General features: G+C 32.7%; 2 protein-coding genes and 1 pseudogene across 3 annotated transcripts; 1 reads left to right on the top strand and 2 right to left on the bottom strand.

The window, feature by feature from the left end:
- Positions 1–4,756: 4,756 nt before the first annotated feature.
- On the top strand, positions 4,757–17,160 carry LOC126768931 (myrosinase 1-like). The gene is made up of 10 exons (XM_050487399.1): positions 4,757–4,947; positions 5,602–5,735; positions 7,639–7,807; positions 9,049–9,319; positions 10,314–10,449; positions 10,838–10,935; positions 11,253–11,384; positions 12,189–12,362; positions 15,145–15,389; positions 16,653–17,160. Exons 1-10 carry the CDS (start codon positions 4,895–4,897, stop codon positions 16,804–16,806), a joined length of 1,566 nt encoding a protein of 521 aa, XP_050343356.1. The 5' UTR covers positions 4,757–4,894; the 3' UTR covers positions 16,807–17,160.
- Positions 17,161–41,048: 23,888 nt separating this feature from the next.
- On the bottom strand, positions 41,049–41,173 carry LOC126769314 (U4 spliceosomal RNA; annotated as a pseudogene).
- A 16,438-nt stretch (positions 41,174–57,611) lies between these two features.
- LOC126769011 (ommochrome-binding protein-like) lies at positions 57,612–68,331 on the bottom strand. 2 transcript variants are annotated; one of them, XM_050487548.1, is made up of 3 exons: positions 68,255–68,331; positions 67,086–67,959; positions 57,612–66,963 (listed from the first exon to the last, which is right to left on the bottom strand). In XM_050487548.1, the coding sequence occupies exon 2, from the start codon at positions 67,957–67,959 to the stop codon at positions 67,105–67,107; it is 855 nt and encodes a 284-aa protein (XP_050343505.1). In that variant the 5' UTR covers positions 68,255–68,331; the 3' UTR covers positions 57,612–66,963; positions 67,086–67,104. The 2 variants fall into 2 exon arrangements, with proteins under 2 accessions (XP_050343505.1, XP_050343504.1); XM_050487547.1 differs by having other exon boundaries at positions 66,572–67,959.
- Between the last annotated feature and the right edge of the window lie 3,758 nt (positions 68,332–72,089).

The following is a 72,089-nucleotide window of genomic DNA, read 5'->3' as shown; positions in this document are numbered from 1 at the left end:
TAAATAAGAATTGCTTAATACGAATATCCATAGCTCGTTCTTCAAAAATGAAGGATTTTCATACAAACTTACTTACTTAGAGGTTACATTTTCAAAATTCCTTCCTTAGTGCTTGTGCAAAATAAATCGGTATGCAAATTTTCATTGTGCCAGCCCTAGTAATTTCGACTGTGATAAGTCACTTATTCTTTTATGTATATATACAACTCATTATATATGTATAGATAAGTATAGGTAGGTGTTTTTAAATTAGCTTGAATGTTTAAAACATTTTGTGTTTTATTTATGAATTTTTTGTACTTTTGTGTATTGTTTAATACTCTTTTCTGGTTCTTATTTTTTGTTTATTATTTAATGTAGTGTTTCATTTTGTTTTAAAGATACCTATAATTATTATCACACTATGTGTACCTGAGTAAACTTTTTGCATCTTTTAAAATATTGTTTCAATGGTATATTTGTATAAACATGATTTTTATGAAAATTTTATAATGGGTCAACCTTTTGTAAAATAAAACACACGATCTAACAAAAAAATACTTTTTATTTATAACACACAATTGTAATCAAGTAACATTACGAATTTAAATTTTATATTGTTTAATGGCCAATTGTTTTTTTTTTTGTAGATCTACGGAAAATTCCACAAAAAGAGTTAATATAAATCATTACGTTAACGCCTCTCTTCAACCTTGATTTATTCAAATACATAGGGGAAAGTGTCACAAACAAACGCCCTTTCCGCCATTACGTTATTTATGGTTTATAAATAAATTATAATGTAAATATTGACACGGTTTTTGTCACCTGAAAACAACTTAAAGACTTGAAAAATATATATTTAGAAATAAAATTATATTAGGTCGTTACATATAAAATTGGCATTTTGTATGGGAGGAATATAAAGTCAATTTTTTTTTTGTAAAATATATTTAATTAATCAAAGTATGCATCGTTGTTATCTTTGCACTTCTGTCATCTCAAAGGTAGTTCATTGATCCCTTTACTAAAAAAACCATAGGGGCGAGAATCAATAAACTCTTTGAAGGCAGTTTGGACTGCCGCATCAGAGTTGAATTTTTTCCTTGTAAGAAGTTGTCCAAATTCTGGAAAAGATGGTAATCTGTTGGAGTAAGGTCCGGAGAATACGGTGGATGTCGCAGACATTCCAATTGTAGCTCATCTAACTTAGTGGTTGTTTGTTGTGCAGTGTGTGGTCTTGCGTTGTCGTCAAGCAGCAGTGGCCTAGAGCGATTGACCAATCTCGGTTGTTTAGCAGCTAGTTCTTCCTTCACGGTTTGCAGTTGCTGACAAACAATATTTGCCGTAATCGTTTGGCCAGATTTTAGAAAGCTGCAGTGAACGACACCGGCTCTAGTCCACCAAACACTCACAAGTAACTTTTTCTGAGTCAATTTTCGTTTAAGGCAGGATTTTGCTGGGTCTCCAGGGTTCAGCCATTGCGAAGAGTGCTTCCGATTATCGTACAGTATCTATTTTTCATCACAAATAATGATTTGATTTAAAATCCCTTCATTATTGTGTCGGTTGAGCAAAGTAACACAGCAGTCGACGCGTGTTTGCAAGTTCGATTCACTCATTTCATGAGGTACCCATCGTTCAAGTTTTTTTACTTTCCCGATTTGCTTCAAGTGAATATAGTTTTATCACTTACCCCGAAACCTTCAGCTATCTCTGCAGTGCTTTGTGATGGATCCGCTTCCACAATAGCCTTTTATTCTTCATTTTCCACTTTGATCTCCGGCCATCCACGGGGTTGGTTCTGAAGGTCGAAATTTCCAGAACAAAAACGTTGAAACCAAAAACATACCATGCTTTCTTTTGCGACACCAGCGCCGTACACATCATTAATCCTTCGAGCTGTTTCTGCAGCACTGGTGCCACGGTAGAACTCGTACTCGTAAATATACCGATATTTCATGTTTTCAATTTTGTGGTAATAAGCGACGTCAAAGAAAAAAGTAATGAGGAAAAAACAAATGAATGACTGTTTTCAAAACTCAAATGTACCAGCTAAATGAATTTATAAACTTGAATTTGGAATTCTTAACCAAAGAGGAGATATTTTATATCAAAGTGGTCAGTTCGACAAAACGCTAATTTCATATGTAAAGACCTAACATTTAATGGACGGTGAACGAATAATTTTAAGCTAATCCTCTACATCAGAGTATACTTTAGCAACTTCAATGATATAGTTGCAAGCTGGCACCTCGGCATTTTCATAGTTCCAAAGATCGAAACTTAAACTATAGAGCGTAATCCTAATGGCATGGACGGCACTTGGAGCTTTATATTTCAAATGACTCTGAGAAGGATGGTGGTCGGATTAGCGCCGTACTTGCGATAAATGCGTTTAAGTTACTTCGAGATTTCTAGCTTGAGATTCTCCCTGTGGTGAGCTTCGCCAATGTACAAAATAAGGACGGGGAAAAACATATGATAAAAAGCATACATGACTTGGATCCCCTTCAGGGCGCAGGTATTTTTCGAAGATTTCCTCAACGTCAAAAAAAATGTCGCTATCAAAAATAGTCGCAAGACTGATAATATTAGTATAAGTCACCGATCCACATGATAAACAAACTTTAAATTTACATATTCCATGCGATTTGCTAATAGTTCTGCTGTATTCAGCACTACAAATAGTTCCTGAATAAATTACCTTTATTTATAATACAGCACTATTCCACTTATTACTAATAAGTACTTTAATTTAACTTTTATTTAAGCAAGTTCCGCATACAACTTCGTGGATAAATTCTCGCGAATCCATATCGAATAGCATAGATTATTCAAGATGTTTATTTGTCTTTACTCATCCTGTGATTGGAATAGGCTATCGCTATTTCTGTTCATGAATTAAATATTATGAAACGCTGGGCTTGGATATCTGGTTGGACCTCTATGCTCCAGTGCAGTGTGGTGGCCATGAAAACTGCCTTCGTCTCCCTTGCGTTTCTTTCAACAATATTTTTGCAACATTAAAGCCATTTTTCTTTGATTAAATTTTTCTTTGATTAAACTTTAAGATATTTAATATAAAGTGTTATTTGTTATAATTTAAAAAAAAAAAACACTATTATCTAGCCTTACATAATTACGATGTTCTAATTTGTTACACTGTAGTTGTAATGGTTTTTTAATATTCGCATGCAAAACCTTACATTTGCAATTAAAATGCTTATGTGTTTTTACTTTAAATCTTATCGATATTTTACACTACCTATTTTTGGTTTTTACGAATATCTTATCCATAAAAAACATCAGCACGAGATACTTACAGATATAATATAAAAGATATTGCATCGTATCTTTGTATTGTGCAAAAAATAAATGTTTTAAAAATAATAATAATGAAAATTACTTAAAGATTTCATAAACCATTATAATATGCATGTTTATAAAACTATCGATTGTCTAATATTGAAAGTATTTGGTAGAATTTAATTGAATAATGTGTATTTTTATTTAAATGTAATTTGTATATATACATAAGTGATAAGCAATTAAAAATAAGAGTCCGCATCTAAGCAAAGACCTGGCTTCATGTACATTGTACAGAACATCAAGTTTATGTACATATAATGTATATATGCAGAAAAACCATCTCACACAAGTCGCGCTGCTGCCGCCGTGCCGCAATTTAGTATGTATAGATTATATGGTATTCAACATCATTACGCTTTTTCAGCTATTTGAATTTTATCATATTATTTTATACTTATACATACATGTTCTAAAACTTTCTTTATAAGGTTGTAAGACAGGGTTGGCCACTCATGCAATTTCATTCCCTACTTTCGTTAAATTCCTCTTACCATTATATGTAGATTAAATATATAAGTAAAATGTTTTTATACCTTTTTTTCACGCACTGGAAACCTTCAGTACTCGCTCAAGCGGCTGCGGTGCGGCGCCGTTGCAGCACTTGTATGGCGGCGGCGTCGTTTTTATGTGTATACAAAAAACTGCGGTTCCACGTCTGATATAGCGTGTTATCAGAAAGAAAGCTCATTCATTTGTATTGATATAAAAATATTTTATCCGTAATAAATCACTAATTTAGCCTTGGGTATTAATTCAATGCCAATAACAACGAAATTAAAAATACATAATTAATGTACACTGTATAACATTATGTAATAAAATTGATAACTTATGGCGTAGAAATATTCTTATTAGAAAATATAAATAAACAACCATTAATTCTTGTTGTATACAACAGTGTTTTCATTAAATTATACATCATTTGAAAACACTTAAAATAAATATGTTAACTTTTTTAAATGGTTCGAAAAATATGTACCCAAACATGCGTTTAGGTATAAGTAATACCGACTAATCAAATATTTATTCAATTATTACAATAATTTTGTTTTATTTTCACAATAAACTATATTATAATAAACATAACCACTCAGTGTATATTTAAAGACACTTGTCTATAATTTGTCTACATTTTCAGAAAAATGATTTACTATGTAAAACAACCGTGGAACAATTATTTTAAATTAATGAAATATCAATAATAGTTTTAAATAATAAAATAACTCCTCGATAAATCTATATCTTAAGATTTCACAGTAAAATCTTGACTAAAAGATTAATCAAATACTGCGAATAATTAATTCTCATCGACACATGCGAATGTTTGATACAAAACAATACTATTAATATAACACCACTACCGCCAGGAAGGAAGTAACAGTGCACTTCAAATAAATCAAACGCTTTCTGATTAGGAAGTATATCGCACACGTTGTGCGATATATGACTATGGGAAACCCTAAGTAGAAGGTTGTTCCGCGGTAAAGGCTACAACTACAAAGTTATCTTATTAACAACAGTAGATCTTACTTTAGTTAGCAAAATGCAGAGCCCGAGTAGAGTCGCCCATAAAGCCGTCATTCTAGCGTGCTTCAGGTTATATTGTTATGTTCATTTATCATAAATATCATAATTAATTATCAGCGCGGTGCATCGAATTATTTCGAATTATTGGTGTCAAAAGTGTATTAAGTGCAATCAATTATTTCGTTTATATCATTTGTTCATTACTAAGTTATATTTTTAATGTTATAACATAGGCTTTGTGTGTTATCATTCTGGTGATATACATCAATATTGTATGTGATTAGCAAATTCATAAATACAAGTATAATTAATCGCGTTTATCTTAAAAGCCTCCATTGTACTAGTTATTAATCTTGTTAATGTTATTTTACGGTGACAACTTGTTTGTGGAGATATTTTAATCCGCGAGACACATTTACGATACGGAGTGTTTATATCATTTGATATTGTTTGGTATTTAACGCTAATGTAAAAATAAACCCTATAGTTCTGTAACAGTAATATAAAGAAAAACATAATGCTTAATTTTATATTACAGATTTAGTAGCGCAAAATTAATTCCCATATTCGGTAGTGGTAATAGTTTAATGAGTTTAAAGGTTGTAGCTAGTTCTAGATGCATAGTATTTATAATTTGGAATATATAATCAAAATTTGTACTGTGTTATACACGGACCTATTATTTTGTCTTTTCCTGTATTGAGGGTTTTTTTTTTGTTACAGCCTTTTGTGTTTAACAAAAGGAGTGAACACGTTTGTGAACGGTAATGGGTTGAGCAACTACACGTTTCCAGACGATTTTATGTTTGGAGTCGCAACGGCTGCATATCAAATAGAAGGTGCTTGGAACGAAGATGGTGAGTTCTTTAAAATTTTATAATCGCAATTTATGCTACAATTCTGTAGGACCTTCATAGACATAAAATAAACATTCGGTTTTTAAATTATTTGTTGTTAAAATTAAATTCAAATTTAGCAACATCAATTACTATTTATAATTATATCGAAATCAATAAAAAATGATATAAAGTTTAGTATATGAAATCGACTTGAAATTGATATAACTTTTAGTGTGTTGTTTTGTGTTTTTATAGTATATTTAAATTATGTATATACGGGGTGAGATAACTTGAACTTCAACACCGTGCACGAGGAATAATAAGCAAAAATTAAACACATGAATAAATAGTGTTTTCCCGGTTTCGAACCTGCAATTATCGGATAGTACTTATTCTAACCACTGAGCCATCTTGGCTACAAAAGACAGTAACGTAATGAAATTCCAATTGCTATTGGTTCAACCGTTTAGTACCGGCCTTCCTGCGCGGGTTACAGGAGTCGTGCCGGCGATTAACAAGGCCATTTTAGTTCAAATACTTGTTCAATTATACAGCATTTCACAAAACGACTTGACTAATTTAAAATTATTATTTTATGTTATTATAAATGTCAATAACACATCCACTATAATTGTTTTTAAAAAAAAAGTGGCTTGTCATTGAAGAAATATTTTTGAAAACCGGATCGTACAAAACCTTTCATCGAACAAAGGTCACACAAATTAATTTATTCCAAATTTGCAAATTCATTAAAAATGACTAACTTATAACAATATTTTTAGGTACGCACTTCTGTGTGATGGATTGGCTTTAAAAGACCTAATTTTAAATATCATTCGATTTTTTAATCAATATAAATCCAAACACCAAAAGATACTATATTTTTATACAATTTCTAAATAACATCATTATAACAAGTTGATTTATTTGATAACACTACTAATCAAATAACTCTTAACAAATTAATCAACATTATTTTATATATAATATTATATAATATATTGCTTATCGTATACTCCAAAAACTGGGAAAAAAACATAAAAGATATTCCTTGATCGAAAAGATTTATGCTTTCTTGGATAAAGAAAGACCTATCTAATCCAAATAACGATTACAAGGCGTATTGTTTTTCTGATTTTGTCAAACAGGATATGCTTACAAAAATATCCTTATAGAAAACTTACATTTTATAAATTCAAAAGGAAAATATATGATATATCCTATATAAACATAAAATTAGTTGTTACTTAGTATTTTCCTAGAGATTAACATAATAGTAGCCGTTTATCTGATTAATAGTATTAATTATTATTTTTACATCGTATGCTCCTATTAAATGTAAATATATAACTAGTTATGTATATGTAATGATTACAGATTTTTGAGTACGTAATTCGTAGTGATAATTATATTTTTAGTAATGTAATTAAAAATATTCAAATTAGTTCCTAGTAGCAACGAGTTTTAACTAAATGCCGAGAACTATTAGAAGTGCCAAGCCTAAACTTTGCATATTAAGATCCTCAGAGTTATCCAACTCTAAGGTCATTCAAACTTAACTAGCCGCAGTGAAATTAAAATTGAATATTTGAGAGTTCTATTTTATGTGCATGTTACTTGCAGGTACATATATTTTTTGTAACTTTAAAATTGCAATTTCAAGTAAAGCGTTCTATTTGTATTAGAAAGTCAATTTAAATTTTTAAGTTAAACTTGACATGGTTTCTGTCATTATCCTAGTTCATACGACACTATATACTATGTAACTGTTTATAGTATATATATGCATAGTTATAAAGCTATTTTTATTAGTTTTATACTGAATTTTGTGATTTATATAATGCTATTTGTATTTTTTAAGTGCTGTTTATACATTTATTTTTATGGATGTACATTTAAAATAAAGATAACTTTGTTTTAGGCAAAGGAGAAAGTATGTGGGACACCTATTTACATAAGCATCCACATTACACAGCAGACCATTCCAATGGAGACGTGGCTGCTGATTCTTATCACAAATACAAACAAGATATAATTATGGTACAAAGCCTTGGCGTCAAATATTACAGAATATCACTATCATGGCCAAGGTAATATTTTTTCAATTATCAATCTCAATTACGTCATGACGCTTGATATGTATACTCGCTCAGAATTAATAACTCAGTATATAATAAAACTAAAACTGTTGTGCAATACACATAATATTATAATTCTGTAAAATTACGACAAAAGTGCCTGTGAAAGCCTACTTTAATAAGAAAAAAATGAATGAATAAAGTACAATTTCATTTGATTAAATTTTATCATACTTTGCTTTATTTTAATATTAATATATTCTAATAGATTGGATATATAATAAATATTATACATAACATATTTACACAATCATATATAACATAAGTCACAAATATAAATAAACTAGTAGTTATTCACGTTTTCGAATACCACTTTTAGTTTCATCTAAATATAACAATCAAACTTTTGGAAAAAAATATATATCCACCCAAGTCTAAAAGCAAGTCGCTCTGGCATTACTTCTAACATTGAATACAATGGTTTCCACTTTTAAGGTACACAATAGTGAGTAAAATACTTTTCTATTTACACTGCAGGACTTCTTGAATTTGTAAATGTAACTTGCTTTTCCTGGTACTCAACCCGCATAGTAATATCTTCAAATATCCTCTTTGTGATTTTGAGTATTCATCTCAGTGTTTGCTACAAAATTAAATTGAGATTTGAACATGAATATTCAATTAGAAATAATGATTTCATTCCTTCGTAATATCAAAATTTTAAATGAATATTTAAATGCCTATTTGTAATCAAATATTTAACACCAATATTTTAAATGTTATAATTATAGTAATTTATTCTATTATTACTTTGTTAAAATACAATGTAAAGTATTTTTATTATATTTATTATAGTAACACAAATCTTTGAACATTTAAAATCTCGTTTTTCCTGCATTCCGTAAAACCTGCTTTCGTATTATAGTCTTACAATTCACAGTCAATTTTCTGTTTACAATTTTGTAAACACATTGTCATGTTAAATAAAAATATCTAAATAAATCCATTTTCGTAAAATCAAGCTTAAAAGCGCCGATACCTGTAGTAGTTACGTTATTATTTAATTAAAACTACATGGAAAAACTTTACCCTTTAATTATCCCTTAAGTTCAGTTTATGTGTTATTAAAACTTTCATTTTATGTTGTATAAATTATATAGTTCAATTGAGTAAATTCATATTAAATTAATTTCAAGATTTCTTGTAATTGGTATCGATTGTCGTAATAATTTATTTGTCTTAATTCAAAACAGATTGTTGCCTCACGGAACAGACAATTACATAAATAAAGCGGGTGTCAAGTACTATCGCAAGCTATTCGAAGGCATGTTAAAAGCAAAAATAACTCCTGTTGTCACACTTTTTCACTGGGACTTACCAACAGCCCTGATGGATTTAGGTGGCTGGAGTAATCCAAAAATGGTGGATTATTTTGAAGATTATGCAAAAGTAGCCTTTACGTTGTTTGGAGATTTAGTCAAAATATGGACAACTATGAACGAACTACATCAGCATTGCTTAAACGTAAGCTTTATTTATTTAAAATATTTTATGAAAGTCATCACATCACCACCCATCACCCGAGTATATAATATTTTAAGTTGTAGCCACATAAAATTTTGTCATTAATTAACTAGCTTTGTCTTAAAAATACTATGTATACTTTAAATTGCTTGCTTAAACATTATGCGTAATTGTATCGATTTTCATTTTTATTTTCCGAGACAAAAAATCCTTTTAGAGACTACAAGTATAAGCGATTGTTATTAGTGTTTTAGTTCAACACAAGACCAACAGATCCGCGTAAACTACGACGCTAATATACAGAATTTATTGCCTTATCGTGCTTCATTAAACAGCATCTAATTTTATTGTTAAAGACGATCCTAAGTGAGTCTTAAATAAATTCTAACAACACATATATAATTTAAAATGAGACTCTCGGGATTACCTGATCATGTATGCACAAATCCCGCTATAGGGAAACGTGCAAATATATACACAAAGCATGTTGTTTGTTCATAAATTATTTCTTAAAATTTTAATTGTGAAATTTTCTTACACTTTTATAGAACTAGCAAAAATAATTGAGTCCGTTAAATTTATAATAACAAATCTGTCTGAATATAGATTAGACGGAATATAGAGGTTAGATCCTAGCCCCCTAAGGTGGGGTTTCTCCCTCGGTGGTCAACCTGTGAATTTCATATCGCTAGTTGGCTCGAACACACTTCATATATATGAAATTATTGTTTCTTTTAGTAACAACAATCGCTTAAGTACTGTTTGTTCGTATAAATGTATCTTAAAAACTTAGGTTAAGGCGTAGACAACGTTCAAAAAATTATATTTCGTTGGTATTTTATAACACTATCTGACCATTATTTTATAAGACATCACCAGCAGTTTTTAAACTAAGCAGTTTTAAGCTTGTTGTTTTTATCTATTTATTTAACTTATAAGCTTGTGCAGTTTTAACCTGGTTGTCTGACTTCAATAAAATCGATCTTTTTGCCAGGGCTACGGCAGCGACTTTTTCGTGCCTGTACTACAATCGCACGGAATTGGCGAATATTTATGTGCGCATTACATGCTGTTGGGACACGCGCGAGTTTATCATTTGTATGATAAAGAGTTTCGACCGAAACAAAAAGGTTTCCACTACGGAATTTTCCATACATATATTTTTAAATAAAGCCAAGTTTTAAGTCACCCTTATAAAATGTTATGTAATTAATTGAATTTCGAAAAGAATTATTTAATTGTTGTTATTTTTATTTAATACAAGGAAAGTGTACTAAATAAACTTAATCCTTTATTTCTTTGCGCTTAAGGAAAATATAATTGAGTTTTCGTGGAAACTGTGTATAAGCTGAAATTATACGTCATTAACAAGGGAAACCCATTTATTTATAAAACAGACAGCTATGAATTAGGTTTTAATAGGTTAAATTATTAATAAAAAATATATTGTTATTTATTACTTTAATTGAAATTTATAGTATACTTTATTATTAAATTTAATTTATAAATAATTTGCAGGTAAAATAGGTATAACTTTGGATGCATTTTGGGCGGAACCTAAGGACAGTAACAAGAAAGAGGACCAAGAGGCCGCTGAACGGTATCTGCAAATGCATGTCAGTACTTTTTTTAATAAAAACTATATATTTTTTTAATTTAACTAAATTGGCTGACCAGCAATCCAAACATATGATTGTGTCTATCCATTGCCCTTTAACATTGGAATTGTAAGAAATATTAATTTTTAACAAAAACAAAAAACCATACATAGCCACCAACCTTGTGAGTTAAGACGTTATGTCTCCTGTTGCTTTAGTTACACTGGCTCACCCTTCCAACGAGAGCAAAATTTACTGTTTTGCAGTTGAATAGATGATGAGAGAGCCTTTAACACCAATTGCTAAAGTATTAACTGTTTCTTTTCTTATTACAGTTAGGGTTATACGCCCATCCAATATATTCTGTTGAAGGTGATTATCCGCCAATGGTTCGTGAAAGGATCGATAATATGAGTCAACATCAAGGGTATCCAAGTTCGCGTTTGCCAAATTTCACTCCAGAAGAAGTAAGTAAATATACGGTAACGGCAATATAAGCCACCAATAAATACATAACAATCTAAAAAAAACATGTTTTTGTATAACATAAGCTATTAGTAGAGTAACGGCCTGTAAACGTCCGACTGCTCGACAGTAGCAGAGCTGGCCTCCTCTTCTCGAGGAGATTTGGAAATTATTCCACAAAGTTGCATACCACAGCCCATGATGTTACAATGCAGATAAAAGTAAAGAGCAATTTATGCATTAAATTTGTGTATAATAAATTTTATACTACTTATAAGTACTCATGTTTCTTTACGCATATAACGATAAAGCAAATATATCCGTTATGCAAATTGCTACTTATTCATCACTTGTAAAAGCAACGCCTACTTAAGCTAAGTATTCTAATGAAGAGCCATATGTTTTACGCTATGTATACTTTCAGTATAGCTTACTAAGTCAATTGTAGATAGTGTGTAATAGTAATATAAAAATCGACGAAACATCACTTGATGTTAAAAAATAAACCTTTAATCCTAGGTGGTATTTTCAAAATAATTTTAGCTCTAAAAAATCAAAATACGGCCGGATCTGATAAACTTTTGCCTTTCTAAGAAGCGATGGTCCATTAGTTAAGTACTGATTTCTCTATTTCTGTTGTAATTGATTTGACATTAAAAACAAAAGCCGGATGTATCTGTAGGTAACGTTACATTTAATATAATTCTGTAAAATATCAATTTAAAAGAACTTGGAAAAGCCTACTTGAAAAAAAGTATGTTTTGACTTGATTTGATCTAATTTAAAAAAAAAAAACATTATTTCAGGTCGACATGGTGCGTGGTTCGTCAGATTTCTTCGGCCTCAACCATTACACATCGTACCTAATGTCCCCTTCAACAATGGAGCCCACTTGGAAAGTCCCTTCAACCGATCATGATACGGGTGTGAAAATAGAGCAAAATCCGAATTGGCCCATTCCAGGAGCAGAGTGGTTATCGGTATGATTTATAAATATAATAATGATTAAGCTTGAGTTAGAAAAGTGTTGAGCGAAACCTTTATCGTTCTTTCAAAAAAAAAACCTTTATGAAAAGAAGCCTTCGTTGCATGTACTAAAACAAAATGAAATATAATATAGAAGATTGATAATAAATATTCGCTCTAAATGTGTGTTAAGTGTTGAGCATAAGTAATTTAAAGATTTGTTAATATTTCTGTTATCGTTCTGACACAAGATTACGGAAGAAATCTGGTACCGGTTTTGAATATGTGACCTTTGATTGATATCCGGTTGTTTAGTACTAAATAATTCTGTAAAGGTGACCATTTTGGCAATTTCAATTCTACTATCGAAACAATTTTAGCCAATTTATTTACAATTTGTTTTGTAAACAAATGAATTATAATTATATTATGAAATTAAATATTGACTATGTACAATACACATGTATTAATGTAAAAAAAAAATCACTGTTATATACTATTGTTGAATAGATCCCGATAGGTTTATAATTTGAACCTATCGGAGTGTCTATCTATTGTCACGGTACACAATTTTTTATATTATATTTTATTGTGGTGTGATAATGCTGACATTATCAGACAATATTATATACAAACAAACAAAATTCATAAAGTCAAGAATTTACCAATATGTCATAATTATGGTAAGGGCATAAAATACTATTGGCTACTCTCCAACTTCTATGTATTTTTTAAAATACATATTCATTTTCAGTAACTATTTCCTAGTAGCTCTCCATTCACGCCGCTTTTAAAGATTTTCTGATGTACTTATTTTGTCCATTCTTGTCACGTCACATATCCATTTCAACGATCTAATTTCAGGTTTATGCAATCGTCTTTCAGCCTTCCTCTTACCCAATATTCGGAATATCGGGTCCATATCCATACGTAACGAGAGATCGTATTATTGATTTAAAAATTACCTCCTCAAGTTAATGTGGATTTTATAGTTTTCGTGACCTCTTGCCATTTCAAGTTGAGTAATTCTGTTTTTTTAACATCAAGGTCCATCTCCCACCACTACCACTACCACTTTGCACATGTAGGATTTCTACCTAGGTTTTTTTAAATAGTTAAATGAAATAGAAAAACATTCAACATTGCAAAACATGTATTCTGTTTTCATTTTGCTGATTTTATTGCTTTTTAACTAAACTGCCTTAGTTGAATATTTAAAATACCGCCCATATTATATCTATTTTAATATAATACTGATACGTGTGACAATGGTATAAAAAACTGATTATGTAACATGGACAGAAATTTTAAGAACTTTGTTTTAATTTTATTTAATTTTAATCGAAAATTGTTATTTTATCGGATAATAATAAAATCGTCAGAACGATTTTACCATCAACAAACAAATACATTTTGAAAATGTAAAAGCTTTAATTAAAATTCCGTGTAATTATATACTCACAATTTAAATTAACATTAAAGGCTATATATACATAAAAATATATATAGAAAATTATTAAACCTTGTCAGGGTTAATAATTACATCATATTTATTAAACAGAAAATTATTAACTCCTATATTAAAAATATTATCGAACTTAAAACTCTCAAGCTGACTACTTGAAATTGTGATTACCAAAAAATGGAAGATTATTACTTTCTTCTTTTATTACGTTACTATTCGAAAGTAATAAATTTATTTATTTATACAATGTACCGTTACGTATAAAATACTTTTACATAAGACCTTGAAATTTACTATTTACTCATAAAATTGTTTAAATTAACAAATAAAAATAAATATAATATACATACATGAACTGTTAACTCTTCAAATATACTTATTGGTTTCTTATAAATTAACGTCCACAGACATCCGTATTTTACGATGTTTTGAACAGCTTATATAGTTTTTATTTTATGACGTTACCCAATAATAATTAACCAATTAATATGTTATTAACGTTTCACATACGCGTACACTGTTCGACTAGTTATTTTGCTAACTAAAGTAAATGTAAAAAAAAGCGGTCTTCACGGAACACACGGCACGTGATATAGAATATGTAGAATATGAATATATGATTATAGAAGTCTATGTACGTTAATAAATTAATGTCGTATTTTTTACGGTTTAATTTAACTTAGATTTTGAATTCGCAGACATAAAATCGCATATATAATATACTGTTTCTTTCTTATGAACAAATTTTGCAAGTCAGACTACGACATCTTTGATTTTGTTTAAACCTGTATATTTGTTTAGTTTTAGTAGTTACCGTCAGGTAAATTTTTGTGTTTTTTGCTTGATAGTAATTAAAAGTATAATTACGAATACAGTTTATGTGCGCAATGTTGTGTCGATGTTAAAATAATTTTAATCGCACTAACTTGTTGTGACGCGGCCGTCAGATATGATGGTTATTATAATTCAGCGTTTAACTTTTAACGAAACTAAGACATGTTTTCTCTCAATTTAAAAATACTCTAACCAAATCTTATACAAACTGAGCTGTTCATCGCATTCGTTTATATACATATTTTCGGTAGCCGACAGGCCGATAGTATTGTATATGACAGTATGACTTAATGATTAGTTCTTAAGTTTCTACCCACTATTTAAAAGCATTTTACAAAATAAAACAAGGACATAAATAGCTCACGTATCATATAAGTGACTGTGAAATGAATTACTTACAAGTGCGACAAAAACATCGTAATATTATTTAATTATTAATATATGTAATCAATAAAACTATCGAAATAAAAATATTTTGACAACAAGACTTGTTGCAGGTCTATCCTCCAGGTTTTCGTAAACTATTGAACTGGATCACGAAAAATTACGGAACCAATATACCAATAGTAGTAACTGAAAATGGTGTATCCGACTTCGGTGGACTGACAGATTTCGTACGAGTTTCGTACTACAACAAATATCTGTACCAGCTACTATTAGCAATGCATGAAGATGGCTGCAATGTCGCAGGCTATTTTGCTTGGACACTTATGGATGATTTTGAATGGACAGATGGTTACAAGTAAGTTTATTATTTAAATTATTCATAACCTATCCGTTAAAAATTGTAATCCGTAATTAATTGTACAAATGTTTGATAAGGTTATATATTTTTTTAAATAATTATTTGGCTTTTCAAATTAATAACAAAACTATCATTATAAGTTCAGTATAAAATTATAAAAATATCAGTACAAAAAATATACATGTAAAGTATATCAAGTTCTTTGCCAATTTATATTTTATACTAATGTTATGAATGTGAAAAATTGCTTTGTCTATCAGTTTGTGACCTAATCACAGATCTTATCATAACGATATTTGAGTTAGCTAGTTAAGGGCCTAGTATAAATACGCAACATAAAAAAATTGATATAAAGTAAAATATTATATTTGATTTGCCACGGTAAATCTAGTGCTAGGTTATAAATAAAAAAATATAATTATAAATATACATTATATTTTAAAGAGTTGCGTCAGATCAAAAACATAAATAATTAAAATTTTCTTAATAGAAAAAAAACATGAAATTCCTCTTATCTTTATTTTATAAATCTATAACACAATAAAAATATATCACTGCCTGACATACAATGACTATGTCGGTACGGTTTTTGAAGCATCCTTAAGGTCTAGAAACAACGTTTTTTTAATAGCATTCTATAATAAGCACGGTTTATGAAAATGTGGCTTCAACAAGGATTAAAAACCGGCTTGAAAGTTCGTAACTGTCGAAATGTTGACTTCAAAAACAAATATAAGTCAGTTTTATTAACCTAATAAATAATTTAAAATAAAAAAAAAAATTATTTATTTTTATTTATAAAAATAACAACAAAAAATAATAATTCAAATGTGTATTATAAAGGATTCAGAGGTTATTAATATCAAAATAATAATAATATTTGATCGCGGAAGCGAATTATTCGTATGATAATTAGATTAATTGATTTCTAATCTTTATATGTATGTAACAATTACAATACACCGTGACTCACGATCGATAATTGCTGTTCATACATTGACCATTACTGTTTGCATCCGGTTAATAATAAATCTTTTTCAAAAACAAATATTTATATAAAATAAATAGTTTTGTAAAATCTGTCATTAAAAACATACATATTTTACACAACAACAATTTTATACAAGTACAATTGTCTTACAATCATTTTAACTAAAACATTTAAGTATAATTGATGAGTGAGCCTGTACAAAGCGCTACTACCGGTAAAACTTAGTATTTATATTTCATATTAATTTTTTTGGTGTTTTTATTTTTCAGGGTTAAGTTTGGTCTTTTTCATGTAGATTTCAAAAGCCCAAAGAAGACCAGAACGCCGAAGTTATCAGCTCTCAATTATCGAGAAATTGTTCGTACACGAAGAGTTAATTTCAACTTCATTAAAATACCATCATATAAATACAACGATTTATAATATTGTTATTTGTATTAAGGAAATAAATCTCGAAAAACATTTTGTTGGCCAAATCTCTTATTCGAGAGATTTGGAACTCAGACTCAGCCTGCTAGTTCGCGAAAATAAAGACTTAGATTTTTTCTAAGACATTATCGAGCTTCATTTACGATGATTTCGTTATTTAAAAGTGAAAAAGATGAACCGTTAGCGCGTATAAAACTGTTGATAGTATTGAAATCTTACGACTTAAGGTCAGAATCTTCGAATTCTAACTACTGGGATTATTATATTTGTGATTTGTGTATATAAATGGGTAAAAATAATTTATTTAGTATTATAAGTATGTGATAAAATAAACATTGTTCTATGTTACATACTCTTTTATTTAAATACTACTTTTTTTTCTATAGAATAAATATTTATTATTGGAACTCATTTAAGCAACGCGACTGAAATTTTATTTGGTACCACCGTTAAATTTGCTTTGTGTAACTACAGGCACAAGCGACATAACATCTTAGTTTCATAGCTTGGTGTCACATTAGCGATATAAGTGGATATAGGAGATATAGCGATAAGATGGTTAATTTTTTAAGTCGCAATGTCTATGGGTGGTGATGACAAAAAACATCATTCTCTCCAACTACTTAGTTATATAATAACAATATTTATTCTAATATATATACTGATATAAAGTACTAAGCAATAGCCTAAGGCGACTTACTAAAGGTGAAATTTGTTTCCGCGGAAGAAATTTATCATATTTAGCATTTCCGCTAAAATTGACTATAAAATGAATAACTTCACGAGGATGAATCCACTTTGAAATGTTATCTTGAACCATTATTAATCTTTCAGATATCTCATCACAAAGCTCTATGTGGACTTAACACTAAAATTTGTCTACCGCATATTAGACAAATAATGTTGTAACCACAAGCACGAACAAAATGATGCTCATGTTTTCTATTTAGAAGTACCCAGCATGTATGACACAAATAGTTTGTCCTTTATATCTAAAATACATTATAAATCATAATAGCCATAACATAATACCTATGACTACTATGATAATATAATATAAGGATAATATTTTATTTTTTGCAATCCGGATATACCAAAAACGCAGGTTAACGTTAATAAACAAAAAGAAAAAGCACAATTATTTACATACAAGCCCTAAACATTATTTATATTTTTAAAAATTATGATTATGATGACCTCCAGATTTATTTCGGCCACGGTGACAATTTGAAAAAAAAAAAACTTATTAAATTACTTTGAAATGACATTACATATCAATATATTTTATTATTAGTCTCAGTCTTTATCATTTGTGCAGGAAATTTATCTACATATACATCGACTATGTAATATAGCAGTTACGTTTATGTGTAATCACAGTACTGCACTCTTTATTCTCTGGCAATCTCACATGACAGTAGAGAGCTCTCCCTCAAAGCTTTTTTTTACTATAACCAGGACTTGAACCCAGAATCCCGACATCTGCTGCAGCCCTATAAGCTATTAGAGCAACGAGGCACAAGGTTAAGTATATCAACATAGTAGACAGAAAACGATTCTTATTAACGCTTACGTGAGTTTGCTTGCGAGACTATAACACATACATCAATACTTTGTATTGTTTCCGTAACCACAACAGAGTAAATTCTACTAGATTGACTAGTATCAATATATAAAATAATTTAATTGATAATAATGCTGCTGATTTCGAGATCTTAGGAACAAATTCAGGTTCCAATGCGCCCAATAAAAAATATCGGGTTTTTCGATACAAAGTTAAAAATGATACACTCCCGTATCATAAAGAAAGTAAAACCATCGGTCTTGCGGTCTCGCTTAAAAAGTACACCTATATTTTCGCATACGCATCTTCACAGACTTTATAATGATTTTATAATCATTAGATTATCTGATAAATACTGATCTTGACTAATCTAATAGACTGTTTGAATATAATTATCATTATTAGCCATTCTGATATCACTTACGAAACCAGAACCACTACTAATTAATAATAATAATAATAATATAAATAATATTAATATACTAATGGTCGATTTAGTAGCTGATTGTATTAATTTATTATATAATTCCCTGTTAATACATCAAAACTTAACTGCTATTTATACTAAAATAAAATAACATGTTTTTTAATATATATTTGTAGAATTCATTAGTTACAATTTAAAACGGAAACAAGAAGTCTTATATGAAAGTTTAATTCATTTGTATATCACGATTATCAATCGGAAGCTGTCAATTATAAATTGTCATAACGTTACTCAAGCTAATCGTTAACCTTACTATACCTTATTTACACAGATTGATTGATGTATGTATGTTTCTTTAATACAAAAATATGTCGAGTATAAAACAGGAATTGTCAGTACGCAGCTTGATAATAATCGTCATTATTTTTTAATAGATGAAAAAAATGTATATATATATAAAACAAAAAATTGCCTAAAACTATAAAAACCCTAAATATGATAAGAAATAATTAAATTCTTAAATTTAATTGATTTGCTTTTAATGTATCAACACAAATAAAATTGTTGTTCAATTGATATTTTAAAGGTTAGCATTGCATTTAATGCCGTTAAAACGATCAACTGTTTTTGCACCGACTTCGAAGGTCAACCAGTCAAAGGCATTCAATATAATCTATTAAACAATAATGACGATTATTATCAAGCTGCGTACTGATAATTCCTGTTTTATACTCGACATATTTTTGTATTAAAAAAAACATACATACATCAATCAATCTGTGTAAATAAGGCATAGTAAGGTTAACTATTAGCTTGAGTAAATATATATATAAATTGCCTAAAACTTTATATATATATATATGGTCCTTACATATGAAATTAGCGTTTTGTACGGGAGCAATAGTCTTTTTTTTGTAAAATATATTTAATTAATTAAAGTATGCACCTTTGTTATCTATGCACTTTTGCCATCTCATAGGTAGTTCATTGATCCCTTCACTAAAAAAACCATGGGGGCGAGAATCAATAAACTATGAAGGCGGTTTGGACTGCCGCATCGGAGTTGAATTTTTTTCTTGTAGGAAGTTGTCCAAATTCCGGAAGAAATTGTAATCTGTTGGAGCAAAGTCCGGGTCGTACGGTGGATGTCGCAGACATTCCAGTTATAACTCATCTTACTTAGTGATTGTTTGTTGTGCAGTGTGTGGTCTTGCATTGTCGTGAAGCAGTAGTGGCCTAGAGCGATTGACCAATCTCGGTTGTTTAGCAGCTAGTTCTTCCTTCATGGTTTGCAGTTGCTGACAATAGATATCTGTATAAGTATCTTAATGCATGGTTGTCTGGAAGAGATCACTACTTGAGTGGTAAGAACGTCTTTCGCATCCATAATTTTACAATCCGTAATTATATTTATAAAGCATGACTATTCTTAAGCTTTTGTTCTTTTTCCTTGTTACTTGTTTTTTTTTTCTTGTAAGTGTGCAATAAATGAATGTTCTAACATATTTGTGGATACAAAAAAAATACATCCAATATCCATTACTTAATTAGATTAATAAAAAATCATTTCCGTTATGACCTTTCCATCAATAAAATCATCCATAACACTGCCCGAGTTTTTCTACCTTCGGCGTAGTTTATTTCGGAATCCGGAAATTTCAATGTCCAATCCAGATGGTTTGAACTTCTTTGTGTCATTCATACTTCAGTTCGATAAAACATTTTTTTTTCTTTTCGGGCGTGTATCTACGCATTTGAGTACAAAATATTCTGCCAATGTCACGTATAAAATAGATGACACATATAATATGAGAATATTCGGTTACAAATTTTGAATCGTTTAATGATGTTGAGTGAAAACTATGTTATTCTCCAGTAGATATCTAGAACAATATTATAAACAAATAAAAAAAACATTTAAACAACAAAAATATAAATTTGATAAAATTTTATAAAGGTAATTTGTAAAAAACAAACAAACTTACAAAAACTTAAGCCTGATTGATTGATTAGAGGCACATACAACTTACCAATATCGCACATTCTAAGTCTTCAGTCTCAATGAATTCTTATATTTTTATTTTATAATTGTACCCAAATTGATATAAATGGCACGCGACACGGATTAGATTTTACTCAAGTTCAGCACATCGAGAAATCGTAATACATTCTTGGCATATAGTAGACTTATCTATATAGGAGATAATATTATCAGATATTGTTCGACCAAATAACAATATTTACTATTATTGTGTTTCGGTTTGAAATATGAATGCCAGTGTAACTAGACACAAGGGACATAACATCTTAATTTCCAAGGTTGGTGGCATATTGACAATTATAGAAGGTGGATTACCAGGGTGGCGGCGAAAATGACGATACGTTATATAAGAAAACACTTGTAATGCTCGTTACAACGGTTACAATACCAATGCCCGATATATTTAAACTGGCGGTATTTATACAAAAACATCTTGACCTAATTTAATACTAAATTTACAAACTTAAAAGATAATATTAAACATTGTTTATCTTAATTATTCTAATGATTATTTACGGACAACTATTATTTAATAATACAGGATTATGTAACATTAAATATTAAAGATTAATATATTACACCGGAAGTTGATAAGCAGCAGATAACCTAGCCAGATCAGTAAAATAAGATTCTAGTAGCTTAATCCTTACATTATACATAATAAAACAAAATTATTATTGATTAATCGACATAATTTGAGAAAATATAAATAAACAATAAGCACTATTTATTAATTGCGCCGGAAACTGACAAGCAGAAGGCGCCATTAATAAATAGAATAATATATAATAAAATGTTCCAAGTATAAACAAATATGAATCAACTATTTATTTGATTATGAAATTACTAATTAAATTGTTAAACAGAAGTTTTAATCTATACTTATAAATAATCATCAAGATGTACCCGAACTAGCCGTATATGCAGGACCGGAAGTATTAATTGATAACACAATGTTATAAATAAGTTAATATTTCTTACAACGCCATGTCATCATTGGTGGCACACTTGCACGTCCACCAATCTTAATCATTTTACAAAAAAGTATGTCATTTCTAAAATTAAAAAAGTGGAATTTAATATTTAGGTTGAAGTTATTCCAAAAATGATATCAGTACTCTAATTGTTAAAATTTAATAATTTAGTTTTAAAAGCCGTTAAGTTCAAGTTGCTTCATTATTGTGCGTAAGCGCGTTTTGCCATCATGAAAAAAGAGAATCGATTAATAAACTATTTATATAAGTGACTGCAATATGTAAAGTTTAAATAAAATCTATAAAACATATGTGAAATAGTGTTTCATTTATAATTAAATTAAATATTTTGGCTGTAAATGATATGTTAACTTCGTATTGGTCTAGCAATTTAATAAGTTTTTGGGGCACTTTCTGTATAATACTGTGTACTTGTATAGTCACGTAGTAGTGCTTCCATCCACGGTCCAACAACGACTGACCCCTCTCTGCTCGGGTCGGTATTTATATAATATCGTTGGCATAGTAACGGAGACAAACTAATGAGCTTGTAGGGTAGTTTATTAATACTGGTATAAACTACATTCCCTCCCTTGTTTTGTTCTAGCAAAATCACAACTTTTAATTAGTATCTTCGATTACTTATCTGTTAACATTTTTATAGTTACTTTTCTTTCTGTTCTTCTTCTTTTCTATCTTTCGACTTATTTCCATCTTTTGCTAAATCTTTTTCTCCATTTTCATTTCGGACAACCTCCCTCGACTCTTTTCAAATGAACGACATTTCTCCGAGATATTGTTCCAGTTAAATTGTTTCGAATACTTATGTCTCCCCCACACCTTTTCCCACTGTATGAGGAGTTGGCTCATCATTTAGGCTAAGTTGATTTTTTCCATATTTTTTACATAAACTTTATGTCCAGGGAATAATTGGCATTCCTTAGATTTTCGGTTTCTATCTACATATTCTTTTCCTGCTTCCTTTTTTTTCTTGATCACGATCTCTGACATGAGCATCTTCAGGATTATGTGAATGTGTTATATCTCCTGCCATGGGTATTTTGTCACACACTGTGGGGCTTGCTATTATTCATAGTTATATACTCTAGCAGAGCAACCCGCCAATTTTTTTTTCTCAATTTGACTTATCTTTAATCGCTTTGAAATATCTTTGTTCTGGTGTTCAACCTCGCCATTCCGTTGAGGCCAGTATGGAACTGTGTTATATAAAACTGTATTTCTTTCAGAACAAAATTTTTTGAAATCATCACTACTAAATTATCAGCTATTATTGTTATTGGGTTCCCTAACCTACTAAAAGTTTCCTCAAGATATAGTATTATGTCTATACTTGTTATTTTGCGACAAATCTTTACTTTACCGGCTGAAATAATCGACGATTACAAATATATAATCGTTGCTTGGTAAGGGCCCTAGCAAATCGATACATGTGTCTACCCAGGGTTCGTTTGGTAATGCTCTCCTTTTTAAGGGGTTAAGAGGATTAGGAGTTGAGACTTATTTGCACCCCTTGCAGCATTTTACTAAGTTTTCCGTTTCCTTGTCATACCTAGGCCCCCACACTTTGGACCTTAGCCTCGCCTTCATGGAAACTATTCCCGGGTGTCCTTCATGAGCATTTCGCAGTTTCTTTGGAATTACGATCGTTGTCCCTCTTAATAAAATATCTTCATAAAAAAATAGTTTACTTTGAAATATTTTGTAATTTTTTACTTCTTCCCAATTGTTACAGGCCTTCTCTTAATTTCAAAATTTTCGTTGTCCTGTTTTGATGCTTCTGAAATTTCTTTGAAGGATGGCGCAATTATTCTGCTAACTTCGACAACTTGATGTATATAGCTTTCTGAAACATATTGTGGTTGTTTTTTCAATTTGCATAATCTTGATAAGCAATCTGCAATGTTTTCTTTCCCGGTTTTATAAACTACTTTGAATATATGCGCTTGAAGGCGTAATAACCATCTTTCTTTTCTTGCACATGATTTGAATTTAGGGCTAAATATAACCTCTAGAGGTTTATGATCAGTCACCAGCTCAAACTTTTTCCCAAATAAAAATACATAAAAATGTTCGACTGCCCAGACCATTTTTTTCCGTTTGACATTGGCCATATGCTATAATTCGTAGTCCGTGAACTAATTTTCCTCCCAGTCCGTCCAGTGGGACTGGGAGTGGCGTGTTTGAATTTCGGAAACACCACGGTTGTCCCAATTTCATTTATTTGCAAACCAATTTTCAAAACACCTATTAAAATTGCAGTATCCTTTCCAAGAATATCCCTATTTCCGTCAGCTATGATATAAAAAGTTGCTTTTTGAGACTTTTCAGCAATTTCTATATTTGCTTCAAATGAACCTAATAATTCCAAGGGCTTCTTACTTCCATATCATTAAACATCTTTTTGCAAACGAAAGTTAGGTTCTGAATCTGTATGTTTTTATTGTTTCATTTCCTTCCATCTTTTCTCTGTAATTAAGTTGCACTTACTACCTGAATCCAACAGTAATTTAACTTCCACTCCACCAATGTAACAATTTAATACACTGTCATTATCGATTCTAAATACATTTGTTTTGTATCTTTCACCATCTCTTTTAAATTTCTTAGTGTTGTCATCTAGTCTATAGTTATATCCTTCATATTTTCTTTTATAGTTTATATTTTGTTTTATTGTCCTACAAAATTGTCTAAAGTGGCCTTTTATTCCACACTTGTAACACTCTTTCTCTCTTGCTGGACAATTGCTGTCTTGAGAAGTATGACTTATATTTCCACATCTGCTACATCTTGATCTTACTTTCCAGTTCTTATTCTGCCTTTCTTTTAATGTGGTTTCCGTGTTTCTTACTCTGTTAATAATTTCCTTTGACGCTCTGTTCTTCCCAAATTCTTCTATTAGTCTGTTAACAGCCTCAAGAGAATCGCTTCGGCTATTATGTTAGTTAATAATATTGTATCTCCATTTTGTAGTATTTTCTTCCTGAGCTCGTTTGAGGAACATTCTCCGGTTATTTGGTCTTCTTTATCTTTAAACTGACACTTGTCGGCTTGTTGTCTTAGTCGTACCAAAAAATACCAATTTATCATTTGTTCCTGCTTTATTAATCGGAAAAGATGACGTTCATACACCTTACTTCGTTTCGGTAGAAAGAATATGTCAAGTCTAGCTATAGCCACTTCAAAAATATCAACGTCATCATCTGGTGACAAATTTGCTCCTGGTGTGTTTTAAAATATTTCTTGAAACTTAATTCCAACAAAGTGTAGTAAGGATACTCGTTGCTTTTCATTCGTCTCGATACCAGCAGCATCGAAACAAATAAACAGTGTCCTCTTCCAGCGCTCCCGTCTCGCCCCTACCGAAGTAGGTTCTCCTCAATAATCAAATATCCATGTTAATAATCCAGTGTTAATGGAGAGCTCATCATTTAGTAAAAGGCGAAAGATTTATACGTTATGAAGGGAAACCAGAGAAAAAAGCCGAGATGGCCCAGTGGTTAGTACGCGTGAATCTTATCCGATGATCGCGGGTTCAAACCAGGGCAAGCACCACTGCATTTTCATGTGCTTAATTTGTGATTATAATTCATCTCGTGCTTAACAGTGAAGGAAAACATCGTGAGGAAACCTGCATGTGTCTAATTTCATTGAAATTCTGCCACATGTGTATTCTACCAACCCGCATTGGAGCAGCGTGGTGGAATAAGCTCCACAACCTTCTTCTCAAAAGGGAGAGGAGGCCTTAACCCAGCAGTGGGACATAACAGGCTGTTACTGTACTGTACTGTACATCATTTAGAACCTAAAACTAATAAATGTATTGTAACTTAACTATAATTGTTAACTATGTTTGACGTCTGATGATATGTCAATTTAATGACCGTGGCAATATACCACTTCTATTAATTTTGTTATTTTCTCATGACCATCAATTTAATGACCAGTGGCTATAATAATAATAATAATAACTTTATTATTCAGGCATCGAGGCCCATAACTGTCTACAGATTACATATTTATAATTACAGAACATTCATTAATAATTAAAATTAAAATTAGAATCATAAAGAATTACAATTAAAATATATAAGAATTATAGATTAATTAAACACATAACATATACAATTTTATATATATATACGACTAGAAATTAAGTAAAAATAATTGTTTATGTACGAGGCTATATACCACTGCTTATTAATTTTGTCATCCTCTAACGACTGTCAATTTAATGACCAGTAGCTATACTACTGCTTATGTTGTCTTTACTCACGTACTCACTAGGTTTGATTCTCAATTAAAAGGTTCTTCCTTCCTTGTGTAGTAGAAAAAAAAAGTTTAAATCCTCGTCGCCAATGTATAATACTTTGTACTTGTTTGGCACGTAGTAGTGCTTCCATCCACGGTCCAACAAAGACTGACCCCTCTCTGCTCGGGTCGGAATTTATATAATATCGTTGACATAGTAACGGAGACAAACTAATGAGCTTGTAGGGTAGTTTATTAATACTGGCATACACTACACTTTCCGTAAATTAACAACGGGTAGACTCCCAAATTTACACCCAAAATGAGGTATTCTTTGGATAATATAATTTTATAGTTGATTAATTGTAGACATTTAGTTTTTTAACATGGTCACGTATAATATGAATAGCCATGGCCGGCCGGCGTCCCGCAAAGGTATAGGCAAGGATACCAAAAAAAATCAGTGGGTATCTGAATAATATTTCCGATAAGACATCGCATCGAATACACAACTAGCTTATAAATATTTTTCTAACAAGAGGATTATTTTATTCATTGGTAAATGTTAAATTATTATATGTGGGATTTTATTATAAAATTGAAAACCTCACCACAGCACATATTGACTTTGAGAAAGTCAAAAACTAATTTTATAATTAAAATTAATTATAATTAAAACCACACCAGAAATAAACAGCAATACTTCTTTTTAAAACAAAAAAGATCCCTTTGCTCAGCAATGCATCAAATTATAACATAATTTTTATTATTATTATTTAAATATTTCCTGAAAGTATTCCTGAACGTTCCAGATCAAAGTTTTAACCGCTCTATTGAAGGCAAGGTTATAATAAATAATAAATACGTCAGGTGTATTTCAAGCTTCTTACTTTCTATTTTTATTAAGACAAAGAGAAAGTGAGATTATACATTTATTTTTTATATCATTTATATTATAATAAAATGTCAACAAGTGATATTTACCAGTAAAAAATATTTATATGAAATCTATTACATTTTCAGCTGAAAAGTTAAAATATTTTAAAAGTTATAATATCAACAGATTTTGTATTAAAAAATAAAAATGTAAAATATTATAAATACGAAATAATGTGTCAGTAATAATGTACTGATGTTCAATAACTAATAATCGCACCTCCAATAATAAGTGAAGTATATTTCATCTTCATTAATTTAAAATATTCTTTCTCATATAAATTATATTTCTATTTAGTATTTAATATAAATTAATTTTTGAAAAGCTTTTTCTGTTAGTTTAGGAGAAGGTTATAATGTTCTATGCCTCTGGACTGGAAACTGAACAAAGTCATTAAGTCGAAACAAAAAGCTAGTTTGCATAATGAAGTAACAGCGTTGCGACCTTTGTGTATACATATTCTTTGTTATAAGAAACACCAAATTATATGCAAATTAAAATTAAGTCTTAGACAATTATTCGTAAAACTTACATTGGACGAATCGCACTTTTTTCGTCTTAGAAAATCAAAGTTTTGGAAATAAGTAATTCTTCTTCTATAGTTATATTCTTCTTCTGGTTCAATGTCAAGAATTATAATTATGTAAATGACAATAAATTCACACGCAACGTATAAATGCTGCTTTGTGCAAATTTATATTTGTCGAAGAACAATATTTAATCGAATTAAAATATAACCTGCGCATCAGACTCACTGTCATGCCTCTTAGCTTAATCTGATTACAAATAAGTATATGTTTTCTTTGTAATAAAGAATATATCAGCCGTAATATTCAATGGAGCTCATAAGCAAATCGGAAATACCATGATATTTTGGCTGAGAGAGTTGTCTCGTATACTATCGTAAGGAGGTTACAATTTATTTTAATGTTTTATTATGAATATATTATCGTTAGGAATAGAAACAAAAGAATCATAAAAAACGTGAAATGTGCTTTTTTTTATTTAGGTGAAAAAAATTTTTTTTTTTCTCTGTGTGTATTTCAACAGCCCCAAGGCTTTGAGCAAATTTGTTCAGTGATGCTGTCATGCGGTGTGGCTTCCCATTGGAAGCGTCTACTCATCTGCTGCCCAGAGCTACTGCCGGTCTTTTAGCTCTAGGATATGATGACGTTTTAGTCGTCTCACATACTGGTCCATGGTGAGTTGGCGAGCGAGTTCGTTTGGGTGATGGATTAACCGGTCTTTGTATTTAGCTGCCAAACTCCGAATTTCCTCTTTGATTGTTCTCATTTCGAGGTGCTCGTGAACTTCCTTGTTGGTTATGTACCATGGTACTTTTGCAATTGTCCTTATGATCTTGTTCTGTTGGCGTTGGAGTATATTTATGTTGGAATCGCTTGCGCTGCCCCATAGTTGCAGACCGTATGTCCAAATGGGTTTTAGGATGACTTTATATATAAGGAGTTTGTTGTCCAAAGAGAGTCTGGAGTTTCTTCCTAGCATCGAGTATAGGCTGTTGTACTTTAGCTGAAGCTTCTGTTTTTTACATTTGATGTGATGCCTCCAGGTTAATCTACGATCAATGTGTAAGCCAAGATATCTTACATGATCACTGTTGGGTAGAGTACATTGGCCCAACTTTACAGGTGGGGTCTCCTTTTCTAAGGGTGAATGTCACCTGTACTGATTTTGTAGCACTAGCCTTTATTTTCCATTTTTGGAGCCATTCGTTTACTTTGTTAAGGCCCTTTTGCAAGTTCTCTGATGCCATTTTTGGGTCTTTATTACTTACTAATATTGCGGTGTCGTCTGCGAATGTAGCTGTGGTTATCCCTGGCGTTAGCGGTAGGTCAGCAGTGTACAACGTGTAGAGCATGGGGCCCAGGACAGATCCTTGTGGCACCCCGGCATCAATCTCTTGGAACTTAGAAGTTGCGTCACCTTCTTTCACATAAAATATGCGATCCTCGAGGTAAGATTTAATATGGGAAAGTATGAGTGGGATATATTCTGCTTGATCTTACATAGTAGGCCTTTGTGCCAGACCTTGACAAATGTCTGCTGAATATCCAAAAACGGTGACGAGCAATATTCTCTTTGTTCTAAGGACTTTCTTATGACGTCACATACTCTGTGGCCTTGTTCCTCTGTGCCATGGCGTTCTCTAAACCCAAATTGGTGATCTGGTATCGCTTTGCGTTCCAATATTCTAGGCATAATTCTGCGAAGTATTGTCTATTCCAGTACCTTGGATAGAATAGGCAACAGACTGATAGGACGTTTTTTCAGTCATTAATTTGCCGGCCTTGTAAATCATGATGATTTCTGAGACTTTCCATGCTCTCGGGAACTACCCTATTCGTAACATAGCGTTAAAGATAATGGCGATGAAGACAATTGCCTTTCTCGGTAGTTCCAGCAGTACTTCTTTAGTTATCAGGTCGTAACCTGGTGCCCTTTTATTGTCTAATCGTATGATCGTTTTTATGACTTCCGCGGGCGACACAGGTCTAGGGGGAAGGTCCATTTGAAAGTCTTGTTTTAGAATATGATCAACATATTCTTCTAATGAGTTGTCGGGTGTTGCATTCGGTTTGAAAACACTTGTTAGATGATAAGCAAACAAGTCCGCTTTGTCCTGGCTTGTTTTAGCCCAGTCGTTTCCCTTTTTTATTGGAGTTTTTGGTAAGCTAAGTCTATCACGAGAACGGGTGATTTTCCAGAACGAGTAGTTGCTGGCTTTAGTCGCAGTTAACGACTCCAACTTTGCTTGCATTGTTAAATCATTGGCATTATTTATAGCTTCCTTCAATTCTACCATTGCTTTGTTAAGGGCGGCCTTGTCTTGCGGATGACGGCTTAGCTGCCAGACTCTGCGTAATCTGCGTTAGTAAATTCTTGGATCATGATCTTTATTTCCAATGGTATGTTTGTGGGCTGGTTCTTATATTTAATGGCAGGCGTGCTTCTCCACGCGGCAACTTGTATGAGATTAGTAAATTGCACTACTGCTGTTTCAATTTCCTCTGCTTCTTTGAGTCTTATATTTAGATTAAGGTTTTCTTCAATGTGTTCCCTGAAGGAGGGCCAATCAGTACGCTGGTTGTATAATATTGTAGGTCTCTCGACTTCAATTATTGTTGAGCTGATAGTTAATAAGACTGGAGTGTGATCAGAAGGTGAAAAAAAATGGCAATAAAATTGTTAATACTATGCCTAGCGCTTTATATAAGGTTTTGTATTTCACATTCCTTTGTTACATGCTTTTGAGTGCTAAAGTACACAGCAGAGCGGAAACATCTGTCGATCGTGTTTATTCTGAAGCATATTTTTCATAAGCCGGAAAATTCACGTGATTTATGGTCGAACCTTTTCCTTTCCATGTAAAGAAGTATTGACAAAATGTTTTTATGAAACCTTTTATGTGACCTCCTTTAATCGTAACACATTCTAGCTTTTGTTAAATGTATCTACAATTGAAAATTCAAACCTACCGTACATTATTCAAATTTAAAATCCAAAAACATTTACAATATTATTTGAATATTTCCTGTTAATAGTAAGCATCTCGACAAATATCAAAATTATTGTTATCTCAATAAGTTTTTAAAAAGTTTTGTAAATAAATAAAATGTATAAAATACTAGCTTCTGCCCGCGGTATCACCCGTTCAGGATATAAGCAAAATCATCAGTATAAACTATAAAGTTTATTAATGTTATGTATGTTTTTTTAATATGGAACACCAATATGACCTTTAGTTACTTAATATCTTTGTAAACTGATAATCCGTCCCATTTACAATGAATGGAGTCTTGTTTGTGTGACAGACATATCAATTTGTACATAATTAGTAAAATCGCATACGAATCGTCTCGAGCAAAGGCTTGACGACTTCCAGCCACCCGAACAAGCCGGATTCCGGAAAGGCTTTAGCACCATAGACCACATACATACGCTGCGGCAAGTTATACAGAAGACTGAGGAGTATAACCAGCCACTTTGCTTAGCGTTTGTGGACTATGAGAAAGCCTTTGATTCGATCGAAATCTGGGCCGTGCTGAATTCTCTTCAAAGGTGCCAAATTGATTATCGGTATATCAGGGTGTTAAAGTGCTTGTACGAGAACGCCACCATGTCGATCCGACTCCAGGATCAGAACTCAAAACCTATCCAACTGCAGAGAGGTGTAAGACAGGGAGACGTGATATCTCCGAAACTGTTTACCGCTGCATTGGAAGATGTTTTCAAGCTTCTGGACTGGAACGGACTTGGCATCAATATTAACGGCGAGTACATCACTCATCTTCGATTTGCCGATGACATTGTAATTATGGCTGAGACCTTGGAAGACCTCGGCACTATGCTCGATGACCTCAGCAGGGTTTCCCAACAAGTGGGTCTAAAAATGAACATGGACAAGACGAAAATCATGTCGAACATCCATGTTGCACCCACTCAAGTCAAGGTTGGAAATTCTGCACTCGAAGTTGTAGACAACTATGTCTACCTAGGTCAGACCATCCAACTAGGTAGGTCCAACTTCGAGAAAGAGGTCAATCGTCGAATTCAACTCGGCTGGGCAGCGTTCGGGAAGCTACACGATATCTTCTCATCCCAAATACCGCAGTGTCTCAAGTCGAAAGTCTTCGACCAGTGTGTGTTGCCAGTGATGACTTATGGATCAGAGACGTGGTCGCTCACAATGGGCCTCATAAGAAGGCTCAAGGTCACTCAAAGGGCAATGGAGAGGGCTATGCTCGGAGTTTCTCTGCGAGATCGAATCAGAAATGATGAAATCCGCAGACGAACCAAAGTAACCGACATAGCCCGAAGAATTGCTAAATTGAAGTGGCAGTGGGCGGGGCACATTGCTCGCAGAACCGACGGCCGCTGGGACAGAAAGGTTCTCGAGTGGCGACCACGAACCGGAAGACGCAGCGTGGGCAGGCCCCCTACAAGGTGGACCGACGACTTAGAACGAGTCGCGGGAAGCCGTTGGATGCGGGCAGCGCAAGATCGGCCAACGTGGAAATCCTTGGGGGAGGCCTTTGTCCAGCAGTGGACGTCTTTCGGCTGATGATGTGTGATGATGATGTGCATAAAAATCATTACAACTTCGTAAACTAACCGAAATTATTGACCGTAATATTTATATAAAATTTATTTAAATTATGTGACATGACCTTACAAAAATAATTATTACGATATCCTTATGATTATTTGCAGAAACATAATTCATAATTTAATAAATAAAAGTAATATATATTATTGAAATTTAAAATATTTTTAATTTTGTTTTTTATGAAAAAACTAAATTAACTAATTAATTAATTAATCTGTCCTACAATATGTATATAATGTTTGATCACAGAGTCCAAGATGAAGATGCGAATGATGTTAGTAGCGAAGAAGACGAAGATTTATCAGATGAACCTGATGAAGGTTATATTTTTTTTTTTGTAAAAACACTATATTTTGTATGTAGTTGTCTAGGAAATAAAGTTAGTTTATATTTAAATTTCGAAAGAGGTTTCACTTTATGTTATATGAAAATGATAATTACAAATTTTGAGATGAGAGTCGGATTCGTGATACATGTTTACCTGTTTTCTTGTAGGACTTTATGTAATATTGTTGTCCTACGGTTAGTTATGAGAAAAATGGTCTTGTGGTATTACCAATTTCTGAGCGTGGGACCGGAACAACGTACCTAATTACAGGCATAAGAAATATAACATCTTAATTGCCAATGTTGGTGGCGCATTGGCGATGTGAGCGGTGGTTAACATTTCTTACAATTTCTATGTCTATGGCGGTTAGTGCCCACGAAAGTAAATGTGGTGTGTAAATATTCCACCACTGGGCTATGGCCTCTTTTGATAAGAAAGTTTGGGTCTTTTTCCACAACGCTGTCCCAATGAGGATTACATGGGGCAGATTTCATTAGACACATGTAGGTTTCCTCATATTGTTCTCGTTCGTCCGAGTGTTCCGAGCGCTAAATGAATTATGGCGTCGAGCATGATGCTTACCCGGGTTTATACCCTCATTCTTTTGTTGGTTTGGCAATCTCAACTTTTTTTGTAATATTACATCGCATTTCTTTTACTAGCAGACACAACTGTTACTTTTAAGTTTCTTAACTGTCTGAAACGATGGGATAAATTAATTTGGATTCTGTAACAAGTATATTTCAGTCTTATTATATTTAATAAGAGGAAATTTGGGGATGAGACTACCCCCTTTTTTGAAATAATATTCCAAATACTTTTTAACATTTAATTATCGAACATAAAAGGAAATATCACAATGACAATGATAATAAGATTTTGTAGCGAAACGTCTCACTGGCACTCAGGCATCATTCCACTGAGAAAATTGCCATCGAAATACGTTACACATTGGAAATTGCGGCAATTTGTTAACGTTATATATCCCGAGGGAGCTCTCAACTCAATCACACTTTTAAAAATATACGTCGCCATATTATTTTCATTGCGCCATGCAATTGATACCATCTTATGAGAAAATTGATACATTGTCCAAATTTGTCAGTATCGATGTTACAAGCTGCAATATTCGAAAACAAAAATAAATGAAAGAAATCAGTTTTATTCTTATATTATATATTTTAATGTGGGTTTTGAGCACGTGGAAAGCCACCAAATTTCATATTTCACCTGCGCGTCCCTAGCACGCTTCTGTCGGCCAACGATCTAATTTCTATGCTTTTCTAATTTCTTTGCTCATCACGACAATATCTTTTTGTTTTTGTTGATAATATATATGGAAAAAGCATTTTTCATGAGTTCTGTTTGTTGAATTAGTTTGCAATGGTTTGAAATAATGTATAATAAATATATGAAAGTTTTTTTTATATTAACTGAAATATAAATGAAATCAAGAATAACGCGAAAATATTGGCATTATCCAGATGCAAAAATGAATTTATGAATTCGTAACTTTAAAAAACAGTAAAAAAATCATTTTTGCGGATATCTTAAAAAAATGTAACTAGTTTTTTTTTTAATACCACTCTCTACCACTACGATTTACGTGATATATGCGTACAAAAAACAGTTAGTTAATTCCTTTCCAAATCCACATCTCATTAGCTGGAAAGAAGATACAGCTAGATGTTCTAATGTCGTTTCTTAACTATGTCAAAATTATGTTTAATAATTTTATTTGGTTGTAAGTTAAATTCGATATACATGGTGTATATCAAATTTATCAAATATAAGTGTAATTTGAAGCTCGCTTGCATATAATATTCTTCCAACATCCAATATGCCTTTCTAGAGTGCGTTTATCTTGGGTATATTACTACTAACGAAGGGAGGTTTTAGTTTCAATAGGGATACATCATACTAAGCAATCGAAAATTTAGCAATTTAATTTCTGGTTTAGCTAGATTTATAAGCGGGGATACTGTCCCCGTTTATAAATGTTCTTGTTTAAGTTCTTAATCTTCGGCAGCTCATTTATAATTAATAAAAAATAATATAATAAAAATGAAATCCCTGTACAGAAATAAATAAAGGATTAGACCTAAGCCCTATACGGCCTTGACAACGTGCAAATCACTCGATATCACTGCGAACAATCTCTCTTACTCATTTACATAAACATCGCGCTTGGTGGAGCGACGAATTGAATCTACTCCACTTTAAGAAAAGCCTAAATAAATAAGCTTATTTTTTGGATTCCTTGTCTTTCTTATCTTAAATTCTATTAAGGCATCGAATAGAGCTTAATATTTAAATTTGGATTTACAAAATGTATATGATATTAAGTACATAATATTATTAAACGAGGTGGCTGTAGGTGCCTGCCATAAAGATAAAAGTAAATCTCGATGAAGTGTTGTTGCAATATTTTCGCAAAATTAATAGTTTGAATGTTACTGTACGATAATGGTTCTATTAAGTTCGGTATAAGGTATTAAGGTATAAGGTATTAAGGTATATATAGGTTAAAAAGCTTTGAAATTCCTTCAAACGAGGCGTGAAGAGGCATCTTGCGGGCCGGCAAGGCGAAGGCGGCTAGTGCAGAACGTTTTTCCCGTCTGTACTGGCCGTCGTCGCGTTTGGACTCTACTACCACTTACCATCAGGTGGAGTAGAGTCATTTGCCCTCCCGGCGAATATAAAAAAAAAGAAATTTAAATGATTAAAAATATGTTTCAATTAAAAAGATTAAATAAGAACTTATAATTAAAAATATAATGATGGATGGATATAACAAAAATATATACAAATTAAATATAATATTTCTGTTTAAATTATTTTTAGTATTATTTTATTCATTTATCTTTATTTACTAAAACGTAAAAATCTGATATTTTTGTCCACCTCCTTACCCTGTATTCGTTACATCAAAGACGTATCTTTCGTAAAAGCTACAAATTCTGTAAGCTAAGCAAGTTGGAGTCATGCCAACTATTTATGAATGCCGTCTTCTTCGCATAACGAGGGAATTATTCGAAACGATATTGAAATTTTCTGTGCAGTTTTAGTCCAATTAAAATGTTATTGTTAGTTAGTGACACCTCCACAAAATATCGTCCATAAAATATTTAAATAAAAAACTTCAACTATTCAAATACTTGTTATTGAGTTAAAGAGTTAAGTGAAGTGAATAAGTTACCGACTATCCTCGAGGTGTCGATGATCATCTACGTAAAGTCTCTTCGAGTATATCATAAATTATTATAGTGTCCGACCAGCACGTCAAAAGGCCAGTGCAGAGAAACCTGTTCTAACAAAGCTCTTGATGATACAATTAAGTCAAAACGATTCATTGAATAAGCGATGCTAATAACACAAATTTCAAAGACGTAGTAGAATAAACTTTAAATGACAATTAAATAAATAAACTTATATTATATATAATAATACGACGATAACGATTACACAGTAAATAAAACAAAATATCTCTGAAGAATACATTGTTACGAAGACAAGCATAATTATGTTTCTATGTGATTTTAAAGATATTTCACGCCCATTCTTTTTAATTGCTTAGGCTTGTTGTAACGCAATATTTATTACCAACTTAGTGTTTTTTTATTTGTTTTTTTTTTGCCTAAGTTTTAACCTCGAACTAAAATACTACCAAAAACATATATGTCAAACTAATTCCTAAACAACAACAATAGGGAGGGTGATATATACTCGTTCGTTTTACCTACGTATTAGTAATGAATTTTTAAAATATTTCGTATTACAAGCACGGACAAAATAATACAGCAGCACCACGACCGTCTCTATAAAATATACAAAACATCGTGACGTATAATGCGAAGCGAACATAGTTCTGCTGTTGAATATGTGTACATATATACTTGTGCCAAGGATATTTGTATGCGTGACACGTAACGTGGGCGCGGTGCAGCATTCAACATACACTTTTTATTTCTGGCCCATTGAAGCTACAAACAAATTCCACTCACTTGTACGTATAGGACATAAAAAAGTGTTTTGTTAAAACGCTCTATTGACTTTTAAGGTTTGTATGTAAGGTAGACGATAGAATAAAATCCATGAATTTTTAGTTTGAAGTATCCATTTGTTCTATAAACAAATTAGCTTTGACAAAAAGCTTTTAAACTAAACTGACGTTATAAAATGAGTTTTTTGAGGAATTTTAAAATAAGCTATTGTCCCTTTTGCACTCGACCTCTCTTTCTTTCATATTTTTTTTATTTAGCTGTTAACTCCGGCAGTTAAGTCGTTAAACCATCCCATTTCAATGCCTTGGTGGATTGCCGTCGCATCGGATTATAATAGTGAGGGAATTGATAGTGCATTTGTGTTTGCGCACACACTTGTGCACTATAATATGTCCTGCGCAGTTTGCTAATCCCACTTGAGATTGGCTGCTGTGGGCGAAATCGGTCATGAGGACGTCATCATTAACATATTATAATAATTTATTCTCGGTGCATTTGCTTGTCTTCGTTGTCAATATAAAAAACTATATTTTTTTTTACAATTAATAGGCCAGCGTTTGACCGTTGACTTGCCTGATGTTAAGCATCGACACGGTCTAAGATGTAGCACGCTTGCCTATAAGAAACCTGTTTAATCTTGATTTGAAGACACCAACATTGTACCTATCGGGAAATACGGACTCAGGCAAAGCATTCCAAAGTTTCGCAGTGCGAATGATGAATGTAGACTCATAGCGCTTCGTACGTAGGCGAGGAATTTTCACTGTGTACCTATGTCGCTTTGGTCGCGTTTGCCTGGCCGTTCGATAGTAAAAAGGGGCTGGAGGAATCAGTTCATGTAATTCCTGAGCACATTCTCCGAAATATATCCGATAGAAGACTGAGAGTGATGCAACCACACGTCGATGTTCAAGACTTTGAAGCCTAGACTCGACCAATGTGTCGTCTCCTATCAACCTTCTGGCACGCCTCTCAATCAACTCTAGAGCCTCAAGGTGGTTCTTGGCAGAGCCATCCCAAAGGTGAGAGCAGTACTCCATACATGACCTCACTTGTGCTTTATACAGTTGTTCTGGAGTAAAGTAACGTCTCACTTTGGAGAGGATACCAAGTTTTCGAGCGGCTATTTGGGCTTTGGACTCGATAAAAAAGCCGAAATTTAAAGTCGACGAGAGAGTAATGCCAAGAAGGTCAAGATGGTTAGTTATAGGTACAGATACATTTCGGAAGGAGGGCGGTAGCTGGAATTCCCTCTTTTTAGCGGAAAACAAACACGCCTGAGTCTTAGATGCATTGAACTTGACCAGATTGGCTTCGCCCCAATCAGACACTGCCTTAAGGGTCACGCTCAGGCGCTTTACCATGGCCTCTCTCTGAGTCTGGATATGGGCCTCACTAGCTCGCGCGTTGGACTTGTAACTCTTGACAACTGTGCAATCATCTGCGTACCCATGGATACCGGGCATCAGCAGATCATTAATGTGCAGCAGAAATAGTGTCAAATGCAGGAAGCTTGCTGATAAGGCCATCATGCCAAACCCTATCAAAGGTCTTCGAGCTATATATTATCTAAGAAATGACATTATATGATATATTGACATTTCTCACATATTTTTTTATTTGAGAGATGGACTTTTACCTTACCTATATTAACTAAGCCAAATATTTAAATTACCGAATATAATATAAACTAGAAGACTAGTTTATTGGTTATTTAGTAATAGACTAGTTTATTTTAAATTCAAGTCAAGTAAAAAATGGTCATTGGCGTCCGTGTGAACCTTTGGCAGTTAACCCAATTAATACTGTGAAAGGGTTCACTGATGTGAGTTGGTTATAAAAGGTGTGGAGATGAATTTGTTCCCTGCTCCATGACATTCGTGAATTTATGAATAAATTTGTAAGCATGGTGAAAATTGGTCATCATATATACCATATATCGTAGTTTTAAGCTATTCACTTACACCTATCTAGCACAAATTGTAAATAACTAAATGAATCATTACTATATATTTTAGAGTAACTACTATATAGGTTTTAATAATTATATTTATTTAGTTAATAAAACATGTGGTAAAGCTTCCTGTATAAAGTATGTAGGTAAGCACTTATAAACATTTTTGGTAAATTTTACCCTCTAATAAGATTAATTAAATAACGGATGAAAGCTTGTATGGAAGGTCGTCATTTATCAAGTTACAAATATGGATATTGGTATTTAGGCGCCAGATTGTCTCTGATATATTGGTAATGGGCTAGTTTATATATACATTAATGTCTATATATGTAGTTACTTCTATACTAAGCTTAAGGTATTTAAGGTTTTACAATGAATCGAATTGAAATTAAACATTTCTATATGTAAATTAATGAGTTTTTGACCATGTACGTGTATTTTTAAATATATTATATTGTTATGACGTATAAAGTATCAAATATATCAAAAATATAGTGCAAAATATCACCAAATCGAAACGGGTAAAGTGAAATGGTATAAATATTTAATTAAACAATGCAAGTCATCTGCAAACGTATAAAGCCTTTATGCGAGCAGCAGTTGTTTCTCGGTCTATTGTGTTACGGCAAACGTCACATCCACTTCCTGTATCCGGTAGCTGCGCTTCACTGTTCTTATGGCCACTATCTACCATGTCAAACGTTCTTTTAAATGCATACACAGATAAATGGATTATATTACACAATACTCCTTAGAGAATTTTCAACAATTCAACGATATCTTTTTTCAGTTATATAAATAGACATAATGTCATCCATCAAATTTAACTTGAAAACTTGCATTATTTATAAATATTCATAAAAACTCAATGCTTAAACTGATTTTATTAAATGTTGCAGAAGTAAGAGAGATAGATAAAAAGTCTTCCAGTCTCCGTAATACCTGATACTAATACATAATAGATTCTAAAAGAATTATTATTTTATGTTAACTTGCAATACCCTATTTTAATACGATTGAAGTCTTGCCGGAAAGGTTGCCTGGAACTGATTACTGCAAACGATAGGTCCGCGCCTCTGTAAACTTTTAAGATAACATTAATTCCGTAACAAAGATTTTTATTTTTTAGTATATTATATGATTCATAAGAAAAAAATAAATTATAATAACAATAAGAAACTAAAAATAATGCTATATATAATAATAAAAAGATATTTATAAGAATAAATAATAAGAAAAGGAATTTTTCTTAGAATAATCTCGAAGAACAAAAAATACTACTACAAAACTTGTATACATTTAAAATTACTACAGAACAACAAGAACACGTGAATCTTCCCAGATTGCAGATGCAAACCTGGGCAAGTACCATGTCTGTATGTCCATATGTATATATGTATATCCATGTCCGTAATTTGTGCTTATAACTCATCTGTTGCTTCGCGGTGCAAGTAAACAACGTGAGGAAACCTGAAACCTACATGTGTCGGTGAAAATGATTTCATATGTGTATTCACTATGCCGCATTAGAGTAATGTGGTGTAATAAACTCTAAATATTCTTCTCAAAAGGAGACGAGTCAAAGGTTTCGTGATATTTAAGTGAGCCTTAATTCTTAATTCAAATAAGTATACGATTTCGCAAAATCCTTCCAGGATAAAAGTTTTGGTTACTGTGATTAAAATCCACAGATAATTTTATTTTTGCATATTAAAATTCAATATTTAAAAAATATTATTATATATATTAAAATGATAAAATATCTGGAATATAAAAGTCAAAATTCAATATAAAAAATATATATTACGATAAAGAAGCGTGGATTTATTTAATTTTACTAGTTGGGTAACAAGAGAAAATACTGATTCTCATTCTGTTTTTTTTTTTTAAACTAAAAATATAAAATTAAAATATAAATTCTGAAGCTCTAGTTTTACATTCAATTTTAATTAAATTTTAACTTGGAGCAGGACGATTTAAAAGTAAATCAAAATATGTTTTTAGTTAGGATTTTTTATTTATATTGGATATATATTATAGCTTAACTATGTAATTATTGCAATATTAAAAAACAATATATTTTTGTCTAAAAGAAATCCCCAGAAAGAAATAAAAGGTTTTGTGTCTTTTAAAGTATGAATATTATACAGCCGTGTTCCAAGACTCGGGACATTTAAGCAGTGAAATTTCTGGGTTAAAAATTTGAATCATAAAACCTAGTGAAAACTTTCTGAGTAGAAAGTGAAACGAAATATGAATGAATCATAACTTTGTGAAACCACAGCCTTTAGGGACAATGTCGTTACGGTTAAAAGGGTTCTGTGACCTCATATTAACATAATAAAGAACTTTAAACTTATGTCAGTTTTTGAAATACGTTATAATATTTAGTTACATACATCTGAATTTAATGATAATATTTTGTCATCAATAATTCCGTTTCTTTTCTATAACTATCTATTTAATTGAAATCAGCCTATAAACGGAACAAAACGTTTCGGATAATAATTAAAAAAATATTTATTTAAACTGAATTTTCTTGAAAATTCTCATAAATACTGTAGGTTTGTTACTTAGAATATTAATGTAGCCAAGATCCAGTACTTAAAATAAAAGTCTTAACCAAAGATTACTGGCTTAGACCTGGGCGGGGTACTGGTAAAGTTTTCAACTAGCAAAAATCACACCTCGGATTAACCTACTTGGTTACGATATTGCCTCTGCGCAAAGTTGGCTTAGACCTGGGCAAGCATCACTAAAATTATAGTAATGCTACGAACCCCAATTGTAACAGCGCTTATGAAAAATTATTCCATTACCTTAAACCAACTCCGTTCATTATTATAAAGAAAACAAAAAGAAATACAGAGAATAGAAAAAACATACGTCCTTATGGTCATAGCTACCCGTAGAATAAAAATGAGTGGACTTAAAAATGTTGGTAAAAAGATTGAAAAAATATAATCAAAAGTTCCGGAAGATTTCACAGCCGAGCAGTGGCGCTTCTGTAGCGCGTATATTAATGCCGCGTATACGCTTCTCGGCAATAACGAAATATCCGTTTATTTGGCGTCCAAATACTACGTTGAGTTGCGACGTTGCCAACTCGCTTCATTCATTAATAGTTCGGTTTAAAAATTCAAGATATCCTAAGTTCAATTCGCAATACTTCGAATTCGGAAAAAAATCAAAATATTTTATTAAAAATATGTTGAAGTCTTCGTAGTAAACATTTTTAAAATAGTAGAAAATAATTTTAGTTCAGATTAGTTTGATTTTCTACATATAACTGCTAACTTACACTATAGTACATTTAGATACCTATTCGATATATATTGGTGGTATTTTGTTTGAAATGGTTATCTTTGCAGATATGGACACACTTTTAAGCAAATGTTATATGTTTATATAACATTAATATTTATATGTCTATATAATAATATATTTTTAAAAACGAGTTATGGTGGGCGTGGCCTTTAGAACATTTTATATTTCAAGATAATTGTTTCAAGGTAATTAAGTAAGTACCATTCGGGTATATATAATAATTTGTCATTAAAAAGCAGGTACCTATTTACGTATATATGTTTTAATACAACTTTCGTTCGTATGTTTTTTTAAAAAGAAATAAAAAAATAGCTATTTAAATAATAAACTCCTTTTGATCTTTCTATCGATGTGACTTATATTTTTGTTTACTTATACTTTCTCTCAAATGGCCTGATCATGGCCCGCATGGTAACAACCGAGTTTCCTAGTGGTAGTGCCGCGCTGCATGCTTTCAGGTTACAGCCGAATGGGACGTCACGTCCGGGAAAGTATTACTCTCTCGTTTCGTTTTGTGAAAGTCCCGGAGGCCCAATTCCCCTACACCCCACTAACTTGATCGTGCAGAATTCGCTTTTGCTAGCCCACGAGGGTACCAGTAGCGATTGCGGTGGAGTATCCCTCTCTAGGCATCCATACTCAGGACGTACACCCAGGCTGCCCTCTGAATTGTTTACGTCAATTTTGCGCTCGCCAATGGTCAGGGCAGATGTGGACTTTTGCAATATAAGGCCGAATTCTATCTTGAACGCCGTTCACTTCCATCTTGAGATGACAAAGCTGGCTCTGCTCTTTCTAACCGAGATCTAGATATTTTATCCATTCTCTGGCTGCCCGTAGACTGCGCTGATCATACGCGAATCTTTGCGTGCCTAAATAGGTCCTATAGTGGTAATGCCGAAACTGACCGGCTCGTTAAACACATCCAAATAGTTACAGATTCCGTGCTTCAGCAGATGTCTTATTTCGTTATTCTTAATGATTTTAACGCACACCATGCCGAATGGCTCGGATCACGTACGGTATGCGAGGAGAACTGTTGTTGATTTCGCCTTGGCATATGATCTGAGACAACTGGTTATCTTCCAGAATTCCAGATGTGGAGGATAGTACACTTTCCCTGTTAGACCTTCTGCTGACCTTTCATCCGAACAGATACCATGTTTCCATCGAGCCTCCGCTTGGCTCATTGGACCACTGTCTTGTCCGGAGTACAGTGATGATTACACGCCCTTCACGGGTTCGATTCGGGGGCTGCCGGCTAGTGTGGCACTACAGGTCAGCAGACTGAGATCGGATGCGGTCTTTCTTTACATCCTATCCGTCGGGACAGATTTGCTTCTCGCCGGATCTCGGCAGATCCCAGCCCTGGTTTGGTCGCTTCTGCAAAATGGCATCACGCCGAAAATGAGAATGCTCTCGCATCTCGTGATGTAAATACCAACGCATTTAAAAAGGAATACAACTCTGCCACTATGTCTTTCAAAAGTTGTATTGCCAAGGCAAAGACTGAGCATATTGGCAAGATTTGTAAGAGATTGGTGCGTTATCCTTCGGCAACACGCGCAGTTTGGTCTTTCGCTAAGGCTGTCTTATGGAATTTCTGTCACCTCTCGATCTCTGCATCTGATTATCTCTGATCGCGCATATCACGGGGCTACTCATCAGATATTCTACCGCAAAACAGCAATACTTGATATTGTTGTGTTCCGGTTTGAAGGGTGAGTAAGCCAGTGTAATTACAGGCACAAGGGACATAAAATCTTAGTTCCCAAGGTTGGTGGCGCATTGGCTATAAGCGATGGTTGACATTTCTCACAATGCCAATGTCTAAGGGCGTTTGGTGACCACAATGCGCCACTAACCTTGGGAACTACGATATTATGTCCCTTGTGCCTATAATTACCCTGGCTCACTCACTTTTCAAACCGAAACACTGCTAATACAAGTACTGCTGTTTCGGTAGAATATCTGATGAGTGGGTGCTACCTACCAAGACCAGCTTGCACAAAGCCCTACCACCAGTAAAAGAGCTGTAAATTTGCTTGATATTCTTAATCTTGATTGCTTATGTTGATTTTTTGCTAAAACTAACTGAATTTGATGTTAAAAAAATTTAATTTAAGAAACAGAAATATATCTAATAATTAAATTATTAACTGTAACAGTGTTGTAGCAATTATTTAAAAAAAAATGTATATTATTAATTAAAATAAAATCACAAAGAAACCCAAAAATTAAATACGAAAAACGTATTATGTTTTTTTTTTTTGTTTTAAAATTCTTATTTAGGTTCTTTATACATAATTAAACGCCACAGTAGAAATATGACCACAGCCGTGACATGAATAACTTAAGAAAAACTTTTGGTGTGCACTGTACTCGTTATTTTGATCTATATTAAAAATATTATGTCATGTTTTTATCTTAAACTAGGTCACACAAAACGATTGTTGTGATGACATTATGTTTGTTTTTTGAAGTAATAACTTCTTTAGGCGCGTTACGCTGTTTTATCGTAGGAGATAACCTCATGGTTTTGTGTCCCCGACATGCTAATATTGATATAATGAAAGATTCAGTACATAAATTTCATTCCTCCGTGTACTATTAGTTGACCTAAAGATCTGAAATATTAAGATTTTTCGACTAGACCGAGTTCGATTCCGATCTGAAATTATAGCTGCTGTCTTAAGTTGATATTTTTGTTTTGAATATTATAGATTATTACTCTTAAGTTTAATTTTGCTTTTAACATATTTTCTTTGATTATCTCACAATATTATACAAATTATCAATATCCAAAAAATATGGACACAATTCAAAATACAAGGACGTCTAATAACAATATACTTCTATATATTCTGAATCGATATTAATCGATCATCATAATATTACATACATGTTGTCAGAGGTACATAAAAGGACATATGGTTTTTAATAATAAAAAAGCATAAAAGATACCTAACAAGGTCTCCCATGTCCTATGCCATACGCTGCGGACGAAAATTAGTTTAAGTATAAATTATTTCACCAATGAACGAATGAGAAGAAACTGTCTTTGTATCTCTTTCTTAAATTATAATTTTGGCAACGCCGCATTTACGCACGTTAATTCACTGGAAGTGAAAAAGTCTACACAGTAGGATTTGTAGACAATATACTCCTGAGTATCGCAAAACTTCACCAACATGCTTCGGGGTTCGAAAATATATCATCGGGTAGGAAATCGAAAAACTTAGCAATATTCACGTCAAGATTATAATAAAAAATATCAGAACCAGAGGACGGGTTTGTTTAATGATTATTTCAGTATTTAATAATGTTTCAATAGATGCGAAACATTTGATTCAAAAAATAATTTATTATATTGGTTACAATATTGTCAAAATTATATTGCTTAAAATATGGCTATTTGCGATTTATCAAACCAAAAAAAATGTATTTTTTTATTTTTGTCTGTCTGTCTGTTTGTCCAGGCTAATCCCGGAAAAGGCTAAAATTACAAATTGAAATAACTAAATTATTATACTTCTTGTATTTCGACGTTTCGTTTAGTCTTTACTTCATTAAAATCGGTTGAGTCTATCAAAAGTTATAAAAACATACGTATTTTTGTTGTTATATCAATACACATATAATCCTGAATGTGACCATTTATCCTGACTAATTCATCAACGCAGAGCCTAAACTACAGGGGTAAGAAACTTGAAATTTTGGCGTTAATTCACTGGAAGTGAAAAAGTCGGCACAGTAGGATTTGTAGACAATATACTCAGGAACGCAAAACTTCACCAACATGCTTCGGGGTTCGAAAATGTTCGGCCCCAACTGCAAGAAGAATATCGCGGAAGAAACTTGAAATTTTGGCAATTGATAGATTTTATGATGCAAACACCCACTACGGAAGGATTTCTGTAAATTCCACCCCCTTGTATGGAAACCCTTCATTTTTAAAGTTAGAAGGCATGCAATTTCATATGTGGTCTTGTGGTTGTAAATAAATAAATATGTTTTCAGTGTTTTTGAAAATTTACCCCCTAAGAAGGTAAAATAGGGGTTGAATGTTTGTATTAGGGGATTCCATCATTTTTGATGTAAGAAGAATGATATTTAATATTAAAGCTTCTGATTGAAAATAAATGCATACATATTTCGTAGTTTTTAAAAATTCAACCCCTAACGGGAGAAATGGGGTTTAATCATTAATATAAAAATGAAAAAAAATGGTCCGATCTGGTTGAAATTTACTATTCGTGTTTCTTGATTGAATTGATATACATGTATTTAGATTTTTTTTAGTTTTTTTTTAAACGTTAGAACGGTCGTATGTACATATTCACTTAAAAAACTTCACTACCTCTGGGTGCAAATAACGAAATGCAAAATACACAATGTCTTAATATTAATATTTTCTAGGGAGGTGCAACTAATACTTTAAACAAAATACAATATGTTAGTGAAGTTTGTATAAAGAAAACATATTCCATCATTGCCATGTGCAACACTTAATTAATATTCTCAAAGCTTTACCTCAACATGATCCTCAATTCCTACAGATTAATTTTAGAATGTGCCGGAAAAGAGGTAGTTTTCATTCACAATACCATACATGTAGTATATATATATATATCATTCGAGTATGTATTTTTCTATGAGTATGTAGTTTTCTGTTAAAGTATGCTTCCCCATGACAATCAAAAGTCCCATTGCCTATCGTTGATCATGGCCGGCACTGATTTTAGTGAGATCTGTTATCACATGGACAGTTTTTCTGTTGCTTGCAAAGTTATTAAATAGTTAAAACTACTAAACTTTGTCTAACTAATAACTAATTAGTGTCTAATTATTGTCTTTTTAGCTGTAGAATATCTGATGAGTGGGTGGTACCTACCCAGACGAGCTTCAGGGACGAGCCTGGTAGGACACAAACCAGAATGACATTTCATGCTTCTTACTTTAAAATCACAGGCTTCCAAAATATCATTTATCCTTTTCTTTATAGTTAAGGGCGAACGAAGCTGCGGGCAACTAATATTTTTTGACATATATAAAATAATTTATTAAACTAAAATAATGAGAGTATGGACATCATACACTGCTTTAATAAATAATAATAAATGTCAACAATGCTCAAGTATTAACAATTATAACCTCACGAAGCATATCCAAGAAATGTTTTCTGTTTTTTAAACGCAATTTTACGTTTATCGAGGTTTGTATTGTTGGCCGAGAGGATTTACGATTTGAGCTGTTTTTTTTCTTTTTGATAAACTTAGAGTTTTGTTCTTAAAACTTCCATTAACATTTAATTTATAAATATATAATGTAATCGTAATAGTGGCTGACTTAAAAAGCCGCTGACCCTGAGGTCCGGGGTCAAACCCCGTGTTGGTCTTCATTTGATGGTATGAGTATCATTCCATCTTGAGTATCAGTACCACCTACTCACCACACATTCTACCGCGAAATAGTACATCGGATTATTGTGTCTTGTTTTGTGTTATTACAGGCACAAATGATATAATTGCTTAGTTCCCGAGTTCGGTGGACCATTGGCGATTTAAGGAATGGTTAATATTTCTCACAGCGCCAATATCTATCAGCGGTGACCATTGCGGCAGCTAGTAGTATATATATATATATATATATATATATATATATATATATATATATATATATATATATATATATATGTATCTAGAATTTATTCTAGGAAATATAAAAATAATTTTAGAATGAAAATAATTCGAATCAACGTAATTGCTTAATATTTTATTTAGCATCACTTTATCCCGTTTAAATGTTCTATTACATATAATACAAAAAGCTGTAAAAAATTGAGGATAACGTGATACGTGGTTTTTGCCTGAAAGAAAATTCCTAGAGACATTCCTAGCTTATTCGTAAACTTAATTAATTAGTTAATTTTTATGTACCTGTAGCATTACGAGTATAAGTCAGAAAATGAATAGAGGGCATTTCGTGTTTTTTTTTTTTCTATTGAGAACCTTTTTTATGGTTGTCAGTCAATGTATAAATGTAAATGTCAAACGCAAAAATTTAAAATGTTATTCCTTTATGGAGTAAAGCTAAACGCTCAACTTTTCTGGCACCGCTTTTAATAATTTTTGCTTATGTCATTTGCTTTTAAGGTGATTTTCTTTCGTTTTCTATAATCGTATTAATTAATTATAATATATTATTTTATCAAGTTATCTGTGGAACTAAAGCACATGCACATCACATGAAAACGATCATATCAAATAGTAAAATTTTTCTTCTCGAAATATAATCGATCACAATTTACCCATTAACTTCATCAATTTATCCAGTGCATGAATCAGTTACATACTGCTCCTCTTAATCATATTATGCATTTAATATAGATGTTGTATTCTCCTCATAACGTCAGTGTATTATTGATGGCAGCATACTGATTTATGGAAACATGGCGTCCCGTTAAAATGAAATACGGCGTCAATTTTAAAAATAAAATGGTGATTCACGTACCCTTGAAATATTTTTATGTGCTTCCACTAACGAAGCTGACTCAAATCTAAATAAGTAGTTCAAAGGTTTAAAAACAACCGTTAATAGCATCGTAGATAAACAAAAGTTACTTTGAGAAGATTGTTAATATAATATTATCCCTTCAAATATCAAAATCCATATTCCATTACGAAATTAGGGCTCAAAACCTATACCAAATCATTTTACATTTACCAATAACTTAATTTAAAACTTACTTTAAATTTTACTATATTGGATTACATAAATGATAGAAGGGATGAGACTAACTCTCATTTCGTTGATGTTCATCTATATATATGATTTTCCACTCATCTCGAGATCTCCTAAGCTTTACACCCGATTGACTTGAAATTTGTCATAGTTACTCCTTCCCCTACGTAGACGCTCACTAAGAACGGATTTTGTTCAACCTCCATCCAAAGTTGATTTATCACATATTATAACTCTCTCTCTGTATAGGGGAGCCCATACCAAACATCAGTAACAGTTGCCTTAGTAACCGATTTCATGATGTTTATATTAATAAAAGATATATAATAATATTAATATATATATATATATATATATATATATATATATATATATATATAAACATACTGACTGTTGCCCGTGGCCTCGCTCGCGCGTAAAAATATATCTATACTTATATATATTATAAAGGGGTAAAATTTGAGTTTTTATAATGAATAAACTCAAAAACTGCTGTGTGCATTTGTAAAATGACGATAACCTTCGGCGTCAAATATTCAGTTTTCACAAAGGCGTTATTTCTATATAAATCAATGTTTCAAACCTTTTGAATCAAACGTCCAACTGCGTACAGCAGATAATTTATCGAACTGGCTTTTCATTTCCGGTTCCACGACACATGGAAATTGGTCGTCCATCCTTACGTACGAAATGAGAACTGACATTCTTTAACACAAAAAGCAACTAAAACAAACAGCATTTGTACAAAAGCGGCACAGAAGATCATTATGCCACATAATTACGTTGATAATATTATTTACTTAATTTTTGTTTAGTTCTTCTAAAAAACTATTTTATAATATAACTTACTAGCCTTTATTGTACACGATCGCAGCTTTATATATATATATATATATTCATCATATAAATATAATTAACTCTTATTAAATAGTGTGTTAAAATGTACAGTGATAATGACATTATTTAAAAAAAAAACATTATAAACAATTAAAAGCATTAATAAAATTTATCATTCAGAGAGATGGTACAACCTAAAATTATGAATAAACTTTCATCATTAAGGGACCAAAGAGAGTTAAAATAGAGTATCACTTGGAACTGTATCCCGTCTGGGTCCGTCCTAATGAATCGTAATGGCGTCGAGTGCTTTCCCACCAAATTCATGCTTTAGTGTTGCCGCGCTTATGCACATTAGTCTATAAGTATACGAATTGCAAAACATTTATTTGAAAATAATTTACATATTTTTTGTTACTGAATACTTTTAAATTAGTTATTTTTATATTCAAGTTATTCAAAATCTGAAAACGGAGCTGCAATCACTTGATGTACGGAAAGCTAGCGGTCCCGATGGAATACCAGCCATAATGCTGAAGAAGTGCGCAGCGGAGCTGTCTCCTGTGTTAACGCGCCTGTCCCAACTTTCTCTCTCTTCGGGATGTGTGCCGGAGGCTTGGAGAAGAGCTAATGTGCAAAAAAGGGGTTCCCAAAAAAGGGGATCGGTCTGACCCGGCAAATTATCGGCCAATAGCTATCATCTCAGTACTTTGTAAGGTGATGGAACGGATTTTAAACAACCAACTGATCCATTATCTAGAAGATCACTGTTTAATTTATGATCGTCAGTACGGGTTTCGACCAAAACGGTCCACAGGTGATCTTCTAGCGTACGTAACACACCTCTGGGGTGAAGCTATCGACAAGCATGGAGAATCGTTGGCTGTCAGCCTCGATATCTCCAAGGCTTTCGACAGGGTCTGGCACAGAAGTCTTCTCTCCAAGCTGCCGGCATATGGTCTGCCTGCTCAGCTATGCACCTGGATTGCCAGCTTCCTACACAAGCGTAGCCTTCGTGTTTTAGTAGATGGTTGCGCTTCACAATTCTATGTAGTGAATACTGGGGTCCCCCAGGGATCTGTGCTATCTCCCACACTCTTTCTTTTGCATATCAATGATATGCTCTCTCTTGGGAACATACATTGCTATGCAGACGATATTACAGTGCATGGTGGATACCACGGACGCGCAGTGGCTGGGCGGGCGGAAATTGAGGAGAGGCGGAAGGATCTTGTCATTGAACTCGATAGGACATTAGAGCTCATCGCCAAATGGGGCTCTGATAATCTTGTTGAGTTTAATGCCAAGAAAACACAGGTATGCGCTCTCACAGCGAAAAAGTCAGCATTTTCCCCTCTTCCCTCCCTCTGTGGTACTCCGCTGGTGATGCAAAGCAAAATCGCCATGCTGGGGATTGACGTTCGCTGCGACCTTAATCCAAGGGATTACATCGAGGCTGTTATAAAAACAGCTTCACGGAAACTTGGAGTTCTGAACAAGGTGCGGCGCTTTTTCACGCCACAACAACTGTGCCTGCTGTACAAAACACAGGTACGGTCTTGCGTGGAATATTGCTCGCACCTTTGGGATGGCTCCGCTAAGTACCTACTTGAGGCCTTGGACCGGTTGCAGCGACGTGCCGTACGCATTATTGGCGACGTAAAGGTCACAAACACCCTTGAACCTTTACAATTGCGTCGTGAGATAGCAGCACTGAGCGCTTTTTATCGACTGTATCACGGCGAGTGCTCTGAGGAATTATTCTCTCTAATTCCTGCTTCCCCCTTCCTTCTTAAGTCCACGCAAGCTGGTTCTCGATGTCACCGCCTAACTGTGACATCCATTCCATCGCGAACAAAGAAATTTGGCAACTCCTTTCTTTGTCGCACTTCCAAAAAATGGAATTCCTTACCAGTTCACGTGTTCCCCTCCTCTTACAACCCGGGTTCCTTCAAACGAGGCGTGAAGAGGCATCTTGCGGGCCAGCAAGGCGAAGGCGGCTAGTGCAGAACGTTTTTCCCGTCTGTACTGGCCGTCGTCGCGTGTGGACTCTACTACCACTTACCATCAGGTGGAATAGAGTCATTTGCCCTCCCGGCGAATATAAAAAAAAATAAAATAAACTAGTACATATTCAAGGGATCACGTAAAGTAGTAAGAGTTATAATTGGCTTGTTTTACTTTTTTAATTCCGTAATCCGTAACAGCCTATGAATGTCCCACTGCTGGGCTAAAGGCCTCCTCTCCTCTTTTTGAGGAGAAGGTTTGGAGCTTATTCCACCACGCTGCTCCAATGCGGGTTGGTAGAATTCACATGTGGCAGAATTTCAGTGAAATTAGACACATGCAGGTTTCCTCACGATGTTTTCCTTCACCGTAAAGCACGAGATGAATTATAATCACAAATTAAGCACATGAAAATTCAGTGGTGCTTGCCCGGGTTTGAACCCACGATCATCGGTTAAGATTCACGCGTTCTTACCACGGGGCCATCTGGTTTCCCTTCAAAACGTATAAATCTTTCGCCTTTTACTTTTTTAATTATTATTATTGAATTATCATATTTAATATTTAAAATAGATTAATTTATTTAAAACTAATTTTTTAGATTTCAATCACATTTTATTCTAATTGAAGTTATTTTTTATATCCCTAAGGATCACTTTATCTTTCAAGTCAATTTAAATTACATTTTTATTTGGAATGAAATGAAATGAATGTACAATATGGTTTACAAGTCTAAAAGAGGGAAAGCCTTTGGTTTAAAGGTATGATTATACGAAACGTATGATTTCTGTTCTTTGATCAGCATATAATCTGCACTCTAGAGATTCGTCGCTTAAAATTCATGTCGAGGTAGGTATTCATGGTAGCTTTGCTTATCAAAAATTAGGTATTCGTTCCTGGTAAGAAACTTTACTATTAGCTTCTGAATACAAGAGCATGAAAAACCTTTTGATATTTTTTACAAATAATTTTATAAATAATATATAATATAAAAAAGGAAAATAACAGTTTTTGTCCACTGCACATGTGTGGGACATGTGGTGGTGGTGTTGCTGGGCGAAGGCCTCCTTTCTATTTGAGATGAAGGTTTGAAACTTATTCCACTACGCTGCTCCAAAAGCGGTTAGTGGACATGTGGCAGAAATTCGGTGTAATTAGACACATGCAGGTTTCCTCCCAATGTTTTTCTTCACCGCCGAGCACAAGATGAATCCTTGGCATTTCTAATCACTGAGCCAACTCGAGTCTATATATAATTATTTATTAGTATTGTTCGTAAAAAATTAGATAGATGTCTCAAAATAAAATTGAAAATAAATATTTTAATTAAAGAACATCTTTATTATTGAAATTTTTCCTTGAATCTCCAAACGAAAATTTCTTTAACTACTATCAATAAAAATATTTGAAAATTGATCTAAATCGTGTACTTGAATTAAAAATAAGGAGTTATTACAAAGAAATACAGTAGAAAATATAAACACATTAAAAGATATTGTAGCCACCGGGCCCATACTAATATTAATTAGTTTATTATAATTAGCAACATTATAATTATAGCAACATATTAATGTTGCCACACAAATATATTCGTATAATTTGCATAAAAACCCCACCACTTAAGAGTCCAGACACGAACGGCACATTACACAAATACGTTAAATACAACTTTATACTACACTCAATATGAAATGTTCCACATTCAAAATTAAAAATACTTACTACTTTATATCGATTCATTTTTTGCATTATATTCATTGTTATATTATCTGCATCAAACTAAATGGATTTAAATAATTTTCCGCTCATAACTATAATTGAGGTTTGTAATTTAAACAGTACTTTTCATTATCGTTTTATTTTTAAAAAAACTATAGTGCAACTGATTTTATGATGATGAATTTACTATGATATTTATCTCTTGGCTTAAAATATTCGATAGATTAAATAATACTGTAGATACCTAACCAAAGACTGAAGTTGCAAAGATGCCTGTTACTTAATTTATATATTAAATTTCTGAAATTTTCAGTAGATTGGTCACGGTTAAGTCCACCTTTTGTGTTATTTCAATTTGTTATGCAATGAAGTAATATTTTTTACATATTTCAGTATTAAAGTATTATATATTTCAGGCCTTAATGTAAAATAAGTTTCGTGTAAATATCTTTGTAAAATATTATAAAGTACAAAGTACAAGGCATTTAAACGTTATTAAATTAAACTATTATCAACATTTTCCTATTGCAAAAGCAACACGTAGACGTGACAATTTTATGCCTCGAATTAGTTCAGAAAGATTGATTGCTACTAATAATAAGATCCATATAGGTTTTTCGCCAACTCACCAAGTGCTCGTCAATTATAGATCCTTTGTCCGCTGTTTTATGTCAAATATCAATAAATTTACTATACTATAATATTTTTGATGGTCAATATATGTAAGCATTTAGATTCATTGCAAATCATCTTATATAGTCAAGTAATTATGCTATACAAATTCCTACTTTCAACAATAAATAATTATTAACATTAAAAATATAACACCTAATAATACACATAATCACCTAATAATACACATAATTTGTTTGAAAAAATAAAAGTTGTTTATTATGAATAAAAATATTAGGTGCGTTCGAAAGAGGGTGCGCTCCGTAAATTTAAACTTTGGCAATTTAACTTTTTGTGGTTCCTCAGTGACTTCTTTCCGTTAAGTTAACGAAGACTTAATTTTTTTTGATAATAATTTATTTTTGACATTAAAATGAACTATCAAAAATTAAGTTTGTATCGAATTCATACTACCTACAAGGAACATACATAAATTATATTTTTTTATTATTAGTAATAATAAAAAACAACTAACGTAAACGTAAGTCAACAACTCCGATTAAGCTCTTGTGAAAACTGTCTTTTCTTGGGCTACAAGAAACAAACTACTTACAGTTTGTCTCGTGATCGGCGATAGAACCAATTTGGAGACATACATATCAGCGAATCGATAATGAGGCAACGTCGTTATAAATTGCCCTTATCCTTTACAAGTGCAGATTTTCACTGAGAAATTAGTGAATGACAGAGAGAGATTTACTAAGCGTTTACTTAAATAAAACAGCCTATACTCATTACCATTGCCAGAAACTCAAGTTTAAGTAATACAAACTTACGTAGCAATAGAGACATTAGGTAAATCCATCTTATATTATAATTCAAACGTAATTAATATAATAATAATAATAATGTCCTCCAGACCGATTTCGGCCACGGCGGCCAATCTCAAGAGAGATTAGCCAACTACGCAGGAGATATTATAGTGCACAAGTGTGTGCGCAAACATAGGTGCACTATTTTATAGGTCCCTAGCTCTCATAATCCGATGGGACGGCAATCCGACACGAACGAAAAGAGTTCAGGCGCAGGACTAACGGCTTTACGTGCTTTCCAAGGCACGAGAGTGTTCACACTTCCAACTTCCAGACTCCGGGCTGCTACTGAGAATTTTTCTGACAGAAAAACCCAATAACCTTTTTTTGGCCCGACCTGGGAATTGAACCCAGGACCTCCGGGTCTGCGGCCTTATATCAAGCCACTAGACCAACGAGGCAATTAAAATTAACGGCGATCCATCGATGACGTCCGACCACTTATTTATGGCTGTCCGTTTGTCGTTCCGCCAGAGTGATATAACAGCAAAAAGTCTGATATCACTCTCGTCTCAAATTTAATAGTCTAAATATATGACGTAATATATATGTATGTGTATATATCTTTATTCCTTATAAACTTATTTATCTATATTACTTCTATTCGTCAGAAGTAAAAATAATAACTTTCACCGTCACATAAAATATGTTTTCATTTCATATATAAACTCCTAACTTTAATACTAGACAACCATGCTGCCAGGTATAGCAAGGTCTCCATTAAATGAATATCAAAATGGAGTTAGATTCTCGTTCAAAGACACCCTTTTCACAAATGTGTTGTCTTAGCACTTACACTCACAGGCGTCATTCGCCTAGGGCTTTAAGATAAGGCGTGCCCCTAGAGTCATAGATGTATGAGATGGGATCTTCGAGTATCCTGTTTCAGACGGTCCGACGGCCAAACAGAGGATGTCAGCTGGAATGCGAGAACAGCATTAGCAAGTAATGCAGGCGAAGAGGCCAGACCCGGTTTTTCTGTTTCTGAATTATATATATATATATATATATATATATAAACCGGGTTGTGTGGCTCTTCAGGATCGAGATTGATCTGGTCTATATATATATATATAATTCTAGGTATACTTTAATATTATCATATATCAGTTTTGTTGATGTTACATCACATTACGGATATATGTATTTGAATTCGCATTTACACTTTAACAGAGCTATGATAACTTTCATGTATGAACTCTAGAATACACGTTCGGATATAACGATTTTACTTGCAATATCAATGTAAAATTAAATGGAGTCCGTGTTTACAGAATATTTAAAAGCATGAAAGTATTACGTATGTACATATTAGTTTTTATATGGCAGTAGTTTTGTAATTCTTAACAAGCTTTTGGTAAATATTGTTTATTAATTTTGATTCGAAATTTGAGTAAATTTATTTGAACCCGCATGATGTTTAGAATCTAAAATGTTATAATTTGTTTTTAAACCTAAATATACGATGAAAGCTTGTTTTAAATTGCTCAAAACAAAACAGAAAAGAACGTAAAACGCAGTCGGTGTTGTTATTGCTAAGACAAATAGTTGTTTGTACGATTTAAGGGGTACTTTTCAGGCCTTCCATTGTCTAGTAATTTATACATCATCTTTCATTAGATAATAATAAAAACTGATATAATAGACAAAAATTACACTTATTATTCTTTAATATTATATTGGATGAAACGAATAAGTAATAATGTAAACAGATTGGTTACGCACACGAAAAGGCATGTTATTTGTAGAATTAATATAGTCTCACCAATAATTTTACTATTAAAAAAATAATTGAAATTAAATAATAAAATCGTATATAATTAATTATAAAGCTACTTTACATTACAAAATAAATCAAAAGACCATCTTGGGATTGATATCAAAAGACCTGTTTGTAAGTTTCATCAAATACCAAATCTCTAATTACAAACGGTAACTTAGACATGAGCTTTCTATAGAGCTTTAAGTTTTGGAGTCAGAACCACGTAATATTGCGTTCATCAATGACTGCGGCAAGTCTGGGCGGGAAAGAGTCACAGTGAATAATGACCACGAATTGTATTCCACAGTAATGAAAATTAAATGTTCTGCTCGTTAACCTTTGTTTAACCTTTTTGCATAATATATCCTTATATATATTTATGAGCAAGGTTTTATAGATAAATATAGTATTATATAATAATATCATTTTAATAGACGTAATACAAATTTTTATTTTTTATTTCGTCTCAGACACCGCTATAGTTTTTGACATACTGTATAATCTATCCCAATCGAAGAAGGGGTAGATAAAACGAATCATATTCCTTGTGATTTGCTACAAATTCCGCTATATTAAGCACAACAAACAGTTTTTGATTGATCTTTATTGATCTTTATTTAAAAAACATTACTATTCCACTCTAATCCACCTAAATTTTACTTGAAAAGTTCCGATAACAACTTTATCCGTATAACAACTCTGCTTAAACGTGAATTTAAATTTCATTTATTTTTTACTTCAATTGTAGGGAGTATCAAACCTTTCATAGATTGCAAGCTTGGAAACACCAAATTTCAACTTACAAAAGCAGGTGACATTAATTAATTTACGCCATTTGACATTGTTATGACGTTTATAAATTGTTAACATAATGATATTCAATGTATACAACTTGTTTACCACTACAAAGAACAAAATATTGTAACTAATCAAAAATGACCATCTTTTTTTTCTTGCTGACAAACTGTGTAAAAAATATTACTTAATAAAATATATGCAAATTTCTAACGTAATATTAATGTTTGTACTCTTACCGTACTCGACATTCTTACATTAATAAATAAAACATAATCAAACTCTAATAATAATGCTATAGTTTTAATATATCAACTTATATTCGTTTTATATAATGTATGTCTTACTAGTAGAGTAGCTGAAAAAACATTTGATGCTGGTCCTCTGTAATGCTCTATGATCATAACGTAGGTCATATGAAGGGTAGTGACAAGAAAATAAAAATGTGAAAATAAGAATTGAAACAGAAGGTGGGCCAGGATAGCGAAAGAAGTGTTGGGTGGTTATAAACAATATTTATTTAAACAGGCAGAGTAACCACCCTGCTCAAGTTCAACAATAATTATGATTGTTCATTGTAAATACATCGCTTTTTATACAAAAGTTAAATCATTATAATGTCGGTAGTTGTAAAAATCATATCACGAAGTTAAATAACATTAAAACAAAATTTATAATCAAATTAAGTCGTATAAATATTAGGTTATTCTAAATTATATACGCGTTAGTCGTAGCGTTGAGTTTAACACTCGGCCATCCTGAAACTGCCGTGTCCCACGGCTGGTAGAGTTTTCACCGGCATCGGATATCTGGAAAAAAAAGCAGTACAAAAGTATCTCGTTTCATATTAATGTATTGTTACTAATTAGTAATATTTTCTTCTGTTACTTATAATTGAAGCCTTTACCAGTGACATATTTTAGTCACACAGACGCTTTTAGTCAAACGGACGCTTTTAGTCACACAGACGCTTTTAGTTACACAGACGCTTTTTGTCACACAGACGCTTTTTGTCACACGGACGCTTTTAGTCAAACGGACGCTTTTAGTCACACAGACGCTTTTAGTCACACAGACGCTTTTTGTCACACAGACGCTTTTAGTCACACAGACGCTTTTAGTCACACAGACGCTTTTTGTCACACAGACGCTTTTTGTCACACAGACGCTTTTTGTCACACAGACGCTTTTTGTCACACAGACGCTTTTTGTCACACAGACGCTTTTAGTCACACAGACGCTTTTAGTCACACAGACGCTTTTAGTCACACAGACGCTTTTAGTCACACAGACGCTTTTAGTCACACAGACGCTTTTTGTCACACAGACGCTTTTTGTCACACAGACGCTTTTTGTCACACAGACGCTTTTTGTCACACGGACGCTTTTTGTCACACGGACTCTTTTAGTCAAACGGACGCTTTTAGTCACACAGACGCTTTTAGTCACACAGACGCTTTTAGTCACACAGACGCTTTTTGTCACACAGACGCTTTTTGTCACACAGACGCTTTTTGTCACACAGACGCTTTTTGTCACACAGACACTTTTTGTCACACAGACGCTTTTTGTCACACAGACGCTTTTTGTCACACAGACGCTTTTTGTCACACAGACGCTTTTAGTCACACAGACGCTTTTTGTCACACAGACGCTTTTTGTCACACAGACGCTTTTTGTCACACAGACGCTTTTTGTCACACAGACGCTTTTTTCTTGAAATTTCATCATCTCATATATTAATTACTTCAATTAATTAAACATTCTGGTATGTAATAAGATGTACCTTCTAACTCGTAATAGACCCCGTGTATCAAATACGATTTGTTCTCCGTGTATAAATAATCAATAACCCCAACGGACACGAAGGCATAATTACTTTTTTTTTATATTAATATTTTCAGATTCAGATTTAAGAGTACAGGAAAACTATTTATAAAGTCATTTGAATCTAAATTAATACCTATAACGTCAATGTTCAATTTATTTCTCGTGCAAAACGAAACAGATGGGTGGTCACTAAGCTAACATGATTTTGATAAATCAACGTATGGCCTATTATTAAATCTATGTCGGGTAGATGATATCTCAATTTGTCCATTAGTACAATATTATCAACATTTACTTCTATCTCACATTTACCTAAAGAATGTAATTGACTGCTCCCAAAGCTCAAATTATATTAGAGGGTTGAAGTTGTAGTTTTAATTTTTTTTTTTGCTATTGCGAGGGTAAGCAAAATTTAATTTGCTGCCTGTATATATGCGATTAAATCGTGACCTTGCTAATTGCTTATGCAATTATAATACCATACATAAGCAATTTTCTTAAATAAATCTAATAAAATATCGTAGGTAATTTGTAAAACGACCTTTTGTGTGGGCTGGCTTGAACCGCTTGAAGAAAACCAGCACGTCGCGATGTTGTGCTCCCAGCGATGACAGTACTCGCAGCGCGTTGTCGCCTTATAATCCTTCGCCTCGTGCCTTGTTCGACGACATGTGTAGCAGCGTTTTGTATCTGCGAGTTCTTGTGTGCTTGAAATAGTATTCGACGAAACACCTTCAGCGCGGCCTCTTCAAGTTGATCTTCTAGCGGAATTCACCATTTCAATCAACCTCTTATTATACAGGATATAGCATCTTCTCCACTAATCTTGCATTTCTTAAGTAATGACATTTTTCCGTGAAAGTACTTAGTCATTGTCTCAGATTCATTTTTCTTTCTTGCCAACATTTCTTCTTCTTCAGATGATATAGACGGATCACTGTTCCTTTTTTGGTTCCCAAGACCAGATGTACGGTCCTGATATATTATATTTTAGGCCGATCCCACTTCTGAGATGAAACAGAAGGTGGGCCAGGATAGCGAAAGAAGTGTTGGGTGGTTATAAACAATATTTATTTAAACAGGCAGAGTAACCACCCTGCTCAAGTTCAACAATAATTATGATTGTTCATTGTAAATACATCGCTTTTTATACAAAAGTTAAATCATTATAATGTCGGTAGTTGTAAAAATCATATCACGAAGTTAAATAACATTAAAACAAAATTTATAATCAAATTAAGTCGTATAAATATTAGGTTATTCTAAATTATATACGCGTTAGTCGTAGCGTTGAGTTACATTATGTAAAAATAAAAATGTTTGCATTCGGCTGTATTTCCATAACATTAATTGATCCATGGTCAGCAAGTTATATTATTTATTTATGTATGTTAAAAAGTGATTTCTATGTTTTGATATGAAGAAAATAATTTATTATTTTTTTTTCCTTTTCTGGCCTGTATCTACGCTATTTGAGCGCAAAATATTCTGCCAATATCACGTATAAAAGAGATGACACATATGATATGACATCATTCGTTTAAAATTCTGAATCGTTTAATGATTATGAGTGAAAACTATGTATTTCTACAGTAGATATCTAGAACAATATTATAATTAAATGAAATAATTAATTAACACAACATATAAATAATATAAAAAAAATAATAACAATTATAATTTCAATATATTTTTTACAATAAATTAAATTAAATCTTTAATAAATAGTGAGTAAATAATCTCAAAAGAACTTTCATGTTTATAGGAAGTTGGATGTCAGAGGGAAGATATTCAAATAGAGAATCTAGGGGCCTAGAACAATTTAAAAAAAAAAAAAAAAATTAAACGCATTCATCTAAGCCGCATTCACAAATAGATTTGTTTTTAAATTTTATTTTAGCTAAATGTACAGGGGTACGGGCATGACCCAACCGAAGCCGACATGTAATAGACGTGATTTTACGATCCGCCCCGCGATAGCGTATGAACCATGGAATGAGTGGAATAATTTTGATTGAACTATAATGTTTGCCCTTAATCGCTTAAGAGACAATCCACCGGCGATTCCATTGTTACTTTTTACACAAAGATGATAAATTATGAGAATAATTACGATTAATGAGACAAAGAACCTCATGAAGAAGCTGTTTTAGCGAGTTGATCAGCCATTTCATTGTCACGAATACCAATGACTAGAAATCTATGCAACTTTAACGCTTAGACCCTTTTAATGACAAATATAAAGAATCTCTCTAATCTGTAGAATAATAAGAAATTTTGATAAATGGAACGGAAAGGATTTTGAGCTATAGCTTGAAGGCAGCTTCAATATTCCGTAAAAATGATAACTTTTAAAATTTCATGTAACTTCAAAGCTTCTAAAACTAATTTAGTGGCTTCTAGTAAAGTTATGGATTCTCCAGTAAATACAGATAATTGACGTTGGCATTGGAAATTAAGAATAATTGAATTTAGGAATCCAACATGCAGCACCAACTTAATGTAAAGCTGTCAAAATAATGTCGTCAGTATGACAATATATGTGATATTGAAAATTGTCAAGAAACATTATACTCACTGATTGACATTTAACGTTTTTATACACGCCAGCGCTATTATATAAACAAACAAATTTGCACTAAGAATTTTAAGAAAACGCGTTATACTTGAAAACAACATAAAATTATAGTAAAGTAATATATATATTTTTACATTTTATTACTTTTATCGTTCTGTATAATGTGTAGTTCAAAGCCCAAACTACATGTCCGTTTTACGGACATGTTTCAGTTGTGTATGAAATTTTTAAAAACTCAACTCAAACATGACATACAGTAAAAAGCTCTAACTACACTGAGTTTTTAAAGATTTAAATAATAATAATTGCATACAATATTCTTAATTAGTCTAAAAATATATATTTTATTATATTAATTTTAAGGTTAAGTAATAAAATGTAACATTTACGTCATTTGTCAACATTTTAAATTCTTTCACCACTTCTATTGATAAAAGACCCTAACTCGTTCGTTTAACAACGTGTATTTAGATAACTGTAATTTTAAGCAGGTCGACAAAAGGTCGCTATAACGAAATTGAATTTAAGAAGTGAGATACAATATAGTGAATTCAGTACGTGAGTTGGAAACTAAATTTCTCATAGTGCCCGTTTTATAAATGCAAGGAATTGACTACCTATTTACTGACTTCCGAGTTATATTATGCGGAAGAGATCTTGTTCTATTTAACATATATCGCTATGTATGTTTAACATATTCAACGTCTTTATTAAACACACAAACAATATTACATTAATTCAAATAATCTTATAAGAAGAATCAAATTGAAATCTACGAATCTTTAAAAACTTCAAGATTCCCAGATTTATGAAGATTTAAACTTCGGCCTCATAACAACTTCTAAATGAGAAATTAATGCTGCTTTACTTAAAAACGTTGCTTAGTGACTGTTTGGCGAAATTTCGTTCATATATTATTGATTTGACCATTGAAAGAAGAAGACATAGTATGAGCCGATTATTTTATTTTAAATGAGGTAAAACGAGCTGAATGTTTTCCATATGGTAAGTGGACATGTGCGATATTAAGATGTTGCTGAAGCATTTCCGAGCATGAAGAAACCTGTACACTTGAAGTTTAAAAACTCCTAAATTATAGCGCTCCTTCATCGGGCGAAAAGTCATGCTCGGATTTAAAAAAAAACTGTTTTCTAAAATAATAATTTGTATTTTTGCAAAAATACAAAAACTATTTTTTTTATTTTATTTGTTTGTGATGCCAAGTAATTAAAAATAAAAATGTAAATCATAGAATAAAGACAAAGACTAAAACATTTTTCATGAATATTGCTAACATACGATTACACGGCATCAACTAGATTACTAGACCGACACATTTATACGGGTCCAGGGGAAATGGTACGTTCGGGATCGGGGAGCGGGGAGCGGATACTGGATCGAAAAAATAGCGTCTATTCTATATCAATTGAAAAAAAAACATTATTCGATCCAGTATTACTGGATCGCGGCGCTGAATCGAGATACTGGATCAATGTAAATCGGCCATATTGTTTAACTTATCGCCCGTTGGACAGCATTTATAAGTAAGGCCGTCACATTCTAGTACAAAGTTAATAGGTCAATTGTAAGTACAAAGCGTATCGTTGATATATTTAATCTCGGTTGTCATAAAAAGTGCCCGCTGCTTATTCCCTAGAGCTAAAAAAGGTCAATTTCAGATAAACAATTATAACTGATTATTATAAAATAAAACTGCGTTCTCATAAAAGGAAAATTAGCAAGTATTGATTTGTCAGCATGAATTTTCGACAAAAATTTCTATAATTATCTTAAGTACGTTAAGCAACTCACTGATGCTCCCATAATAATACAAAGCCCGACTTAGCAGCAGCAGATGCCAGTTTATTCGAGGCACCGATTCAGCGATGCCACAAACATGGCAAAATTAAATACGAGACTGAACTCCTGCCAGCAATTTAAACCTAGTTGATGATTTGCAAGTAGGTTAATAAGCATGATTATTAATTAAATTTAATTAAAATTAATAATTTCCATATATTGATTTTGTTTTATTTTTAATTCAAAACCTACTGAGTACTTCTTTCTAGTAATAAAACGTTTTTGGTGACTGAAGAATGGCAAATATTTGCAAACACAATAATTAACGACTTTTTCAGTGGTAACATCTTGTGTGCGTAGCGCGTATACTATTACTATTTTTATTGACTGCCTCGTTAGCATGACTAACGGTCCCCCAGGTCGGGCCGATAAAAAGTTAACGAGTTTTTCAGTCGAAGATAACAAGGAAGTGTGTACATTCCCGTATCTCGGAAAGCACGTAAGGTCTTTAGTCCTGCACCTAAGCTACTTCTGGTCGTGTTGGTTTGCCGTCAATTTGGATTATGAGAGTGAGGGAATAGAGTGCCCCTGTGTTTGCATACCCACTTGTGCACTATAATATGTCCCAGTTGGCGAATCTTCCTAGAGATTGGCCGCCGTGGCCGAAATCTGTCAAGGATCGTTATCGTAAATAGATATCATTATCATTGTTTCACGGTGCGAGTACTGCACGCGCAACAAAAATACATTAATTTACATACCGGAACTCTAACTACGTTTTCATATATTTTATCCATGTTTATTTATTGATTGCTTTAATCATAATTTATTTCCATTACCATTAATTTCGATGTTTTATTTGCGGGCGTCTCGTGCCGGCCATTTAGTAATAGCTCACAGTTAGTAAGTTCATTTTAACTATAATTATAAATGAATAGATGAATTATCTTTAATAATCCATACATTATATTATTTATAATTTTGCGACATGGTAAATGTTAAAAAAAGAACCAATTCAATTATTAAGACAATATTTATAAAAAAAATGATAATCGGTTACTGTTTACATGTTTTTTTTTAAAGAAAAGAATAAAATACGTGGGTACTATACTGTTCATGCTAATAAAAAGTGTAAAGTGTATTTTTTAAAATCATTCATTAAATTATATTGATATCAATATTGCTAAGATTTTTTATGTGTTAATAATAATTAATTGATAATTGGTTCTGAAAACTAATTTATACCATAATTGCTATTGGTTGTGCAGCATTAACATTTATATATTCATATTAGACTTTATAATATGAGTACATAGACCGAGAAAAAGTTTCCAGTGATAACGCAAACATATCTGTTTTTCATGTCAAGAGATTAACGATGTCGGGAGTACTAGTGCTTGTTTATTTCAAAGCAATTAAAATGATATGATTAATTTTAAAGTTCAAGAAATTAACTATTATTATTATTAGATTTAAGTAATGAACATATTAATCAAGTGTTTTTTTTTTATATATTTTCAATTTTGAGCCATAACGCATTGTATTATCAACATAATAATTAGTTGTATGATGTATTGATTGACAGTTATGTGCTTTTGTATAATGCTGATAACATGTATGGAAAAATTCATGATTATCGGTTAAATGGTTAAGAAGTGAAAGCGTAGCAATAAATAATACACAATGTAATAAAAATATAAAAAACTTGAACATACATGATGTGTTTTACAATAATACTAAAAGTGCTACTTTTTACTGTGAAATAATAAATTTGTATGTGAAATAAACTAATTAGAGGACTTAAAAGACTCGCAAAACCAAAAAAGAAAAGATAGCAACAGTAAGTATTAATTAGAGACTGCGTATGAGTCATAAGAAACAGAAAAATTATATATTAATATGTTTTATTTCACTTAGCTTAGTGCAAATAAAAGTGGGGTGCATGTCAGTCACCTCCACGTGGTGCACCCTGGGCAACGGGGTCGACCAGCAATCCGATGTTTTTCCGGAATGCTTGTCGATCGCGGCTGAGACTGACGCGGCGGAAGTGTCGCGGGCCGCTCCTGGGACTTCTCTGTTGCGCAGAGTTGACCAGCGAGCGGCTCCGTGGCAAATAGGAGGACTCCGGGGTCCTTTTGGGCCGCCGGACAGAGAGAGGAGGAGTTGGTCTCCGGAGTCCTTTCGGGCTGCCGGAGACAGGAGTAGAGGAGTAGAGGAGGAGGGAGAGGCGGGTTCGTCCAGTTTCGGTGTCGATGCTGGGCGGACAGACTTCGGTCACCGCCTTCTCGAACTCGTTTCCCCATCCAGGCGCCAGCCTGTGGTGGGACCGAGGGCCTTGCCTTCACCGGCCGGGTCGAGAGGAGAAAACCTCAATAAAAAACAACAGGTGGGTCGCTCACCCAAAGCGACGGCCGCAGGTGGGGTCGCGGTGGTGTGCTAACGCGTTCCCGTAACCCCGCCACCATGCGGTGAGAAGGAAACGAGGAGGTTTTAGTGGGTAGGACGATGGCCTTCTGCCCCGTGAGTCCCACATACCCGTCCCGGTCGTGTCCGGGCGGCAGGCGTAAATGCCTTTCCTCCTCGAAAAAAAAAAAAAAAAAAGTGCAAATAAAAGTGAAGTTTAAGGTTCATTTATACTTCATTTGTAAAAGGTGAAGCCTTATCGCTTATAAACTTACAGCTCAAGTTCTATACTATAATGTCACTATGTGATTATAAGAAATATTACTCTTGACCATAAGCATCGGGATTCCCCTTGGGGATTTCTTTGTTTAGAAATATCCAGTAAATCAGATTTGCAAAGAAATAACAAAATGAGGAATAAAATATAAGTAATATTTTGCGTACATTTTAATTTATTATGATAATGTTATCTACATAATAACTAATGCTTAAATATGATTAAAGTTATATTTTACAAGTTTTGATTAAATTATTATGATATTGATATTTGTAAAATTTAATGTACTTTAAAATGCGAACTTTGTCAATTTACATCGAAAAATTATTATTGCTTTGAGTGTAACACAACAATTTTTTAAACGATTTTATTATTATTATTAATATCAAAACTCATTACAGGCACTCATAAATAGTTGTTGTTGTATCTGTTTGTTTTAAATTATATCATTGGACACTGTTTAACGGATTAGGTTTGGTGGTAGATTTATGACAATCAATAAGTAAGTGTAACGCTTCTATATTGAACAAATATTTTTGACTTTTGACCTTGAGACATAGTTGGCACTTTCCTCTGTTCAATCTGCTACTAGATCGTGAAAAATATGTGTCTTAAATAAGTCGTTGTTGACGTTATCTATTTCATATAACCCGACACAACAGTTTTCTTTTTTTTATAGAATAGGAAGGCGGATGAGCATATGGGCCACCTGATAGTAAGTGCTCACCAACGCCCATATACGTTGACATTGTAAGAAATGTTAACCATCGCTTACATCACCAATGCGCCACCAACCTTGGAAACTAAGATATTATATCCCTTGTGCCTATAATTACACTGGCTGACTCACCCTTCAAACCGGAACGCAACAATACCAAGTACTGTTTTGCGGTAGAATATCTGTTGAGTCGGTGGTACATACCCAGACAAGCTTGCACAAAGCTCTACCACCACAGTACCTACACAGAAAATAAGGAATAATATTGAATAATATCAATAACAGATAAAAAATAAATAAGACTTGAAAATTCAGTCATCACTTAAAAGCACGAAGCAGGTTTTTTAATAAATAAATACATACATAAAATTTCACACATAACTTAGAACACATCGACTTCGGGCTTTTCGTTGACAAAGCAATGCGTTTTGGTTGGTTTCAGTCTCACAAGTTTATCTTGTGACGCGTATATTATATTTCCATCGCTTTCCACGGCCATTCCGTAAATATTTTCTATTGTAGCTAGTTTCTCTATTCTTTTACTTTTATCGTCAATAAAGTATATACCATCGGGCGTAGAAAAGTATAAATTACCAGTAATGTCACTTGTTATGCCGTTTAGATTGTAATCGCCCAAGAAAGATACATAATTTTTAGCCTTCTTATGGACATAGAGCCCCGTTGAATTAGAAAAATATATATTGTCATTGTTGTCAATAGCAACTAGCATAGCGTGTGTTTCAAATAGTTCAGGAAGACTTTGGGAGTGGCCATCCTTGTATACGTAAACTTGTTCTTGTGGATAATTCGTATAATACAAGTCCTTTTTAAAGAATATTTGCCATATATTATGAGTAGTGCCATCAATATGGTGCGCTCTCTTGGTTTCAAAATCAAATTTATAAATACCATCATTTCCACCCAAGTACACTGTGTTACTCCGATCATCAACAGCATTCGCAAACCCGCCATTAATACCATCAATTATTTGGAACTCATTGGTTTTGAGATTAATATATGCTGAAAAAAACTTTGAAATATTTTCGTATCCTGAATAGCTAAAAAATAGCATATTGGTGTCATAGTCGATTGCCAACTGATAGGGACTGTCTATATTTTCTTTTAATACTTCTTTTATATGGTTAATATTATGGACAATAACTCCATCACATTTCTCGTCAATAAATCTTGCCGTAACAGAATGTGTAAAAACAACCAATAACACAAGTATCTTCATCTGAAAAAATAATAATTAAATTATGACAGCGCACCAAATTTAAGCACCACAACAACTGTTATTATATTTAAAACAAAACGATGAAAGTGGACAATTTTTTTTTTCAATTTCTTACACATAACATTGTAAGATTGTTTTAAAAATAAATAATATTAAAATATAAGTCGTACACACACATACATTGTTATAAGTAATACTTAGAAACACCTTAATTACATCTATAACCCAAAAAAAACTAGAAAGCTTATATTTATTTCAATAATGTAAGTATTATTAATATATTTATTTTACTTACGATATAAAATTGATTGCGGATCGACGAGCAAAATGAAACTTACTGATGATTATTAACGTTTACACATAAACGTTGTTTATATTTCAAAGGTCATAGGATGTTATCGGCTTGACATATTAATGATAGGTATCCATCATGCTATTGCTTTTTTATCTTAGTTTATATTGTGTATATAAATAGTAAAATCACCCTAAATTCGGAAAACTTTACTTTTTCGACAGACCAAATCATTGTTGGCCCGACGCAACATTAAATATTCCTAATTTGTTAGTATATATCTTAAATTGTATAATATACACATAATCCTGTTTACTTTTGATTTGACATCACGTGTGACAAAATATATACAAATCGCTCGGCATCGCTCGCATCGGAATTCAGAATTTCTAATAACCAATTTGCACTAGCTCTTTCTTAAAAAATTAAGGATTGTCTTTAAAAAAAACGTTTTTAAAGTTTTTTTAACTATTAAAAGTAAAACAGTGATTTGAATATAAGAGCCGTGCATTAAGAACTTTGAAAGAAACTCAAACAATATTTTTAATCTAATTACTTTATCACGAGCCTTTGTTAATTACATTATGCCACATAAAAGTCGCAAAAATACCAAATTAATCGGATTATTTAAACTACAACTCATATCGTGAATATTTTTATTCTTAAACGAAATAATAAATTTGTCTGAAAAGGTTAGCTTAATTATTTTTATGATGTTTAAACGTCAACCTGTATCGTAAGACCAAAAGATATATTCTATTGTCTAGACAATTAGTAAGTTATTTATGAAAATGCTTGATTTTTTCTAAGGAGTCACAAATAATAAACTGTTAAAATTAAAAAGTATCAATAATTTATATTTTAATAATGCAAAAAAAAAATTACACATACGTATTAATAAAACGCCAATGCATTTATATTTTATATCATAAGTAGTTTAATCTTATATATATTTTTATTGGACAATTCGCTCACTGGAGAGGAAGAAGATCGACGCGTTCGAGATGTGGTGCTGGCGAAGAATGCTGCGCATACCGTGGACGGCCAAGAGAACCAATGTCTCGATCCTGCAACAACTGCACATAAAACGAGATTGTCATGTATTTGCTACCAGGCTGTCCTTCGTTTTTTTGGTCACATAGCGCGAAGGCAGCCTGACAGCCTCGACAAGCTGATGGTGCTTGGCAAAGTAGAGGGGAAACGACCAAGTGGCCGCTGCCCCACGCGATGGTCGGACCAAGTTACCAACCTCACTGGTCTCCAAGTGACCACAGCCCTGAGGAAAACTGAGGACAGGAAGGACTGGAGAAAATTCACGTAGATCGTGACCCAGACCCTAGATCAGAGTGGACATGACCTTCAGCAATGAAGTAGACGACCGAGAAGAATATTTTTATTTTTTATCTGCTTTTTAATAACGACACAAAAATAAATTTTATGTTTTGTAAACTCCTAACCAGCTTGAATTTGGTTCTTATTCAAATCGTTTGCCCTTATTTTAAAGCAATTAATATTCCGGTTAAGACCGTCCTATAGAAATATAAATCTAATAGAAATGGCTTACAATATAAAATCGCACCGCAATCCTTTAGTTCTTTAAAGTGCAAGCAATTTCATTATAAATCTGTCGTAACCAAGTCTATTCAGGGCATCTTTTACTGTTTGAAAGAAGTAAACGAGAAAGTACCTACTTGTCCCTCTCTTGTGATAGAGATTTTTCTTTAGAAAAGTGAATTTTATCACTCTTGGAACAGAGAAATTTGAATTTTGAATTTATTTATATATTTATTTTTCATAGATATTACTTTAAAATCATTGGTCAATCCAACATTAAACTACAAACATTATACAATAGCCTTAAAGAGTAGGTATTTCAATTGTAAATTAATAATATGATAAACAAAATTATATAAAAATTATTCAATCAATCAACAGCCAATCGTTGTCCACTGCTGAACATAGGCCTCTCCCAAGGTTCGCCAAAGCTCCCTGTCCTCCGCCTTCCGCATCCAGTTGGTGCCTGCCACCTTCTTAAGGTCGTCGGTCCACCTGGCTGGAGGGCGCCCTACGCTGCGCTTGCCGATTCGCGGTCTCCACTCTAGGACTCGTCTGCTCCAACGGCCATCGGTCCTACGACATACGTGACCAGCCCACTGCCACTTCAGCCTGCTAATTTTGCAAGCTATGTCGGTGACTCCGGTTCTTTTCCGGATAATCTCATTTCTGATCTTATCCTTCTTCTTAGTGCCGTGGAGTACCGGCTTAGAATAGTACTCCCCCAATCTCATCCCGTGGGTGTCGTAAGAGGCGACTGAGGGACGGGGAAAAGGGGGGATGGGCAGCAGCGTCCCCCCTCCCATAAACATCTTACCCCCCTACTGCGCTCGCCAACACGCCTGCCCAGCGCGGCGAGTATGGGCAAACCCCTCCATTAATGGCAGATGCGCCCAAAAAAAGGCCCCCAGTTACCGGCAAGCCCGCTAGGCCCGACCAAGGTAGCGGTCGCGGTATCGGCAGGGCAGGGGGTGCTAAGAATCACCGGTTCTTTAAAAATTATTATTAGGTTTCAATTAAGCAGTTATAATAACACATCATTGAACTGGAATTACTCTTTTCTAGATAGAATTTATAATAATGCAAGACATTCGAAACATGAGATCATTATATATTTGTTATCTGAATATCATTCAAACTAAACGGAAATCGAAATAATGAATTCCAACAAAAATGATAAAGGAAAGAGTTTTTTTGCCCGCAAAATGAGAACAATGCAAAGAATACAATCACACTTAATAATATTTAAAAGCTTCAGATATTATTTGACTTTTATAAAATAATAACTGTAGAATAGAACCTACAAAATACTAACCAGATCTCAGAGAATATCTTTTGTTTTTTATGATTAAAAGAAATATAATAGATAATATTATCTTAAAAGAACACAGGCTATTACTGTTACTGATGGTAGGGCTTTGTGCAAGCTCGTCTGGGTAGGTACCACCCACTCATCAGATATTCTACCGCAAAACAGCAATACTTGATATTGTTGTGTTCCGGTATGAAGGGTGAGTGAGCCAGTGTAATTACAGGCACAAGGGACATAAAATCTTAGTTCCCAAGGTTGGTGGCGCATTAATAATAATATATATATATATATAATTTCAAAAATGAATATTTGCTAAAATAACGGTGAACAAAATAATATTTTCATTAATAAAACGACTTTATCAATAATTATATAGGTGATTTTAGTGAAAAAATAATACAAATTATGGTTTCTCAAAAATAAAGCCTAAAAGTAAATTTTATATACTTAATTGATAGTGGGATTTTGTGTAAGCTCGTCTAGGTACCACTCACTGACTCACTCATCTCTTATACAAAAATTCTTAGTATCTTAAACAGAAATACTTAGTATTGTTGTGTTCCGTTTGGAAGAATAATTTAGCCGGTATAATAAAAGGGACCAAGGGACAATACTTCTTAGTTTCGAAGGTGGGCCATTCCGTCTATCAATTAAAAAAATCTTTTGAACTAAACAGTAAGAACAAACTTGATATATTTTTAACAGAATACTTCGCTTTTCGACTAACTTCCACAACCCTTTAATCAGTTTTAATATGCAAATTTGATAGGTTATACTTAAGTTACCTTACGAAGGTACTTAATAAGATAGACTTACCTTAATGTAGTTCTGTAGATGTATGAACCATCGCTCAATGCCCACTCATAAACAGTAAATTTCCGAAATGTGTTTTTATCTGTGACCACTGTTTTTTGTGCAATATAATAATATAATGTCCTCCAGACCGATTTCGACCACAGCGGCCAATCTCAA

This window comes from Nymphalis io, chromosome 6 (genome assembly GCF_905147045.1).
Source record: "Nymphalis io chromosome 6, ilAglIoxx1.1, whole genome shotgun sequence".
Classification (NCBI taxonomy): Eukaryota; Metazoa; Arthropoda; class Insecta; order Lepidoptera; family Nymphalidae; genus Nymphalis; species Nymphalis io.
This window is presented reverse-complemented; position numbering and strand designations above follow the sequence as displayed.

What these genes read in the sequence shown, in the direction of transcription:
- LOC126769011 (XM_050487548.1), bottom strand. Translation starts at nt 67,959, where the DNA reads ATGAAGATACTTGTGTTATTGGTTGTTTTTACACATTCTGTTACGGCA.
- LOC126768931 (XM_050487399.1), top strand. Translation starts at nt 4,895, where the DNA reads ATGCAGAGCCCGAGTAGAGTCGCCCATAAAGCCGTCATTCTAGCGTGC. An exon ending in GTTTCGACCGAAACAAAAAG is followed by an intron (nt 10,450 to 10,837) that starts GTTTCCACTACG and finishes AATAATTTGCAG; the next exon opens with GTAAAATAGGTATAACTTTG. An exon ending in CAGGAGCAGAGTGGTTATCG is followed by an intron (nt 12,363 to 15,144) that starts GTATGATTTATA and finishes GACTTGTTGCAG; the next exon opens with GTCTATCCTCCAGGTTTTCG.